General features: G+C 42.6%; 1 protein-coding gene across 1 annotated transcript; it reads right to left on the bottom strand.

Moving 5' to 3' along the window:
- Positions 1–17,663: 17,663 nt before the first annotated feature.
- On the bottom strand, positions 17,664–45,342 carry FEM1C (fem-1 homolog C). Its single transcript, XM_078451752.2, has 3 exons — positions 44,991–45,342; positions 43,405–44,135; positions 17,664–22,407 (listed from the first exon to the last, which is right to left on the bottom strand). The coding sequence occupies exons 2-3, from the start codon at positions 43,946–43,948 to the stop codon at positions 21,098–21,100; spliced, it is 1,854 nt and encodes a 617-aa protein (XP_078307878.1). The 5' UTR covers positions 43,949–44,135; positions 44,991–45,342; the 3' UTR covers positions 17,664–21,097.
- Positions 45,343–72,089: the final 26,747 nt, after the last annotated feature.

Raw genomic sequence — 72,089 nt, 5'->3', positions numbered from 1 at the left:
AAAGGTTGATTAAAGCCTCGCTTCACTGTGCTCTGGGTGTCCGCATCCCTCCTTTGACTGGGGACAGTGGGCTTATTTCTCACAATAAGCCCCCCCTAGCACTGGAAGGAGTTAAGCAGAGACTGAAAAATCAATGCTGGATGGAGAGCAGTCTGACCAGCCTCTAAGGTTCCCTTCCAGGGTTCTATGCTTCTAGCTAAAAAGTGGGCTCAAGGCGCCTGGGTGGCTCCGTGGGTTGAGCGTCGGACTTCGGCTCAGGTCATGATCTCAAGGTTCATGGGTTTGAGCCCCACGTGGGGCTCTGTGCTGACACTGTGGAGCCTGCTTGGGATTCTCAGGATTCCCCCACCACCACCCCCCGTCCCTCCCCTTATCTCTCTCTCTCAGAATAAATAAATAAACTCTCAAAAAAAAAAAAAAACAGCAAAAAAAGAAGACCCTATGTTGATCACAACTCCACACTGGTGTTCCACACCTTAATTATTTCACAGGGAGCCTTGCTCACACTCACTGGGACCTTACCCGTCACGGATTGAAGCTCACACTGCCCTCCCTTCACCCCCAAGATTTCTTTTACGTGAAGTTGGTTACACAACTTGATGATCTTCCTACTTGTCCTGTCTTTCACGTCACTTACAAATTCACTTGCCTCTCTCTTCCATGGCTTTCTTAGCCTTCTGCATCTCTGTGAATATCTTGCTTAAATTGTAGGTTCTGATTTCAACCAAGGAGGCAAGAGACTTACTGTGCAAGTACCATGTTGGAGGTGTTAAAAAAAAAAAAAGATAGGAAAAAGAAGAAAACAGGACACCCTCTCCTTCTTTTCCTACCCTCCCAAACGTACCCCGATCAATTTCCGTGTGTCAAACATGAGGCCAGACCCTGCTCAGGGACTCTGTCAGCCTGGCCCCCTTGGCTGGATGGGTGCCTTGTGTTTGATCTGGGCTTCCATCATTTCTCCTGATGGCAAATCACAGGTCAAAGGGCGGCACAATTTCAGTGAACCGTGAACACTTTGGAAGACAGAAAGAGCAGCATGCACTGACTATGGGCCTTCAAAAAAGTGCACAAGATGTGTAGGTGTTATTTTAAAGCATATGCAAAGAAAACGTGTAAAATGTGTACGGAAAGCAGCAGTGTGACCCTTAATGAGTATCTGTGTCACATCAAGCATCTGCCTGAGAAAGTCATGGGAACCGATTTCCCATCTAATGTCCTTTTTTTTTTTTTTAAGTGGATGGTTAATTTTCAGAGTCCCTTGGCACATTTATTTTATTTTTAATGTTTATTTTTGAGACAGAGAGACAAAGCGCAAGTGGGGAAGGGGCTAAGAGAGAAATACACAGAATCCAAGGCAGTCTCCAGTCTCTGAGCTGTCAGCACAGAGCCCGATGCGGGGCTCAAACCCACAGACCACGAGATCATGACCTGCGCTGAAGTCAGATGCGTAACAGACTGAGCCACCCAGGCACCCCATTTCTAAGGCTTTCTTTTGCTGAATAGGCAAGCGGGAGTTTTACTAAAGCCAGGGTTTGTTACTAAAACGATACAATTTAACTGTGTCTCAGCTAGGATTCCTCCATCACAAGCCATAGAAACTAACACCAGCCAACTCAGCAAGAAAAGGGATTTCTTGAGAGGATATGGTAGCTGATACTCACAAAGAAACAGCTGAAGTACCAGGTCTCACCAGGGACAGGAATTAGGCTACTCTGGGGATCTAAGTAGTTGAAATCAAGAGGGAGTCTCTTCACGATGCCACTGAGTTTAACAGGTTCCAGTCATTTTTTTTTCTCTGTACTCAATCCACAGAGACAGCATCTGATTGCCCTACTTTACTGAATGTTCGCAGAGCAGTCCCACTAAGGGCAAAACCCCGTGGAAGAAGGGTGAGTCTACCCAAGAGAATCACGAAGCTGCTACCAGAAGACAAGAACGGATGTTGTTGGGGGGTGGGGGTGGCACCAGGTGGATACTGATGGAAGGTGTTTTCAACTTACTTTGAAGTGTTAATTTGATGACAGTGACTAATTTAATACATTAAGAAAAGCCTCTTGGGGCGCCTGGGTGTCTCAGTCGGTTAAGCGTCCGACTTCAGCTCAGGTCACAATCTCACAGTTCATGAGTTCGAGCCCAGCGTCAGGCTCTGTGCTGACAGCTCAGAGCCTGGAGGCTGCTTCGGATTCTATGCCTCCCTCTCTCTCTGTCCCTCCCCCCTGCCCATGCTGTCTCTCTCTGTGTCTCTCAAAATAAAATAAACATTAAAAAAAAAAAAAAGCTTCTTGCACTCTGCATTGACTTAGCCATCAGAACGCTGACTCTGCACAGGAATTGTCTTGAATTCTCACAGGAGGGAATATTCTGTGTGCCACTGAGCGTTCACACTCCTTAGGGACACATAGGCTGCATATTGTTACTCGCCACCCCCTGGTGCACTATTGTTATTTTAGGGAGAAACAGGTACTCCAAACACGGATGGATAGACTGTCTTAACTGTTTCCTCCCCTGAGTCTCTCAATAGGCTAACATTTTTTAAGTTGGCTTTTGCATTGTGGGTTTGGTTTTTATTTTCTGTCTGAACCACTGCCATTTGCAGAGTTCATCTATTTCTGCCTTTGCATTTTTTTTTTCTTTCTTTCCTTTTAAAGATTCTGACAGCTAAGGGAATATTTGCTCTTCCCTTTGTGAGACAAAATTACCATGGTAATCTAAAAGAAAACATTGTAAAGCTTCAGTTTTTCAAATCCCATCGTTCCCTCACAAGTGCACCGGGGACTGTCAGTCACTGAGGCTGCTGTGTTTCACTGTGTGGCAGAAATGACAAAGGGTCATCAGCCAGGGTGGGTTTTGTTTTGTAACTGCTGAGGAAGTAACAAGTTGCCAAGCACTATGTTTAGAGTCCCCGAGTCGTTCCGCCCTCCCACGCATCATCCGACCCATCAGCCATCCTTCAGGAACCGCCTCTGAACTCGAGTCTGCACCCCTCTACTTCTGTCTCTGTTACCCGAGCCCTGGGGGCAGCCACCACTGTCTCTCAGCTGGACTACAGTAAGAGCCTCCTCAAGTGCTTCAGTCCCCACTCACAGCCACCCCTTCTCCTCTCAGGACGCCTGGGTGGCTCAATCAGTTGAGGGTCCCACTCTTGGTTTCGGTTCAGGTCATGATCTCACGGTTTTGTGAGTTTGAGCCCTGCATCAGCCTCTGCACTGACAGTGTGGAACCTGCTTGGGATTCTCTCTCTGCCCCTGCCCGCCCCCCCCACCCCTCAAAATAAATAAACCTAAAAAAAAAAAAAAAATCTCCCAGTCCCCACTCACAACCACCCCTTCTCCAGGCGCCTGGGTGGCTCAGTCTGTTGAGCACCTGACTCTTTATTTCAGCCCAGGTCATGATCCCATGACCGAGCCCCACATTGGCTCTGCACCTGCTTGGGATTCTCTCTCTCTCTCCCTCTGCCCCTCTCCCCAGCTTGCTCTCTCTGTCTGTCTCTCTCTCTTTCAAATAAAAAATAAAATAAAATAAAAAACCAACCACTGCTTCTCCAGGCAGCAGCCAGAGTTATCTTTCAGTAACATACTGCATATCAACTGGAGGTCAGCCCCCTCTAATGGCATCCCATCACACCCAGAATAAAATCCAAACTTACCCCAGCTGACAGCCACCAAAGCCTGATGCGATGCACCTGACAACCTGTCCCACTCCTCAGCTATGTGTCCTTGCCATTCCTTAAGTAAGCAAGCCAGAGCCCTGCCTCAGGGCCTTGTCAATCTGTCTGTCTTCCTAAGGCTGGACAGCTCCCCCTTCTCTCTTCTCTCTCTCTCCCTCTCCTGTCTCAGTGCAGATGGCAGATCCTTGGAGCAGCTGTAGGGATCGATCGCCCACCCTAAACTGCCACCACGGTCCCATTCCTACTCCTTCTCCATCCCTCCACATTGCTTGTATTTTTCTCCTGCAGGACATGTATTCCTATCTGAAATTATTTTATGGAGGTCAGTCTTCCACTGGAAGGTAAGAGCCGTGACAATGGGAAATTTGTGTGCCCCTGCTGCCCCTCCTCTAACTCCTCACCCATCACACGGTAAGCTCTCCATCAAGATTGTTGGAGGAATGAATTCTCAGGAATATAATGTTGTTGTTGTTTTCCCATGAGCTATTTATTTTTTTTAATGTTTATTTTTTTTTTATGAGAGACAGAGCATGAGTGAGGGAGGGGCAGAGAGAGAGAGAGAGATTGAGAGAGAGACAGAACCCGAAGCAGGCTCCAGGCTCCGAGCTGTCAGCACAGAGCCCAACGTGGGGCTTGAACCCACGAACCACGAGATCATGACCTGAGCCGAAGTGGGTGGCTCAACCGACCTTATACCCCCAGGGCGCCCCTCCCATGAGCTAGTTATGAACCCAGTTCTCCTAACAGGGGAGATTCCTGCAGAAGGGATGTGTGACAATGTGGTACAGTAACAGAAGCACAGTTGGAAGGGACCCTGGAGCCTCGATCGTTTCACGTGGGCTCCTCCATCACACCACACCGCCCGGTCACTGAAAGACTGGCAGTGATTCCCTCCTGTCTGTACTTTAAAGGTCTTTGGCAGGAACGCATGGTCACTGGAGGACGTGATAGGATGCCCCTGTTCTTTAGCAGAGTTAGTAACCAGAGCTCAAGGCCGTCTGAAAAATCCGGGCCTGTGTCTTGACTGTACAGAATCTCCCCACTCTCCTCAGCTGCTGTGGCCTAATGCTGAGCCTACTAACCTCTAAAGACGGCCTGGGGTGGCGATCGGTCCTAAGTGCAACGGCAGGAAGTCTGCATTCCGAGTCAGAAAAGGTAGGTTTGAAGTTAAGAGTGCGGCACTTCACAGCCTGGGGACTTTGGTCCAGTTTCCGATGAACTGATTGCCTTATCTGTCTGTACAGGAGAGATAAGGCTGCCTACCTCACCGGTTCTGCTTGGGGAGTGGGCAGGCAAGCTAGGGCTCCCTCGGGCACTTAAGAGTTCAGTGCATGTTAGTTTCTTCCCATCCTGCAAACTCTGTGGCTCTTTTCCCTTTGTCCTTCAGGCAGTCAGGAAAGGATTGCATATGCGGGGGCGCCACGGTGGTTCAGTGGGTTAAGCGTACAACTCTTGGTTTCCGCTCAGGTCACGATCTCATGGTTTGTGAGTTCAAGCCCCGCACGCGGCCCCGGGCTGACACTGCGGAGCCTGCTTGGGATTCTGTCTCCCTCTCTCGCTCTCTCAAAATAAATAAATAAATTAAAAAAAAAAAAAAAAAAAAGATTCCACATGCCATATATGCTTTTCCAGCATCAATATATAGGCTTTTGAGGTGTGCTTTCTTAGCCTCACATAATCGGGTGACTTATGGCTAATCAGCCAGAGATATGGTCTTATTTGGATAGTAACAGCTTTAGATTTTTCAAACACATTGCCTGTGCTGCATTTTATTCTCGGTGCATCACTAAAATGACAGGCTGCTTTCCTGAGAATGTATCAGGAATTCTGTTTCTTAGCAACACCCCTCCCACAGGCAATAAAAGACAGAACACAATTCCCTTTGGGCATTAGGGGCCTGCTCATAATACTGAAAATGCGGCCAATTTCCCCATAGAGGCAGAATTAGAAATCAGTTCTCTACCTCTGAAAGACAATACAATTGAGACCCTTCAAAGTAAAGCGTTTAAAAAGTTTAGCACATTTCTCATGCCAGCACCTGCTGTCATGGGGCTTATTTTTAAAGGTGTTGCGAAATTTTAATGTAGTCGGTCTCCCAAGCTTGCTCTGCCTGATCCAAAATTAAGAATGAAGTTTTTCTGATGCTGAGCTCTTTCCTGTTACTACCTCCAAGTTCATCTTTCAGGGAAGTATAACAACTTACTAGTTTCCAATACCAGCTGTCCTCTTCAGTTTTATAATCTCAATTTCAGAAAATAAAAATTTTACATTTTTTGATCAAGGATACAATAAGCTCAGTGTGCACGTCACGGTCGCTGAAAGGTGAAATCCAAGTAAATCTAGTATTTATCTTCTCATCTATTCCACCAAATACTAATACAAGCTACTACATTTATTAAGAAATTATTATGGGCCAGGTGATCCACTTAGCATGTTAAGTCCTTTTTTTCACCCCATATAAAATCCTTGTAAGATAGGTATTATTAATTCTCATTAAGTGTAGAACGGAGGCTTCAAAAGAGGTAAGTAACCAACTAAAGGTGACACAGCGAATAATAGACTCGTGCACTTAAGTAATACATTAATCTTTAGTCTCTAATATTTTACTGATTAGTTCCCTTTGTTATTCTGTGTTCTGCTCATCACTGCCTTTGACCTAGTTTGCTGAATCTAACTGAGTGAATACATAAAACCACATGCAATTTTACATTTCCAGAAAAGGCAGTATTCAGTAGTTACCTAAGACACGTGAACATATTTACAATTAATACTAAATCCTTTAACACTGTAATTGTATGCTACAGAGAAGATATACTGAATGAATCCAACGCAGTCAGAAAATCCAACCAACCAAACAAAAAAACTCCAAAGGGCTTTGACTTATTTTCTGAAGAGATCCGTGTCTCAACCACCAGAGCCAAACTATTTTTTCAGCTGTTTGATAATCAGGGTCATCTACGACGTCTTCTTGGTGTCTGTGATTCTGTTGTGTCCTGTGCGTAACTAGGAAACTAGCAAGCAAAACAAATGCGGTCACGATTATTTAAAGTGTGTTCCCAGCTGATGGGTCTCATTTTTTCTCAGACATCTGACATTTGAATGACTATCCTATTCTATGACTAAAAACAGCCTTGTCATTATAATTTAATAAGCCATTCCTTAACTTCAGCACGAGCACTCCAGCACATACACTATCCGGGATGCTGTTGACACAATCCAACAAAGTGCATTACCATTTAGCTCTACACTGAATAGTGTCTCCAGAGGGATCTCTCTGTCTTTCTGTGTGTGTGTACGTGTGTATCTATATAGATGTATCTGTAGCTCTCACTCTCTCTATACAAAACATATGTACGTGTATGTGTATACATACGTATATATTAAATGGAATGCTAGAATTGTAGCATTCCACCCTAAACGGAAGGATGAAAGAGTATGCATTTCTTCTTTTAGCTTCCTTGAGATAGCAGTCCATTGTTAGAGGTGTATGACATTTTCTTAAAAAATCATTAGACACTCAATGTTTCACAAACATGTAAATCAGAATAAAAATTACACTCGGGGCCCCTGGGTGGCTCTGTCGGTTAAGCATCCGACTTTGGCTCAGGTCATGATCTCACAGTTGGTGGGTTTGAGTCCCGCGTGGGGCTCTGTGCTGACAGCTCGGAGCCTGGAGCCTGCTTTGGGTTCTGTGTCTCCCTCTCTCTCTGCCCCTCCCCTGCTCTTAGTCTCTCTCAAAAATAAACATTTTTTAAAAAAGAATAAAAATAAAACTTGTACACCAACATAACCCATGAGTGAGTTTTTCTAGTGGGGAAAGTACACTAGATAAATCTTCACCCTCTCTTTTACCCTGGACGCTGCAGGAAAGTTTCCTGGAGCTAGGTCTTCTACAGTCTGTGACTACAAAATGCAGACCTCTCTGCAGCTCAAAAGACTCTCAGCCTCAAATCTTGGCCTCATTACAGGTTGCTCTGAGCAACTTTGTTTTCTATTGTGGCAGAGGAAAAACAGGGTCCACATTCAGAAGCAAATCCCATGGGCATTTCCAAGGTCGTATAGGACTCTCAGCACAATTAGAATTCTATGCTTTTCTGATCCGTTAACAAAGTATAACTAAGGAGACTATCAATATAAGAATGACCTTGAGTCACCTCTTATAAAACTGAAAACCCTTTAATAGCTCTTGGACTTGTGACCCATCAGTTTGAAATGAGGCTGGTGGTCTCTCCTAGAGCTCTCTAATTACATGGAGATGGAAGATAAATCTACCAAGCTTGAAAGAAAGCTTTTAAATTATATAGCCAAGCTTGAAAGAAAGAAAAACTCTTTAAGTTTCAGAAACGAAGAGGAGAATTCAAAGCCAGAGTGTAAGTGTATAAGCTACTACCGGACATGGATAGGGGTAGGGGTGTCTAATGGCCAAGGACTAAGGGTTCAGCATCTAAGGAAGGGCATCTCCTTGAGTCTCAGTTAGACCACGAGCTGGAACAGAATTCTACCCACAACAACAGGAACCCTGGGAAGACTCTTCCTTAAGGATAGGGGCCAAGAAAACTTCAGTCTCCTAGGCTCCTGATTTGTTGGCCGCCCCTTCCTCCACATCAGACTAAATAACAAAATGTTCTCCTGTGAAACTAACTTGAGGCCCACATGTTGTGCATAGAATCCAAATTAATTTCGCCCCCTTCTTATAGAAGGTTCAAGCTGAAACTTTAATGTAAAAACGAGTTCTGGAACTCCTGGGGCCCTGGTTGCTCCGTAGGGATATTTCCTGGATGCACAGGTCTGGCACCAGCCTGCTGAGGACAGCTATGAAAATAAAATGACAACCTCTAGGAGGAAAGGAGGCATGACCAAGAGAAAGCACCATGCACAGGAGAATTAGCAACCCATGAACTTGAAGACAGTCTAACTAAAAGGAATCATAAAGTAGGAATGTTAGTGTGATGATTGGGAGAAATTGAATAGGGAACAGGAAGTCTTGAACAAAAGAAACTTCTGGAAATAAAAACAGAGGCAGTGGAATTTAAAAACTTAATAGGTAGGAGAGCAGATTTACGTAGGAGATAAGATAATTAGTGACTGGAGGAATGCTTCAGGAGGACTACAGAGTCTGGGACAGAGACAGTGAAGAGGTAAGAAAAGTTAAAAGGCAAAGAAGAAATCAGAAAAGTCTAACAATATGTCCATCAGGAGTTCCGCAAGGAAAGAATACAGAGAATGAGGAAGAGACAACACACAAAGATACAATGGTGATGATTTTCCAGAACTGAAGAAAGACATGAGTCCACAGATTAAAAAATCCTACTGAGTCATAAGCAGGATAAATAAATAAATTCCAACCTACTCACATCATAAAGAAATTGCAAAACGTTGCAGACGGAACATCTCAAATGAGAGAAGAAGAAGAAGAAAAAAACCCAAACCCATCACCCACAATGGAACAAAGAATGACAGAACTTCTCAGCAACATTAGAGGCCAGAAGACTATGGAACAGTGTCTTCAAAATGCTGAGGGGGAACGCTGTCCGTATAAGAGCTGTTAATATATACATCTTTAAATTTTTTTTAACATTTATTTATTTTTGAGAGAGAGAGCGACAGAGTGTGAGCAGAGGAGGGGCAGAGAGAGAGGGAGACACAGAATCCGAAGCAGGCTCCAGGCTCTGAGCTGTCAGCACAGGGCCCAAGGCAGGGCTCGAACTCACGGACCGGGAGATCATAACCTGAGCCGAAACCGGATGCTTAACTGACTGAGCCACCCAGGCGTCCCATTATACATCTTTAATGTATCGTCTGCAAGTTTAAAAGAAGAGAATTTTTCCCCAAAGGAAAAACGTGGGGCACGAATGATGAATAGTGCTGCTAACAAAACTGGTAAAAGAAGTACGTTGGAGCACAGTGTAAAACAAGAAAATGATTCCCTTGTGTGGGAGAAGTGTTAGATCCGAGGTGGGGCATTTTCTTAGGGGTGCAACAACCTGAAATTCGAGAGCATATAGGAGTGCCAACATCCCAAGGTGTGCACAGCTCTGCTAAGCCAGCATGCACCTTGTATTCATCATCTAGGGCTGCTATGACGATTTACCACAGATTTGGCTTCAAACAACAGCAATGTATCCTCCCACAGTCAAGGCAGGCAAAGTCCAAAAGCAAATCGTCAACAGGATGACTTCCTTCTGGAGGTTCTGAGGAGGAATCTGTCGTGTGCCTCTCTCCCAGCCAGATGGGAGCCCTTGGCATTCTTTAGAGACCTGTAGCTACAACCGTCTGGTCTCTGTCCCCATCTTCACCTGGCCTTCTCCCTTCCTGTCTCTTATAAGGACACTCTTCATTGGATTTAGAGCCCATCCTACTCTAGGAGGACCTCACCTGGAAATCCTTACCGTAAATATATCTGCCAAGACCCTTATTCCAAACAAAGTCACATTCTGAGGTTCTGGGTGGACATGTTTTGAGACTACAATTCAACCCACTATACATGTTTTAAAAAAAAATGTAAGAGTAGCTGTAAATGTAAAAAAAGTGTAAAAAACTTTACTAACGAAGTTTTGTTTTGTTTTTTTAAGTGGAAGATAAAAATTCTAAACAAATGATGGGAAAAAGAAACAGAACAATCTCCCTGAAGGTAGGAAAGGAGACAAAAGCTAAGCAAAAGCTTGGTAAAATGACATGGTAGAAATCCAAATGAATCAGAAATCACTTTAAATGTAAATAAGTTAACGGGGTGGGTGGCTCAGTCAGTTGAGCATCCACCTTCAGCTCAAGTCATGACCTCATGGTTCATGAGTTGGAGCCCTCATGGGGGTCTCTGCTGTCAGCACACAACCTGCTTCAGATCCTCTGTCCCCCCCCTCTCTCTGCACCGCCCCTGCTCACACTGTCTTTGTCTCAAAAATAAATTATTACTTGAAATTTTTTTTTACAAAATGTAAATAAGTTAAAATAGAATTGTTAAAAACCAGATTCAGATTAGATTAAAAATGAAACAAATCCAAACCAACATACTCCATTGCTGATGAAAATATTTACAGATGTGGGTAGAATTGCCTTTACTAATCTTCCTCAGTGCCATAGCTTCGCCAGGCAGAAGAACTACATTCTCACTGGACTGATGTTTTGAAATCCTTTCCACTGGCGACATTAAGACCAGACTGTCAACAGACGCTACAGAACAGGAAAAAAAGGAAAACACTGCTTTCCAACCAAATTTTCCCCCATTCTAAAGGTAGCTGAGAAGCTAATTTTTCTGCATTAGTTTCAAGATTTTTTTTAAATTTTTAATGTTTATTTTTTCAGAGAGAGAGAGAGAGAGAGACAAGGCATGAGCTGGGGTGCGGGGCAGAGAGAGAGGGACACAGAATCTGAAGCAGGTTCCTGGCTCTGAGCTGTCAGCACAGAGCCCGACGTGGGGCTCGAACTCATGAACTGTGAGATCATGACCTGAGCCAAAGTTGGATGCTCAACCGACTGAACCACCCAAGAACCCCTCAAGATTTTTTTAAAAAGTAGTTGTAGTGGCTTAAAAGATTAATGAAAGGTTAAAACTGTGAGATGTATTTTTTGATCCCTCACTCATCTTTATTCTTCTTCCAATTCTACATCTTAGTTTAAAAAAAATTTTTTTTTCTCTGAAATTCCAGACTACAGAGAACAGATCTTTTACCAAACCTGGTTAAGACTGATTTTCAATCACGGTGAGCACACATTCTGAATGCACAGTATGGGCCAGATGTAACAAGTTCAGAATACAAAAAAGGTCACTTGCATGCACGTGAACACACACACACACACACACACACACACAGGGTAGCTCCTACAATTTTATGTAAGAAAAGGTACACATTTCAAATAAGATATAAAGTACAAATTTTAGCACAAATAAAGATGTCAAAAGATGAAGAGAATTCTATCAGTGAACTATGTACTTTTCCTCTAAACCTCTTTTCGATAAAAAGCTGAACACAGGGGCACCTGGGTGGCTCAGTTGGCTAAGCCACTGACTTCAGCTCTGGTCAGGATCTCACAGTTCCTGAGTTCAAGCTCCGTATCCAGCTTGCCGCTGTCAGCCCAGAGCCCACTTCCCATCCTCTGTCTCCCTCTCTCTCTGCCCCTCCCCTGCTTGCTCGCTCTCTCTCAAAAATAAACATTAAAAAAAAAAAGATGAAATAGACAGCCAGTGCTAACAATGCGAACTATGGTTTGAAGGGAGGGAGAGGTGAGGGAAGGTGCACAATGTAATTGAGAAGCAATTTTAATTCAAGATCTCAATTCTTATTAAACCTAAAAGTCAGAAAAAACGCTCTGCCCTCCACCAGAATAGTCGAAAATTAGCTTTGTTTGCCTCCCCGAAAATACTACTCACCCTTCAATGGCAGGGCTGTATTAGTAATGTTTCTATCCCCGGCTCACTGCATAGCACTTGATGGTCAACAAATTTACTGTGTGAATGCATGTGATAAATTCCACCCCGCCACCAATTTATTTTTCTTCAGCCACAAAGACTTTCCCTTAACCTTTCAAGTGCATTGGCAGGCTAGAGGAGTTTTCCTATTTTAAGTTGTTAAAATTTACTTTGAGAGAGAGAGAGAGAAAGAGAGAGAGACAGCATGAGTGGGGGAGGGGCAGAGAGGGAGGGAGAGAATCCCCGGCAGGCTCTGAGCTGTCAGCGCAGAGCCCGACGTGGGGCTCAAACCCACGGACCGTGAGATCATGACCTGAGCTGAAACCAAGAGTCAGACACTTATCCGACTGAACCACCCAGGCACCCCATGGAGTTGAAGTTCTGATAGTTGAACCCAACAGTATCCCTTCATGTCACGGTGTGTACATGGTATACACAGGTGGGGCTTGAAGAAAAGCCAGTGGAGTCAATACAGGGCACACCACGAGGTGTCATGAGGGTTACTAGCAATTCTCTTATTTTGGCTTTCAGCACACATTGATCAAGGTGGTCGAGCAATGTAATCACGGAGCATGACATCATTTTAATAAATACCCCTGAAAAGATAATGAAAAGAAAGACTCTCCCCTAACCTTGCTCCCCACCTACTCCAAACAACCCACGAACATCAGTCACTTCCACTTTTAAGGCCTACTCAAAATGGCAGGAAGACCAATTTCGCCAATGGAACTTGTGATTCTATTTCAGTGATCGCAACTTCTAAATCTGACATTAAAATGCTAGACAATCAGCAAAAGCAGTGAAAAGATACTGGAGCCAGATCTGCCGAACAGTCAGCTGAGACGGGGAGAACAGTTTTAGTTACATGTATACATTTAGGTTAAATGTATATGTTTCTACTTGAACACTTTCTACATGATGTCTCTTAAACATTTCCTCGTTTTTTGATGGTGAGCCACAGCTTGCAGTCAGAATCTTGTATCACACGGAAGTTTTGTGGAGGACAAAAGGTGTCACCTTAAGTAACTTTGGAAAATGGTAATTTGACTGGATACTTGTAAGGCTAAGGATAAAATGGAACAGAAAAAAGAAATGTATATAAGCACTGTATTCCAGGAGGTAAATTTCTCGCAAGGGTACCGGTTAGCAATTCTGAAACTACATGCATGCCAGTGTTGAAAAAAGTAAGTAAATAAAATATAGATAATAGGAGTTAGGTTTCTTGCTGACAGAGAAGTAGGTGCAAATAAGCAAAGGGAGAAAGCTGGAATGAATCCTCTAAAGTGCTGGATGAGAAGTTGGGAGACAGAAGGATGAACCCAGGTTTATTTTAAACACTACAGACAGAAGTAACTGTAGAGATGTGTCTGTACTGGGGTCACTATACATTCAAGGAGCACATCCAACCATCAAGTCTTAGGTTCTAAATACCATTCTCTGGGGAGCCTGGGTGGTAAAGCGTCTGACTCTTGGTTTCGGTCATAATCTCACTGTTTTGTGGGTTGGAGCCCCGCGTCGGGCTCTGTGCTGGCAGCACGGAGCCTGCTTAGGATTCTCTTTCCCTCTCTGTCTGTCCCTTACTTGCTCACTCTGTCTCTGTAACTCTCAACTAAATAAATAAATAAATAAAACTTAAAAATAAATAAATACCATTCCCCAATAAAAGGAACAGAGCTCTTTGGAGAAATGGCTGATTCGAGGGCTGGGGCAGAGAAACACAAGACAAACCTACAGTATTTTGTAGTACCAGAAAGTAAGGAAGCCTAAAGAGAAAAAACTCAAAAAGAAATGGCTCCCAATGACCAAAGCTGGAACCATCTGAGCAATGAAACGTTAATTACAGTATTTAATTGTAACACACACAAATGAAATACATATCCATGAGCCTATACCAACACGACTGAATGACTGAGAAGGGACAAATCTCCACATGATTAAGAATTCCAAATAATATATGCAGCTGCCCCCCCCTCTAGAATGTGGAGCTTAATTGGTATTCTCCTTGAGCAAGACTTGGGCTTAGTGACTCACTTCCAAATAATAGCATATGGAATGGAAAAATGGTAACTCTACAACAGAAAAATGAACCTGGCAGACACAATCTCAACCCAAGGTTCAAGCTTAAGATCACCAGTGGGTAAGTCGCGTCGGTATCATGTACCCCCGATGTGAAGTAACGAGGAGGGTACGTCACCTCAGTGGTGACCTCAGTACGTCATCCCCAGAAGATGGAAATCCTGATAAAACGTAAGAAAATATCGGATCAAAATTGATGGGACTTTCTAACAAAATATCTGACCAGTACTCCTAAAACACGTTAAGGTCTAGGAAAACAATGAAAGATGGAAAAACCATTACAGAGTAAGGAGACATGATGACCGGACGCAATGTTGATTATCTTAGGTTGGGTCTAGGAACAGAAAAAGGACTTTAGTGGGAAAACTGTGAAATGCCAATCGAGTGCATAGATTGGGCTCACTATATTGTACCAATGTTATCTTAGCTTTGACAAACTATGTTTTCATAAACAGGTACCATGTACATCAGGTGTTAATATTAGCAGAAGCTACAGGATGGGGCTGCAGAACTCCTCTATGTTCCACCTTCGTGACTTTTCTGTAAATACAAAATTACTCCAAAATTTTTACAAGTTACGTTGCGAGTATTCAAAGAAAAATATTCTAAAACTCTTCCTGACTTGTACGTTTCATCTGTAAAATAAACAATACTTAGAACTCAAATCTATACCAAGACCCTGGAAGGGCATGGGGAAGAAGCGTACTTCCCCCTTAACACTCCAATATAAACAGGCCCCACTCATTTACATTCATTCTTGACCTAATTCTATTTTCAGCATTTCCTGAATTTTAGATGCCATTCACTATTTTAAGAACTTGCTTGTCCCGAGAGAATTTAAGATTTAAAACAACAAACAGTAGAAAACACACCTTTGCATTAGTTGTGTGTAACTGGGAAGAAAGATTGGTGGTTTTCTTTTGGCTGGTTTCCCCAAGTCTTTGACAGCGAGTGGACACAGTAATCGTCATTTGGCACAGTGTCTGGCACAGCAGAAATTCGGTAGAACCAACTCAACAATAAACTATTACTGGTGCTATTAAAGACTCTAGGTGGGGATGGCTCCCAGAACCATCCAGACATAAAGGACAGGGCCCAGTGCGGGTGCCATCAGGGCCCTGGGGACCAGTTTCCAGCAGGCGCTGATGATCCTCACGAATTCCGGCAACCAGGGAATTTCTGCCAGTCCCTCCATCAGACCACCTTTCCAAATGGGTGGGGACCATCCATGGAAGAGTCTGGGAAGACCTGAGGTAGCAGCTCTCCCTGGGGTTCCCCTGTGGCTCCCGTCACAGCATGCCTGTGAGGAAGCCCCCTCAGGCCCATGGACACCATGGCCATGGCTGCCTGGACACCCTGGAGGACAAGGACCCTGCCCTGTGTGATGTCAGGACCATCCAGCTCTCAGAGCAGAGCCTGCTACGAGGATCCAACACTGGCAACCCTCTGTGAACACATGTTGCTCAACTCTGTAAACACCCACAACCTCCAAGTACCTGTAAGAAATGTCCCCAGAGCAGGTGTCCCTGGTAAGAGCCCTGACCCTGGCTGTCTGGCCTCACTCCCTGTGCTGTCTTTTTCTTTTTTCCTGGATGGTCTGTAAACAACTCTGTTATTTCAAGCTATGGTTTAACTTTTGTTTTCTTTTTGGTTTCCTAAGTCTCCAGTTGAGTCCTTGTAATGAATATATTAAATAAGCACGTTTTTAAAAACAGGGAATCAAGGTGCCTGCTAAGTTTTAGAGCCAAGTGATATTATCATCTACAAAGACATTCAATTACAAGGATGAAAAGACTTTAAAAATAAATATCACTCCTAGGATCAATTAGTCCTGGTTATCTATTATGTAAACAAAGGAAACCTGCCATTAACAAAGTTATATTTGGTCTTTCAGAAACGGAAGAGAGTAAATTAATAAGGCTCAAATACGTCTAAAATAACCAAGCAGACCTCACATTACAAGAGACTGATTATTGGGAAGGTTTGAACATAGTTTTTCTGTAACAGACCTTATCACTTTTTTTCCATTTTTATTTTTGGCAATAATGTCAAATACTTTAAACCATTCCATTCCCTGACTTACACCAAAGTATACAGTGGTTAATGTCTTAGTGGAATGACTCATCAAATCATTCTTCCATATGAGTGTCTTAAATGTATCCTTTTATAAGTTTAAATTGTCTTTTAAGGCAGAGAAATTATTCACTTTTGAAATCAGACATAAATATTAGACTAGGAAAATGAAACTGAAGTAGTTCTATAAAGGTGAGTTAATTTTTGGAAGAGAAAATCTTATTTAAATGTATCTTTACAATAAAATGTAAGGTAACACGGAGACACCCAGGAACCAATTATTTTACAAATCCCACAACCCAAAATTACTTAAGAAAGAACATTCTGGAGGGTATTGTGGTAAGTGAAGTAAGTCAGAGGGAGATAAATACCATATGATTTCGCTTCCATGTGAAATCTAAGCACAAGGTTCTTAAATGCAGAGGACAAACTGGTGTTTGCCAGAGGGGACCTGAGTAGGGGGAAGGGCAGAATAGATCAAGGAGATTAAGAAGAAAGAATGAATGTTCTGATAGTAAAGATATGGAAAAAAAGGATAAAAGGTATCTTGAAGAAACAGAGTATCCTAGGGACATAAGGCTTTTTTTGTTCCAATCCTTAACAATATAATTTTCATATTCTTATAAATTTGGTAAGATTTCCTCTTACATTTTGGTGGCACTCGTCAGGAGAAAACCATAGAACCAAGGTTAAGGACGACTAAGGTTTAAAAGGGTCCTTGTTACTACTGGTAAGGAAAATTAATGGTTCAAGAAGGGAAAAACCCCTATACAATCAGATATTTCAATTTATGGTTAGAGTTTAGAAATTACAGCCCAGAGCATTTTCTGGGCCTATTAAAAGTTTTTGTTATTAGGAAACTTAAAAATAGGAAAAAGACAAGGACTGCTTAGATTTTATGACTTAAAAGTGATGGAAACAGAGGTGCCTGGGTGGCTCAGTCAGTTAAGCGTTTGACTTCAGCTCAGGTCGTGATCTCACAGTTTGAGTTTGAGCCCCGCATCGGGCTCTGTGCTGACAGCTTGGAGCCTGGAGCCTGCTTCAGATTCTGTCTCCCTCACTAGCGCCCTCTCTCTCTCTCTCAAAAAAAAAAAAGATTAAAAAAAAAGTGATGGAAATAAATTGATGGGATTTACCTTCACAGTAATATATTTATGACATACTTCTGATACCTAATACCAAACTCATTAAAATACAAGGCTAAGAGTTAAAAGCAGCCCCTCTCCCATGCACTGAACGTCTTTTCCTATCTTCGTTTCTGTGGTTTTCACCGGAAAAGAAATTAGAACAAACTGTACAAATCCATCCTTGTTTTTTACACAGAAGTATGAACAATAATGTTATCTCTAACAGTTCTGACCATAAATTACCGAGGTGGTATGTTTGGAAACAGAAGTACACTATCAAAGCATCCAGTCTTAAGAGTTAATAAGAATACGCTTGTATTTGGTGCAAATTTAATTTTATTAAACCTTACAATGAATGTTGTGGCATATCATTTTCCATTATGTGACAACTTATCGGCTGGCATCTGAATACAGTACTTCTTCTGAAAAATACGCAATGGGAAGTGACAAAAGGGAGAAACTAGTTGTTTAGTGATATATGAGGGCAAAAAGAAAAAAAAGAAAAGAAAAAAGAGAGAAGAGAAAGGATGATGACCAATTAGTTTCTCTAGGATCTAACTCTAAAATGGTTAAAGTTCCATGCAAGAATGCTGCCGTCGCATTACGCGAAAAAATGGTTATTATCTCATCTGGTTCCCACAATTCTGATAATTACAAGGATTATTTTACCTGTAAAATTCAACCTAAGGTTTCAGCTGGGCAAAATGATTTTGAAGAGCTACTTTTTCACATACAAATTTAAAGAATTTTCCCAAGTCACAGTAGCTGCAGGGTCTCTAAGATATTACACGTTAAGGTAGTCACTTTGTCAGTGAGCAATTGCTTAACTTCAAAGTCGTCATGGACACCATGTTAGTTTTTGCTGATTTGGGTTTTATGCCCATGTCAGATTTATGGGTAAGAAAATGACTCTTTTTTAAACCTATAATCCACTTGTCTTTATAAAGTAGACTGGTATCTAATAATCTGAGTAAAATGACCATTTCCCTTCCAGGAATGATCAAGAGCGGAACATTGGAAATTCAGCAGGCCTTACAGGGCATTTGTACAGAAATGTCACCAAAACTTATAAACCCCAGCCAACATCACCATGTTACAGTATAGTTTAGTTCGAATCCCACAAGTACAATTAGCTCATCAAGTATTAAAGTACTCATTTGTGGTTAAAAAAAAGGAACATAAATTTAAGTATTTTTTTAATTCAGTCAAGAACGATTGTGAGAATACTTTCAGACAAAGGCCTTAACGGTGTCCAAGGTCACGTTTCTTAACCAACCTCCTCCAGAATGAAATCATGGACCATTCTCAGCTATCAAACTAACGGATTTTTCAAGAGCTCCGAACGGCATTAGATGGCGAACAGAGAACTGTACCCTAAACTGAAATAAGGCATTTCAGTTCTCAAGGCCGAAGAACTGTTCTAAGTGATCAATATTTAGTGGTGGAAAAGGCTATGTCAAGAAATCCCTAGTTCCACTAAAGTTGTATGATTCAAGTTCACCTATAAAGTACAGTGAGGTGTGTGTTACTATACGAGCACGTAAGCCCTCTTATCGCCTCCCAAAAAAGAGGGGAAAATGTTAAATCACTTAAAAATCCAATTGCTCATCATTTACCCCCAAATTACTGAGATCTACTGGTGTAGATTTACTGTACTTACAAAGTTTCCCTTTTTAAAAAAGTAGCTCATGCATATATAATTCTTATACCACAAGGTCAGAGGCAAATGATTTCAAAATACTGATGTCTGAGAGTTCTAGCATATTTGTCTAAATCATAAATTACTAATACATGTGGCAGCTCAAATATCCCATCAAATTTGTCCGTGGTAAATATGGTTTTAAAATCTCTTCATCGAAAGGCTAGAGAGTGACCATTTATATCCCATTCACCCTTTTCAATGGTGAAATTCAATTCACAACCTAGTAAAGATATCTTAAAAAAAAAAAAAAATTAAACCTCAATTATTTAATCAGAAAGTAAGTCTAATGCTTTTTTAGTTACTACTGTTCATTATGAGTTTTGTACTGAATAAAGATGAAATAAACCTAATGTGATTCTTTGCAGTGATGACTCCTTAAATACCATTACATCAAACCCTCAGAATAAAATGGAAGCAAAAACCCAAGTGATCCAGCTCATTCGACTCACAGGTAAACTTGAGTTTTTCTCCAACAAATGAGGAGCTTTTTTATTCAGAACAATTTCATTAAGACATTTGCAGGGCAAATGTGCCATCATAAATTTCATTCTGAATAACAATAAAGTGCTGAATGAGAATTACCTGAATCTTTTTTTTTTTTTTTTTTTTTTTTTTTTAATACTTTTCACTTATCGTTTCTTAAAAGAGCCCTTTCTGTGTGTGGTGGTGTTAGCAAAGCTGTTCGCAGAAAACAAACGAACAAAAAAAACGACACATAAAAAAAGAAAAGCAGAGCAAAGCTAACTTTCAGTAAGGGAATATAGAAAGCACTGCAACCTTTGTGTTTAACTACAGTGACAAATAACTGAGACCAAAGTAATTCATGCAAGGTATCTTTAAAGGTATACTTAGGTTGGAAGAAAGAAAGAATGGACACTCTACTGACCTCTGATAATAGGGCAGTAAATTGCATACTAAAATACCTTAATTATCCTAGATGCCTAGATCTGGCTTGGCAAGCATCATGCCACTGACATGCTTTAGCTCTTTTGGTAACTAAAAGTGATCTGCAGTTCAAGTGCTGAATTATGTCAATGTGACTCATTAAAGCTGTATGATAAACTTTGAGGTTAAATTTAAGCAAATGCTCTACACCTAATCACATCATCAGCACAAGCGGGCCAATGCTGGCGCAGCATGAAAGGTGGGTCGCTTTATAAAGATTCTTCCTTGTACTGCATGATATATTAAGATGACAGACCTAAATTTCAACTGGGTTAATGAGTTAGAATAGATTTGTTTCCCAAATTTAGCACACGATAATTTCAGTGGAGTAGAGAGAGAAACCTCAGAAGTGAAGAAAAAGAGAAAAAAAAAAACAAAGAAACAAAAGAGCTTGAGCTCGGGTAGCTAACCTGTAGCTCTAAAAACTCATGCTACAGAGAGTACCACTTTCATAAAATGAATTTTGTAACGAAACTTAACAGTGTTTTGAGTCGAAGTTGACCAACTGCTGCATAGAAAATGTGCTAACATACAACAGTCAAGTTTAAGCCGGTGCATAGAGAAGATAAAGCACTTATGGTAACTGCAAATGGTTAACAGGTCCGGAGAGGGTGTACGACCTAGCATGGGTCCGTAAGGGGGGAAAAAACTCTGAAGTAGAAATGGTTAGGAAAACAAAGGAAGCGGAAACGGGGAAGAAGCTTGGAGAAGAGAAGGAGGAAGCAGGAAAAAGAAAGATTTTTCGATTGTATAAAATTCACAAACCAGTAAAGTATAAAGACACCACTGAAAAACGGTGAACTCTGTCCCAAACACCCAACAGCAAACAAAACCAGAACAGGTAAGCCTTTGGCAGACAATTTTAGAAATTTGAAGAGGACATTACATTTCTCAATAATTCACCAACAATATATTATATGGTATATTTATATTAAATACTGGGAAACCAATCCTGTCAATCGGATGCTTCTAATGCTTTAGCCAATGAGAGCACGAGGAGATCAAGCTAAGTGAATGCTGGTGTCATCACAACAGTGCTCGTTTATGAAACAACTGTTACCGATTCGTGCTTTGACAGTGCAGAACATACAGTCCGGTCATCATCTATGAAGTGAAACAAAGGTCTCCAGCTTCTCTGGAATGTGCCCTTTGTAATATATTCTATGATTCACTATGACACGAGCAGCGAGACACTGCAGGGTAGTATGGTTTATGGGCTGGATCAAATTTTTAGCTATTTCCTTCTCGTCCAGCAAGTCGCTAGCAGTTTGTTTGTGCAGGTTTGTGGCATCAAAATGTGCACCTGATTTAATAAGGAGATTCATGATGTCTGGATGGTTGTTGAGAGCAGCGATGTGCAGGGGACTGTTGTCGTCGGAGTCTCTGACGTTCACATCAGCACCGCATTCGATCAGTATGGCAGTCACTTGCAGAGATGGGAATTTACAAACAGGGTACCGCCCCACACACGTGGTATTCTTGTCCACGGCCAGATGAAGAGGGCTAAAGTTATTCTTTCCCCTCGGATGCAGCTTCAGAAACCTGTATATCGTCTGCTTTTTGAAATGGTCCTGTTCTAGAGTACAAGGAACTTTTTCTAATAAGCAAATCAAGTGCAAAATAATGGAAAGAGCCTTATTTAACTGTAATGGGTCGGCCGGACACTGAGTTTGTTTGATGGCTCGCTCTATTTCAAGGACACTTTTGCACAGTATGCCCATAAGATCGTCAAATGTAACAGTGGTGCCCAGCAGGCCTTTAGCCCGATCCTGCAGCATAAAAGAGAACAGTTCTGCAAAAGATAACAAGCTGCTGGCGGTCATTGGGCTTAAAGGGTCCAAATTGTTCTGCTGCATATCCAAAGCATACTTCCACAGGTTGATGCATCGTTTGAAGTTTCCAGAGTCCGCATAGACTGCGCCTCTGTATCTAATATAGTAAGAGGTATCGGGATGCGAAGGGCCAAGAATGCGCTCTCTAATCAATAGTGCCTGCATTCTCATCTCATCGGGGTCAGCAATAAGACCTTCTAGTTCCTCTGTACTGTTTACCTCCTTGGCGTAATCGTAAGCCATTATCAGTGTCTGTGGTACTGGCTTGCTAATTATATTAGTCCTATCACTGTACCTCATGTTCATGGCCTTTTTCCAGTATTTCAAGGCCCCAAGCAGATCTCTTTTTTTGTCTACAAATGTAGCTCCCAGAAGCTCCAGAGCATTGATCCGTTCTGTCTTGCTCGTCTGTGCATGGTGAGTCAGAAAATCCACAATATTTGTGTGACCAGTAACACTTGCTGAGAGAAGGGGAGTCATTCCATAACCATCCTTTTCCATCTTGGCACAATACATGAGAAGCATCTTCATGATGTCCAAACTTCCAGATTCCGCGCAATCGTGCAATGCAGTATTACCTTAAGGAGAGGAAAGAAAGAGATTTTGAGGGACCAGGGTACAATGGAACACATGAGGAACCTAAAGAGAAGCAGGCAGTCCCAGGCCGCCCTTTGTGGGACATTAATTTGACTACACATGAGAAAAAATTATCCCGGCACCTAAAACTAGTGTCTGACACACAGCGGAAGTTAAATAAACACTTGTTAAGTTTGGTTACTATATGACCAAATTAGGCATGAAAGGATCATCCAAATCACCAAATGAAATTCAAAATTAATCCATGGCCTCTTGGGTTTTTAAATAATGTTTTCAAGTGCATATTCTTTGACTCAAAAGTGATGAAATGAAATTAACCAGCTATTCAACTCTGCAGTCACTTAACTTTCTGGGTCAGCTTCCACATTTAAAAACAAGAAATTGAATCCATGATATCTAAGATCCTCTAGTTTGATTCTAATAGTAGTCAGAAATTATGTCTTTCAATATTTGATTGTCAAATGGGGAGGTAAGCTGTCTTAGTCAAAATCCTCGGTGACAAAGTACTTTCCTCAGCTCCCATAAGAAAAACAAGTCCACTAAAATCTGAAAAAAATATGTGGGTGGTTCGATATGAAGTTTAAAAGAGACATCTGAAGTGTCCTTTCGTAATGGATTACTTCCCATGGTAATTTAATTTTTTAAACATTTTTTTCAGATGTACTAAATGTTCTGATGCGGTCTTGTTCTTCCCACACGTGGATTAAAACGGACAACAGGCACATGTCATAAAAGCCTGTACGCAATGTATTAAGACAATACAACCACCGAAGTATTTCAGTTGCCCGAGTTCAATGCCAAACATTTTACCAGTTATCATAACAAAAATTATCACACAGACCTTTGGTATTTCTACATGGTGTTTGCAAAAAATCTCAACAGTGAGTCATTTGAGGCACATGTGCAGAAAAGAGTTAACATAGCTGGCAGAGACTGGTTATCCTCAGAAAGAACTAGCTGCTTGCTAAGGGACAGCCCTCAGCTGACACCTGAGAACTCGTCTGGTGAAGAGTTCAGAAAACTCTCCTTAAATGATAAGGGTGGCTTCCTGTTTGTATTGATAATATAGTTTATGCTGAATACCTGCTTTCCTTCTGAGAGCCTGGAATTTGGGGTATTTCCGCAAAGGGTGCCTATGTGACTAGCCTCCAAGAAAACCCCTGGGCTCTGAGTCTCTAATGGGGTTCCCTGGGCAGAAAACTGCTGTGTGTGACCTTTTACGACAAGGAGACAGCGAAAAAAGCCTGCAAAGATTCCTCTCGACCCCACCTGTGTCTCCCCCCTTAGGATCCAGCTGCACACCCTTCATTACGTCACCGCAATACATCTTAGCCATGATTACAATGGTATGCTGACTCACCTCCAGACATGGGGGGATGCTGACACAGCAGGTGTACTAAACACTGGTTTAAACTTGAATACTTCACATAACAAATCTATTAACTAAAATTCCAAAAAGCAAGTTATGACACATTAGGACTTTAATCTTTCCACAGGCTTATCCTGTTTATTCTTCCATGATACCTACAGGAATTACATGATTATCTGCATATATTTATTCTGACTCAAGATTTCAAAGGTCCACAATGGAATGGTGTCTGATGGCATGTGTATATAACCAAGCAATCAGAGAGCCCAGAGCTTCTGACTACTAATGTTCATTTGTTCAAAATAATTTCCATTAAAAAACACAGCTACTACTAAATGTATTTTTAAAACTTTTAAAATTAAAAATCCCTAATAGTACTTTTTCCCTCTAAAAAAGAGACAATATAAGGGAAATATAAGGTTTCAATGGCATTCTTCTCCATTCAGAGTCATATAAAATCAAGAATAAGAATGCAAGAGGGGCACCAGGTGGCTTAGTCAGTTAAGCATCCGACTCTTGGTTTAGGCTCAGGTCATGGTCTCTCGGTTTCATGAGTTCGGGTGCTGTGTTGGGCTCCCTGTGGACAGCCCACAGCCTGCTTGGGATTCTCTGTCTCCCTCTCTCTCTGCCCCTCCCCTACTCGTGCCATATGTGTCTCTCTCAAAATAAATAAACTTAAAAAAAAAAAAAACAACGCAAGAGAAGTCATTTTCTTTTTTTTTTTGTCTGAATTGACTTAGAATTTTACTGTGTTCTTTTAAAACATATTGACATATTCTTGATCAGAATTTTAGATTGTGAGAAGTCATTTTCTTAATTAACTGAATTGCTGTACTGAAATACACCATAGACTGAAAAAGATGACTTTTAAAAATAAAAAACATACAGAAGAGTTTCGCATCTAGTAATGGCAGAGTATGATCAATCTTCCCGGTAAGAACTAGAAAAGCTGAAAAATTTATTTTTAAAAATCTGTTTGATTTAGCAAAGAGCTAAAAAGTGGACAACATCCGGGAGCAGAAAGAAAATTAGAGAAGTCCAGGATTTGGGGAAGCTTCCCCCAGTGGCCTCTACCAATTCTGGAAGCAGCAGCTAGTAAAAAACTGAGTGGAGCTTCTGACAACTTGGCAGAGCCAGGGGAGAAAACCAGAGTCCAGAACCCACTAAGAAGGGAACTTTGAACTGCTCCCTGCACCCCCTCCCTCCCCCCTCACCGTACACTCTGAGTCATAGCTCTGAAGGGCTGCACCCTAGCAGTTAAGGCAAACTGCAAACAAACCAGGTACTGGAGGAACCTAAATCCAATTTAAGATCGTGTTGATACTGAATTAAGGAAATTCGGGATTGCTAGTTAAACTAGTCAAAAGCCAGAAGCAAATACAAATAGTAATTAGAGAAGATATTGTCTATTTGCTATAGCTCAAATTATTTTTTTATACTCTTTATATATAATGTTAAGTATCCAATCAAAGGAACTGCAACACAAAACCAAGACAAATAAGAGCTGATAGGCCCAACAGAAGATCCAGATAATATAGTTATCAGACACAGACCTCAGAATAATAATTATGCTTAGCAAAGTATGAGAGATTAAAAAACATTTCTGAGAATTAGAAAAGTGGAAACTACAAAAAAGGAACAAAACGGATGTTCTAGAACTGAAAACCTCAGTGGGTGGCTTTAAAAGCAGATTACATACAGCTGAAGAGAGACTGAGGGACTGGACAGTAAGTGAGGTGAAAATAGACAGAAAGCAGCATGGAGGGGACAGGCTGGCAAAGCAGGGACAGTGAGAGACGATGTCAGAGGGTTAACAACCTGAAAGCCAGAATTCTAGAGGAAGAAAATGGGCCCAAAGCAATACTTAAACAGCTAAAGTCTGAGAATTTCCTGAAGCTGATGAAGTACTAACCACAAATTTAGGAAGTTTTACAAATACCAAGACAGAGAAATACAAAGAATATCACCTCCAGGCTCACTACAGCAAAACTGCCCAGTGCGAAGGCAAAGAGAGAAACGTTACAACCAGAGCACAGGTGGAAACCACCTGCAAAAGAGCCGCTAGGCTGAGAGCCAAGCCCTCCTGGGGAATAGGAACTTGGGAGTCAACAGAATGGTATCTTAAAAGCACTGAAGGAAGGGAAGCGCCAACTCGAATTTTACACCCACACCAAGAATAAATGTGAAATGAAGCACTGGTTCAGGCAAGAACGAAAAGAGAAAAACCAAGGTACTTATGACCAGCAGACCTAAATACTACGGGGTGTTCTCTCTAGGCAAAACAAAGATGAGCCGCATGGAAGCATCGAGATATGGACAGAAGCACCAATAAAAGGGATAAATACATTAAGAAATAGAGACTTTGGAAAGAACAGTGCTTTGTAGGGCTTGAAATGCATACAGAGCAATGAAACGCTTCACAGCAACAGCATAAAAGGAGGGTAAGTGGAATTCAACTATTCTAAACATGTTTGCAAGGCTCGGACAGAGGTAAAATCAGAAATTTATGTTATTCCTTGAATAGACACATTTCTAAAGAAGGCATCAAGATGGCTAACAGACACATGAAAAAAAGCTGAACATCACTCATCATCAGAGAAATACAAATCAAAACCACACTGAGATACCACGTCACATCTGTGAGAATGGCTAGTATCAAAAAGACAAGAAATAACAAGCTTTGGTGAAGAAAAGGAACTCTCGTGGACTGTTTGGTGGGAATGTAAATTGGTGCAGCCACTGTGGAAAACAGGATGGAAGTTCCTCAAAAAATTAAAAACAGAACTACCCTACGGCCCAGCAATTGCACTACTAGGTATTTATCCAAGGGATACAGGTGTAATGTTTCAAAGGGGCACATGCACCCCCATGTTTATAGCAGCACTACTGACAATAGCCAAAGCATGGGAGGAGCCCAAGTCCATCGACTGATGAATGGATAAAAATGCAATATATATATATTCAATCAAGTTATTACTTAGCAATCATGAAGAATGAAATCTTGCCATTTGCAGCTACGTGGATGGAACTAGAGGGTATTATGCTAAGCGAAATTAGCCAGAGAAAGACAAATAGCATAGGACTTCACTCATATGTGGAATTTAAGATACAAAACAGATGAACATAAGGGAAAGAGAAGCAAAAATAATATAAATACAGGGAGGAGGACAAAACAGAAGAGACTCTTAAATATAGAGAACAAACTAAGGTTTGCTGGAGGGGTTGTGGGGGGGCCCATGAGCTAAATGGGCAAGGGGCATTAAGGACACTTGTTGGGATGAACACTGGGTGTTACACGTTAATGGATGAATCACTGGATTCTACTCCTGAAATCATTATTGCACAATGTGCTAACCAACCTGGATGTAAATTTGAAAAATGAAAAAAGAAATAAATAAAATAAAAAAGAAATTTATGTTATTCCTTTGGTAAGTCAAGGTAGTACAGTAATCCATAAAATAACAGTGGATATGCAGCATGTCATTATTATGTAGTCTCTAATATAGAGAAAGAAAATGAAATAAGAAAAAAAGAATTCAGACAAAAAAATGAGAAACAAAGAACGCAAACCAGATAGGACAAATAAAAATCAGAAAATAGAGATTAAAATCCAAATATGTTAGTAATTACATTAAAAGCAAGCAAACGAAATGTTCCCATTAAAAGACATAAAATGTCAGACTGAAAATACAAATACATAAAACTCAACTACATGCTGCTTACAGGAGACACAACCTTCAATACAAGGGCAGAAAAAGGCTAAAGAGGAAAAAAAGGGAAAAAAATTTATACCCTATGCAAAAAGTAACTATAAGGAAGCTGTGTGATATTAAAATACAGGACTGGGGTGCCTGCTCAGTCAGTTAAGCAGCCGACTTTGGCTCAGGTTGTGATCTCGCGGTTCACTGAGTTCGAGCCCTGCATCAGGTTCTGTGCTGAAAGCTCAGAGCCTGGAGCTTGCTTCTGAATCTGTGACTCCCTCTCTCTCTGCCCTTCTACCACTCACACTCTCTCAAAAAATAAATAAATGTTAAAAAAATAAATAAAGTAAAAGGACTAAGCAGATGCTAACTAAGCAGACGTTAAGGCAAAAAGCATGGCTAATTAGAGATAAAGGGAAATATTTTATAAGGATATAAAATTCAAAACAACATAAAGATACTGTAATTCTAAATTTCTTTTGACTTAAGAACATAGGTTGAATTATATAGAGCAAAGAATCAACAGAACTCCAAGGAGAATCAGGCAAATGCACAATCGGGCAAGTACACCTGAACACACTTCTCAGTACAGAAGACCAAAACCAGTAAGGATATAGAAGATTTTGAACACAATTAACAAACATGATTTAACGGACATACATAAATGAACACTGGACTCAACACCTGTAGAATACCATTTTCTTCCAAGGATATAGGGAAGAATAGAAACATCAACCACATTCTGGCCATAAAGAGAGTCACACAGAAATGTCAAGGGACTGATATCCCTGATTATGTTCTAAGTTCACAATGCAAGTTAGATATCAAACACACACACACACACACACACACACACACCCCAACACCAACAAAACGCTAGAAAAATCTCCATATATTTGAAATTTTAAATATATACTTCTAAATAACTTACAGGTCAAGGAAGAAATCCCAATGGAAAAACTGAAAATATTTGTAACTGGATGAGAACAAAAACCTTAAGTAATTGATCTGGTGGGGTATGGCTGAAATTGTGCTCAAAGGTACATGTTAGAAAAGAAGAAAGGCTTTAAAAAGATGGCCACACTTCCATCTCAAGAAAGTAAAGGAGAAAAACAGTAAATTAAACCCAGAGAAAGCAGAAGCAAATAATAAAAAGCAGACATCAGAGAAGAAAACAGTATCCATACGGCAGCACAGCATTTTTTATTTTCCTAAATGTTATGTATCAACTGTTGCCCCTTTGTCATCTTACATCTATAACTATGCAGGCAGAGAAAACACTTATTTTACAAATAGAAAACAGAGACATTAGTAATAGAACACACACCCATGCCTCCCAATCACCACCGTAGTGCTCTGCTCATTCCTGGGGTCATATTTTAAATGCTAGTCGTCCTCAAATCTGATGAGTAAGTTTTATCTAATACAAGCCAAACCTCCTAATGAAACTCCACTGATCATGTTACTTTCCAACTCAACACCCTTCATGCTTCCTCTAAAGAAACAGCTGAAAATCTTTAAGATGGCTTGAAGAATCCCACAGCACTGATTCTCAAGGCACTATCTGTGCAGGGTGGGAGGACAACAAGGAAGAAATCCATAGTTTTAGAAAAAACATGTGAAGCAAAGCTGAATCTTGGTTAGTGGTAACACACGTAAGACACACTATGAGGAATGGATTTTACCCTACCCTACTTCTCCAGCCTCATTTATCAGCACGTCCAATACGAATGCTGCACTGTGAATCTTGCCAGGAGCTGGCAAACTTCTTCTATAAAGGGCTCGACAGTTATTTTTAGGTTTTGCAAGCTGTAAGGTCTCTGTTGTAGCCACTCAACTCTGCCATGTCAAGAAGTATCCAGGGACCATACGTTACATGAATGGGGACGGCTGGTTTCCAACAAAACTGTACTTATGGGCACTGAAATATGACTTTCATGGCATTGTCATGAGTCATAAAATATTCTTCTTCATTAAATTTGTTTCCAACCATTAAAAGGTAAAACACCTTAGCTCTCAGGCAGTGCAAAAACAGGAGGTGGGCAGGATTTGACCCCCGGCCATAGTTGGTCAACACTCTCATTCAAAAGACATTATCAATCATTCACATGGCAGAGACCCCACTTCTGCTTCCTGTCACTCTGTCCTAAGTGTCCCTCCCAGCACGAGGGACAATCCCACTCGTGTCCACGCCTCGGCTTTTCATTTCCCTGTAATACACTCTTCTTTACCATTTTAAGTTCTCGTCCTTCAAGTTTCAACAGAAACTTCAGCTGCCCAAAGAGGCCATCTTGTTTATACCACATCGATTTGTCATTTTGAGAATGCCTAGTGAATAAATGTATCACTTATCCTGGTAGATAACCCTACTACATGGGCTATTATAATATTATGTCATATCTTCTAATAGTAAAATATTACTGCCACACAAACCAGTTTTCTTACCTTAACAGTCTATTCCTAAAGTATACAGACCCCATGTAATATTTCCTTTGTATCCCAGCTAGCAGTTACCACACTGCTAAGGCTAAGGTAAGATTCTTAAATTTTTGAAAAATGTTTATTTATTGGGGTTCCTGGGTGGCTCAGTTGTTAAGCATCCAACTTTGGCTCAGGTCACCATCTCGCAGTTGGTGGGTTCAAGCCCTGCGTCAAGCTCTGTGATGACAGCTCAGAGCCTGGAGCCTGCTTCAGATTGTATGTCTCCTTCTCTCTCTACCCCTCCCCCGCTCACACTCTATCCCTCTCTCTTAAAAATAAACGAACATTTAAAAAATATTTATTATTTATTTTGGGATAGAGAGTGCACAAGTGGGGGAAAGGGAAGGGAGGAAGGAGGGAAGGAGGGAAGGAGGGAAGGAGGGAAGGAGGGAAGGAGGGAAGGAGGGAAGGAGGGAAGGGGGGAAGGGGGGAAGGGGGGAAGGGGGGAAGGGGGGAAGGGAGGAAGGGGGAGAGGGGGAGAGGATCTTAAGCAACTCCACACTCAGCGTGGAGCCCAACACGGGGCTCGATCCCATGACCCTGGGGCCATGACCTGAGCCAGAATTAAGAGTTGAACGTTTAACTGACTGAGCCACCCAGGCGCCCCAAAGATTCTTAAATTTTTAATAGCTGGTATCACAAAAAGTGATTCAAACTTAGGATAAAGCTTAAAAAGTAAAACCTCAAGAGAGAAATCTTAATTACTCTAACAAATTATGTATATGACCACCACAGCTTCATGTCCTAAAAGCCCTGAAAAAATGTTTCTGAATTATAGTCTAGACCTTGACTCAAAAGTTTAGAAAAGGGAGGCAAAAAAAAAAAAAAGCGTAATTTTAAAGCAACTATAATTTTTGTCTGAAGTCTCCAAGTCTTTCTACATAGATGTTTTGATAAAGTTCTAATCAGTCTATTTACAACTGTTTCCTGCTTTTCTCCTACATCTGTCATTTTGTCACGATGGGCTACCGGTAGGTACATGGTCCACATGAACTCCATGGATACTACGCAATCATTATTAATGGCTCTATGGTGAGTTCAAGCAAGGAGGCATGAACCAAGTTAACACAAACACCTCCCGTCAATGGATGTCTGCAGAGCTTCAGGATTTTCGCTATTACAATTAGTGCCTAAAAGCCTGTAAGGACAGATAACAGACCAGTGACTGCCAGGGGCCAGATTGAGAGGGGCTAACTGCAAAGGGGCATGAAGGAACCCTTGTTCTACCTTTACTATACTGGTGGGCAAGCTACAGTGTATGTGTATCAAAACTTACGGAACTATTTGCTAAAAAAGATGAGTTTTATTGTATAAAATTATACCTCGATAACTAAATGACAAAAAAAGTAATGTCTAATTTAAAATAGAATCACAAATGTGTGAAAGCTTAAAATACATCTTTAATTCATTCCAAAGTAATTAGACAATCTTTTAAAAGTTCTACTTTTATAGGAGGCGCCTGGGTGGCTCAGTTGGTTAAGCGTCTGACTTCGGCTCAGGATATGATCTCACGGTTTGTGGGTTCGAGCCTCAGGTCAGGCTCTGTGCTGACAGCTCACAGCCTGGAGCCTGCTTCAGATTCTGACTCTCTCTCTCTCTCTCTCTCTCTCTCTCTCAGGCTCTGTGCTGACAGCTCACAGCCTGGAGCCTGCTTCAGATTCTGACTCTCTCTCTCTCTCTCTCTCTCTCTCTCTCTCTCTCTCAAAAATAAACATTAAAAAAAAAAAAACTTTTTTTTTAATAAAATAAAATAAAAGTTCCACTTTTATAGTATTCTTTCTGGTACTAGAATGAATTTTCGAATTTTAATTTATATTACTTCTATACCTAGATACACAGAGCATCTTCCCATGTCTGTTCACAAACTTTATTGTCTTTTATGACAAGTCTATTTACGTTCCAGTTTCTGGGACTATTAGTCTGACTTTCTCTATGCATTTTATAAAATGTTGATCAGTTATCTGCTATATTTATGGTATATACCTTGCTCTATTGTTTCGTTCGAGAGACATGCTTTCAGTATTAAACGCAAGGTCTTGTGAGAAATATCTAACAAGTTGAATTTAAAAATCAAGTTAACTATGTCCTGATGACTAACCTCTGCTAAATTATACGTCAAAGACCAATAAAATTGTATTTAATTTTTGCTAGGTTTATTAATGACTTAAACTCTGGGTGGTATAACATCATGTGCCAGGCACTACTAAATATTCAACTGAAGCATTTTCCCTGGGTTATGTGCCTCTTAAAAATGTTTCCAGGGACATCTGGATGGCTCAGTCAATTACACATCTGATCTTGATTTCAGCTTCGGTCATGATCTCACGGTTTGTGAGTTCAAGCCCTGAGTCGAGCTCCATGCTGACAGTGTGCAGTATGCAGCCTGCTTGGGAATTCTCTCTCCCCCCCGCCCCATTCATGCACACATGCTCTCTCTCAAAAATAAACTTAAAAAAAAATGCTTCCATAATACACAAGATTCGCGATCTCTACCTCATAAGGTCTTAATTTTGTGTCCTCAGAGTAAGAAAGCCAATTAAAAATAGAACACAAGGTTCAAAAATAAATACTAATATTACCAGGCACCTTAGATGAAATTAGGGATATTTAGCATTGAAATTTAATTTACCTTTAACTAAAGAAAAAGAAAGAAAGAATATAAACATTGTATTATATAATTCTCAATGCCTGACTCAGAACATGTTCATTTGAAGAAAAAATAAAACTTGACACTGAATTCATTATGGAAAATGCTTATGATTTCTCAAAAGGCATGTCTGTTAAAAGGCCATTTCTTAAAAATCAAGCTAATGGTCCAAGTGTTAATTCAGTTAAAGTATTTATGCAGAAAGTTAACACGGTATGATCTTAAATATATTACTTTTCAACCCTATAACCGAACATAGAAACAGTGCGAAGAATCTGGAAGAATAAAAGGTAGCCCTACTCGTTGAGAGGCTTCTGGGATGGACACTAAGGGAAGGAGACGGAGGTGCGCACGCTTGGTCACCAAAGGGAGGTGGGCTCGGGGGATGGGTGAAATAGGTGATGGAGACTGAGGGGCACACTTGCCGTGAGGCGCACCGGGACGGGGTAATGTGTGGAAGCGCTGAATCACTATGTTGTACACCCGACACTAACGTAACACTGTATGTTAGCTATACTGGAATTAAAATAAAAACTTAATAAAACAAAAAACAAACAAAAATCATGGCAGTATTTCTCAAGAAGACCTTTCTGCAAGCGCCAATCTTGGCTGCTGTTAATTCTAGAGACCTGTAATCTTGTGATAGCAGGCACATGAGACTACACTCCACTGTGCCTACCGAAGGGGTCAAGATTTTCCTAAAATAAGTAATCCAAAAACAAACTAGTATTTTGAGTAATAACTAGTTGGAGCCCTAACAGTTCCCTGGCTCCACACCAGATGTTTTGGGCTTGACTAAACAATAAATAAGTGATTGTCTGCATGAGATTGTTACCAATCAACTAACGACTTAAATCATACAAGAACTTCAACACAGAATTTATAACTATCTCCATTTGAATAAGATTACTTAGGGTCTCCAGGATCAGAATTAAGTCAGTTCCTAAACCACTCCCAATTTCTATTTTTATTGAAACAAAAATGTTCTCGTAAGGGCTATACAATGTTTTACAAATACAAAATGTCTACTCTAAACTGCTTTTTCTAACAATATCAATTCAAGAGATTTTGCTGTTTTGTAAAGTTCTCACACAGTTCAAGTTTTGTGTGTGTGTGTTTTAGTCAAATAAAGTTGTGCTTCTCAAGCTTTAATGTGCACAATCACCACAGGATCGCAGTAAAATGCAGATTCTGATTCAGGTGATCCAGGGTGGATCTAAGTGATGCCTACGCTGCTGGTCTTTGCTACTATGAGCACCAGGGAAACAGAGGAGGAATCTTATTTTCAAAACAGAAGAGAAATCTTATTTTCCTGTTTGTCATATTGGTGTCTGCCATTAAACTAACACATCTAATAATGGTATCGAGAAATACAAAGAGAAGGGGCACCTTGGTGGCTCAGACGGTTAAGCATCCAACTCTTGATTTCAGATCAGGTCATGATCTCACGGTTGATAGGTTCAAGCCCTGTGATGGGTTCTGCACTGGCAGCACAGAGCCTGCTTGAGATTCTCTCTTTCCTTCTCTCTCTACACCTCCCACACTGTGCTCTCTCTCAAAATAAATAAACATTAAAAAATAAAAAGGGGGGGGTTCCTGGGTGGCTTAGTCGGTTCAGCATCCGACTTCAGCTCAAGTGATGATTTCACAGTTCACAAGTTCGACCTCCGCATCGGGCTCTGTGCTGACAGTTCAGAGCCTGAAGCCTGCTTCACGTTCTGTCTGCCTCTCTCTCTGCCCCTCCCCCACTCGCACTTGGTCTCTGTCTCTCAAAAATAAATAAACATTAAAAAAAAAAGGACACATGAAGAGAAGTTGAAAAGGAGGGTTAGGTCACAGCCCTATTTCACACCACACAGAAAAACGAATATCTCCACTCCACCTTATGCATGAATGAGAAAATTCTATGCCACAGCAGGAAAAGGGTGTGTTCTATGACTAGATCACACCATTTGACCCTCAGAAACTTTCCTTTGTAATAAAGGATATCAGTAAACCCTGCAGTGTATTCTTAACAATTTTCTAGTTTAAGTCAAATCTAAGTGATCTACAAGGTGAATATTTAAGAAATCAGTTTGTAAAATAAAATCCAAATTGCTGTGAATAATACCTATCAGAAGAGTGAAAACACCAACGTAAACTGGTACAGCCACTGTGGAAACAAAAACACTAATTCGAAAAGATACATAAACCCCTATGTTTATGGCAGCACTGTTTATAACAGCCAAGATATGGAAACAACCTGAGCGTCCATCGACAGATAAACAGATAAAGACGACATGGTGTGTGTGCGTGTGCATCTGTGTGTACACACACACACACACACACAATGGAGTAATATTCAACTACAAAAAAGAATGAAATCTTGCCATCTGTGACAACATGGATGGGACAAAAGGGATGGTAAGTGAAATAAGTGAGACAGCAAAAGACACAGATCATATGATTTCACTTGTACGTAGAATCTAAAAAACAAAATGAACAAACCAAAACAGCAACTCATAAATATAGGTGGTTTCCAGAGGGAGGGTGCAAGGGGGGATGGGCAAGATAGCTAAGGGGGATTAATAGGTACAAACTTCCAGTTATCAAATAAGTAAGTCATGGGGATACAGAGTACAGCACAGGGAATACAGCCGATAATACTGTAGTAACATGGCGTGGTGACAGATGGTAACCACACTCACTATGATGAACACTGCGTACGTTATTACTCAAATCACTATGTTGTACACCTGAAACAAATACAATGTTCTGTCAACTATACTTCAATAAAAAGAAAGGAAGGAAGGAAAAAGGAATGGGAGGGAGAGACATTTTATAATCACTTCAGTTTTTACAAAAAAAAAAAATTAAGTCTGTTATACATACTCATTTCACTTGTTCCTCTTATTTTAATGGTATACCTGACTCCCTTTCTGTTACTCTTAACTTCTCTCATTTTCTTTAAAAAATTAAATTTACTTAGAAAAATAACAAAGTGATGGGGCACCTGGGTGGCTTAGTCAGTTAAGCATCGACTTCGGCTCAGGTCATGATCTCACAGTCTGTGAGTTCGAGCCCCGCGTCAGGCTCTGTGCCGACAGCTCAGAGCCTGGAGCCTGTTTCGGATTCTGTGTCTCCCTCTCTCTTTGACCCTCCCCCGTTCATGCTCTGTCTCTCTCTGTCTCAAAAAAATAAATAAACGTTAAAAAAGTTTAAAAAAAAAAGAAAAAGAACAAAGTGAAAAAACAACCTACCGAATAGGAGAAAATATTTGCAAATCAAATATCTGATAAAAGACTTGTGTTCATAATACATAAATTACTCTTACAACTCAGTAACGATAACCCAATTTTAAAACGCGCAAAGAGACACCTGTCCAAAGAAGATAAACAAATGGCCAATAAGCACATGAAAAGCACACAATGGTGAACATCATCACGTGAAATCAAAATCAAAATCACAATGAGATACCACTTCACACCCACTGAGATGGCTATTCCCCCCTCCAAAAGAAAAAATAGTAGTAACAAACGTTGGAGAGGGTGTGGACAACTGGAACTCTCCTACGCTGTTGACAGGAATGTAAAACGGTACAGCCACTTGGACAATAGTTTATCTGTTCCTTAAAAGGTTAACAGAGAGTTGCCATGTGACCCAGCAATTCCACTCCTCCATATATGCCTAAGAGAAATGAAAGCACACATCCACACAAAAACTTGTACATGAATATTCTTATCAGCATTCTTATCCTAATAGCTAAAAAGTAGAACCAATTCAAATGCCCATTAACTGATAAATGGAGAAATGTGGTCTATCTACACAAGGGATTATCCAGCAATAAAAAGAACATGCTACAAAATGGACAAGCCTTGAAAACAATATGCTAAGGGAAAGAAGCAAATCACAAAAGACCACATATTAGGACTCCATTTATATGAAATGTCCGTAGCAGGCCTATGTCCCTAGAGGACAGAAAGATTAGTGACTGCCTAAGGTTTCTGCACTTGGGGTGGGAGAGGAGAAGGGATGCAGTGAGTATGACTGGATATGGGTTTTGGCGGGTGGGGGATGAAAAGGTAGTTGTGGTGATGACCACACAACTCTGTGAATACACACTGATTCACACACTTAAATGGGCGAACAGTACGTCTCAAAGCTGTCTTAAGATCAAAGTACTTGCGTTTTTGGTAAAAACTTTTGACTTTCAGAAACAGCAATTAAAGGGTCTCTAACTGTAACAGACTTACTGGAAATGCACAAGAACAATTCTCACCGCTGCTCTTTAGCCTACCGTGCCTGCCATCCACTCTTCTTCAGTTCTGTGGCTGGGACCGTGAGAGGCTCACTTGCAAAGGAGGGGAGGGGGCCTGCGATTCAGCTGCAGAACAAGGCTGATTCCAGGTATTTCATTCCTGGAATAACTAAATGGTATGTGTTAAGGGAAGAGGTAAGAAGGGGTAGAGAGAAACACTTCAGGGTATCTAAGGGGCACTAGAAAGTTCCTCTGCTCAGGATGTTTCCCTTCCCCATGTTTATGCTAACACCAGAGATACCTGAGAACGGGAGTTTGAAGGAAAAAAAAAAAAAAAGGAATCAAAACAGAATCAAGGACAAACTGTGCCAAGGTTACCATGTGCCCTCCCTTCATTAATCCTGTGTATAAGGCGCTGAGTTCGAAGCATATGGAAATTTAACGACACAGGTCCTTGAGCTTCCAACAAAGTTCAATGCTAAAAACATCTGCATCCAGAAGTAAGATGAATTCTTATGACTGAAAGGGAATCAGAAGTGCCTAGGAGACGGGTCTTGACATCAGGTGCAATTTCAAGGCTAAGACGACCTGAGCTTAGGAATCCAGACTAAAAGCAATCAACGGTAGTGTAATGTGATGAAAATTACACAATGTCAGTTGATGAAAACATCAACATTACAATTGAGACTCATTCAAACTCCCTTTCCTGGCCATTCTTCCTAATGGTGGGGGACAAAAGGAAGAGACATGTCTTCCTCAGATTTGCACCCACATGGCTTCTTTACCTGGGCCAGTCCCCACCTCTATCTTCCATCACATACCTTCCTAATGTCTCAGGAGCATACGTCTCTAGAATGCCAGAGGCTTCCTGAATTTTGTTTTAAACACTTTTTAATCTAGGGAAATCTGATAAAGACAGACTTGGTGACAGTCCCACTTGTACCCAAAGGTCAAGAAGTAAAACTTAACCTCAGCCTTAAGCTCAACTCGCTGCCAATAGCCCTAAAAGGGCAGTAGTGTTCAGGATCTACTTATTTTCTCCAACTTCGGCTCACTTGTGAGGATTCACAGTTCAAAATCCAATCTCCAGGCGCAGAGGAACACGATGGCTATCTCCCCACTGGGCTCCATCTACACATTTTTCTGCAGCTTCGCTTCTCCAAGGAGGATATCAAGTCTCCCTGGAGATACAGAGACGTACGCTCAGGGACACAAGAGGGCAAGAATGAACGTGGAACCACTCAAGGGAGCAACTTGATGCTCTGGGATTCGAATGTGAATGAATTCAACTAGTAAGTTGTTGTTTTTCATTATTATGAAATCAGAATGAACACAGAAACGCCACAAAACAGAATGAAATTTGATGTCCCTCTCTTCACCTCTTCTCTGGAAGTAGGTGTGTTGAGGTGAACCTATAGCTGAGAATATTCAAAGTCAAGAAAGAAAATAGAACTACTTCCAACAGTCTCAGAGAGTCCTGAAGTACAGGGAAACAAACTACCTAGGTGACAAGGAGTATCCTCTTGGTCCTTTACCTTAATATCAACAGTTCTTAATTTACGGGGCAGATTTTCTTATCTAAAATAATTTTGCAGCTACAGTGGGTGAAAAAAAAAAAACAAGAAAAAAACAGTAAGATTTCTTTTTTCAGATTTTCTTGACTGAAATACACCTAGACCCCAAAATGCCTATCCTATGGGACAGAACTAATATAATATGCCTAGGGTTTGCTTTAAACTACTGCAGAAAACAAAGGAGAGGAGAAAGAAATCCCCTGGAGTCCCACCTGTACTGCTCTTTTTTCACAATTACAGTCTTCATTTCTCATTTCATGTCTCCATGTGTGTATTTATTTCCATAGTGAAAGAAAAACACAACAGTCCCTGCCAACAAGGAGCGTATAATCCTTTTTCTCTTACATCCAGCACAGTCATTCAACAAACTCATTTACCAAATACCCACTACAGGCCAGGCTCTCTTTCTAACACATGGATACAAACACCAGCCGCAAACTTTCACTGCCTTACCTCTACATAAAGAATAAAATCAAACTCCTTTATCTAGACTTCACTCTAGCCCTGAGCGCCCTTTGGTCCAAATATGCCTTTTCCAATTCTTGGACCCTCCAAGCAGATCTCTCAATGTGCCCTTCCTCACACCATAAAACTGTACCAAATGCATTCTAGAGATATGAACCCCAACAATCCTTTCAAGGCCCAGTTCGGCATCTCCACGAAGATCACATTCTTCTAAAATCCACCAGCGTGGACTTATACTAATCCGTTAGCAGTTGGCAAATGTGACGTCCTGTGTCTTCTCAGAGCCTCCCACAATGTCCAGCACAATGCCTTGCCTACAGAAAACTCAGTGATTCTCTTATTACCAATTAACCTACTTACCTTGGGTATTTAAAAAGATTAAGCCATGCATGAGGATAGCATGAGGATCCTGCTAGGACCAGTGTCCCCAGTCCCGACTCAGAGAAGCTCTTCTGCTCTGTAGCATTCCAATCACTTTCAGCTGCTCAATTCCCCAATCGAATCAGGGTGTAAAAGCAGAACTGAAGGGCGCACCTAACTGTACTACAGACCCTATTCTGAACTGAACAACGAGAACATAAAAAAAAAAGGAAAAACAAAGCAAGCCAAAGATGACCATAACCGTGAAGGGCTGAAATGTGATCACTCTGACACGGGCTTGTTCAATCACTTCTGATTTGTGGTCTACGGCTCTACATGGCAACCCACTCTCCTGTTTCAAACATCAAATGCTGTGTTAAAATGGAGAAGTATTTCTAAATATTTCAAAGTTTTTCTCCTTTCTGAATGCCAGGGGAAAAGAAAGAACCCACTGTCTCCAGAGGTAACGAGTTGGTTGCGAATAGAATATTACCATGTATCGAATAGAAGACAGCGTGACTGCAAAAAAACAATGGAATACAATGGAACGTAGAGGTCATGTGTTTTGCATTTAGGCAGACGAAGCATAATCTGCCAGTGTCTTCTTTCTTCAGAACCATTTCCAACAGTGAACACACACAATTTCCTAAGAAATTATTCTATTTTATCCCTAGTCTCACCAGTCTTTTCCACTTTTTGGACAGGAGGAAAAATGGGGGGAGGGGGGCAGAATCCTTTCTTGATGTTCTATCGCATAGATCCTTCTCCAATGTTCCCCCTTAGATTCAACTGGTTCCTGCTTTTTTATTATGCATTAATCCATAAAACAATCTAGAGTCAGTAAGAGAGTGATTATCAAGGAATGGAAGCTTCAGGATCAGAGTGGGGGAGGGTACATATATACTTTAATCAGCCCCCAATTTTCATTAAGAATCGCTGTAAAGGGGTGCGTGGGTGGCTCGGCAGATTAAGCATCTGACTTGGTTTCGGCTCAGGTCACAATCTCAGTTTCATGAGTTCAAGCCCCGCATTGGGCTCCATGCTGACAGTGCAGAGTCTGCTTGAGATTCTCTCTCTCCCCCTCTCTCTCTCTCTCTCTGACCCTCCCCCACTTATGCCATTTCACCCTCTCTCTCTCTCTCAAAATAAATAAGTAAACTTAAAAAAAAAAAATCACTGTTGAAATTAAAAGACACCATGACAGGTAAAAGCAATGTACACAAAGTGATACATGTTATATATATTTTTAAAATACTATATTTGTATGTATATGTGTGTGTGTATATATATACATATATGTGTACATATACATATATATGTATATGTACACATATATGTATATATACATGCATATATGTATATATGTATATGTACACATATATGTGTATATATACATGTATGTACACATACATACATATATATATGTATAAAGGAGGCTATCTGAAAATAATTTTTGGTACAAAATTATTTTCTCATGGTAAGTGTAATTTTTTGTAAAAGCCACAAGTGGTAGATACTGATACAGCAGGAAAAAACAACTCTAGAATTAGATCATTTGACCAAAAGAGGCAGCATACATGTCCTCACATGCAAAGCTATGTGATGATGGTGATAAAAGGAAACTTCTTCCGAAAGAGCAAAGGTAATCGAGGGAGATACCACTCACAGTTTACTAGGGGAAAATGCTCACACAAATGTGATCTGCTTAGGGCACAGGTGTCTCACACATTCTGTCTCCAGAAGTAGACAAAGAACCTCTGAAAACCATAAGGGAAACAGTACCAGGACTCATCTCTCCAATGACCTAAGGGTTTAAAACAATTTTACTTAAATATGTAAGTTTAACAATCTGTGTATTATTAGGCTAATGAATAAAAAACCCAAAGGAAAGAAACAACAAATCCAACAAGCCTAAACAAGCAGCCATACCTTTTGTTTTTGATGTTTATTTATTTTATTTATGGGGGGGGGGGGGGGGGACACAAAATCAGAAGCAGGCTCCAGGCTCTGAGCTGTGGGGCTCAAACTCACAGTTGAGACCATGACCTGAATAGAAGTCAGGTGGCCCAACCAACTGAGCCACCCAGGCACCCCAAGCAGCCATACCTTTTAACCCTCTCTCAGCTACTTACGATTTCAAAGCATTTCCCATGGTAACCTGGTCACGTAAGCAGTAACTGTCCTCTTAAAACAGGCTTTCTTTAAAAGAATGAGTGTTGAAAACAAACAAAAATGTCATGCTGTCATTTGAGCCAACAACCCACCTCAAAGACAAGCAAGAACAAATGAAAAAATGTGTAAGAAAGAATGTCTACAGGAACATTTTTTATCCTACTGAAAAGACAGAAGCAAGATAACCCTCCATTAGGAGAGTATGCAGCTACTGAAATTAAAAGGCTGTAATTAGTGGCATTACAGATATTATTTATTAAGCTAAAAAAAGGGTTACAGAAGAAGAGCATATATAATAAAATTACATACATGTATCTGTATGATAAATTCAGAAATATTTTTCGAAAGGATTGTCTATAAGTGGAATTTTGTGAGATTTTTATATTTTCTCTGACAAAAAAAATTTACAGAAAATCAGTGAGCCTGCCTTTTTTAAAAAGATCATACTAATTTCAGTGAATTATGTCCAATAACTATGTAGTGTCCCTTAATTGTGTGGTGTAGGCTCTCCAAAAGGCAATCAGAGGCTCCCACAATGATAAATGCACCCTTTGATTCGGCAATTCCATTTATAAGTATTTATAATACAGCTATTCTCACACAGTGTGCAAAGCCACACTTTTGTTTAAGAATATTCACAGAAGCTCTGCTTATATTGGATGTGACCTAACTGTCCATCAACAGGGCCTAGATAAATTATGTATATTGATACAATGAAATACTGTGTAGCCATGAAACAGAATGAGGCAGCTCTGTGTGCTGGAGCTGAATGACGTCCAAGATAATTTAAGGTTTAAAAACAACAACAACAACAAAATAATATGCATCAACTAACAGAAGGGAAAGAGGGAGGAAGAGACATAGACAAGTATACTGTCATCGCACAGACTATCTCTAGAACACACAAAAACAGGGAGAGTGCTTATAAACAGAGGCTGCAGGGGGCTGGAGGTCTAGAAATCAGACTTCTTTCTCATTGTAAACACTGGAAATCAATTTGAATTGTTTGAATTTTTCGTTCCATGTATGTAGGCTCCTTTTAAGTTTTAATAGTTTTTTTAAAATTGGGCTGTGAATCACTTTGCTATTGTATAAACAAACATGCTGAAGGGGGAAAAAAAGGTTCCAAGCATCAAAATACGCTACCAAAACAGTTGTCTTTGAGAGTTTAGGGAAAAAAAAAAAAAAAGCTTCGCAACTATCATTTGCTGCTTTAGGTTTATTACATCCCTGAAAATTACACACAGTTGTGAACCTGAGCCCTTCTTTTCCACAAAGGTGTTGACACTGTTGCTAGCCAACAAATCCACGCCTTGTTTTGTGCTCAGTTTTGTAGCATATTTTAAAATCTGTTTTCTCTCTCGCTATATTTAATACATGCTCACGTGAAAGGGTTTTCTATTGGCCACACAATAAATTAAGAGAAGAAGGGGACAGATTTTCTTTTTCCACTGACATTAATCCTTCCAGGTCAGTGTGGCCTGGCCTTCCCTGACAAAATAACAAATGAAATGCCTACCCAAGACACAAGACAATGAGTCACTAAATATAGTAGTTTCTACTACAACCGCGTTCTTTAAAAAACAAAAACAGAAAACAAAACAATCTAGGCTAAAAAAAAATACGTTACCTTGAAGTATATTCTCAAGTAGACTGAACACAAGCCTAAAGGCTCAGGTCAACTGTCACTAACATCCCCTGTAAGTCTGGGGAACCCAGGAATTGGAGAGTACTCCAAATAAGAGATGGAAAATGCTACTTAACACAGCGACTGAGGGCTCGTTATCACCCTCATTCAGCGTATTCTCAAACATCAGAGAAACAACCAACAAGGTTATGCTGAAGGGACACCTAGCCGGAACAGGTCTGCCAATGTGGGCTGACTCAATGCCCACTGTTTACAGTGATGCAGCCAGCTTCCTGAAAACGATGGTAAACACTTAAAACACAGAAACGAAGAGGCTGCACTCACCTTTGACACTTTTTCTGTTAACGTCTGCCCCCTTTTCGAGTAAATACTGCGCAATCTCTTTGTGTCCTTTGTAACAGGAAATCATCAGGCACGTATGCCCGTGGCGGTTTGATACTTCCAAATCGGCTTTGTGTTCCACAAGGTACTTTACTATTTCCAAATGGCCATCGAAACAGGCGGCTCGGAGAGGGGTTGAATTGGTCAAAGTGGTGTTGTTGACGGACGCTCCATGATTTAACAAAGACTGAACCACCTTCAGATGTCCCGCGGCAGAGGCGGCCCACAACGGCGGGGCCCCCTCGATGGTTTCGCCATCAAAATTGACGGAGCCCCCGACCTCTATGCAGGCACTGCACTGCTCTAGGAGGAATTCCACCATATCAAGGTGCCCGTACCTGGCGGCCATCAGGAGTGGCGTGGCCCCATTCGTTTTTTCAGAGATCAAGGAGGAAACCTCCTCTTTGGATTTGCTTGCCAACAACTTGGTGAGAAGCCGGAGTTTGCCATCCCGAGCTGCGTTAAACACTGCGGTCTTTAGATCCATTTATGTCCGGTTGAGTTGGCTGCGCTTTTTTTATCCTTCAAAGCAAAGCCCCAGCCTAACTCTACGGACACAGGCAAGAGTTACAGGAACCAAAGTTCAATGTTAATCACGGCACTCCAAACGGATATAAAACCACGGAGAGTGTGTTCTGTCTTGCCTTCCAACATCTGAAAACCAGAGCACCAAACTAGGAAAAGGAAGGAAAAAAAAGGGGGGGGGGGGAGGATTTGTGAGTTTTCCATAGGTAAAGGCAAAAACACTGTTTAGGTTTTCTTAATTTCTACTCTTAGGGGGAGGGAGGGGGCCGGATAGTCCCATACTTAAGGGACAACTCAAGCCACCAAAACACGGTGGGAAAGACTACAAAAAGGTTACACACAGACCCAAATGTTTTGGTTTGGTGGGAGGCAGTTTCTTTTCTATATACGGTAAACTGAAACACTACAGGCGACCGGGTTTTCTCGCCTCCAGAGCAGCCCAGCATTGTTCTAGTTTTTGCTTTGCACACGCCCAGGGAGAGTGCACCCGAAAGCGGCGAGGGACGCGGGTTCAGAAATGTTTCTCTTCCTCACATCTGCAGAGGGGAGCGAGCCAAGGGCGCGAGACTGAAGGCCTCGCTATGGCCAGAATGGGTTTCGAGAAGGAACAAAAAGGTCGGCCACGACAAACCGCGGCCAGCCAACGCCAAAGCCCTCGCCCGACAAGGTTCGCTTTCCTTTAAAACTACTCGAAGCTCTCAGGAAATCCGGCCGCCTTCTAACTTCGCCCGCCCCATTTTGATCCCCCCCCCCCCACCCCGCAAGGGATCGCAGGTTCCCCCAGACCCCGTGCCCCTCCGTAACCTTCACCGCCACCTTCCCCGGACCCCGGCCGCCCCTTCCCCGAGCGACCACGACCCTCGCCCGCCGGGCCGCCGAAGCTGGCGGCCTCCGGCCCGCCGCCCGCTGCCGGGGGCGCCCTCCTTCCCCTTCCCGCCCAGGCCTCCCCGCGGGCGCCTCAGGCCGCAGCCCGGGCTCCGGCAGGCCCTCGCCGCCACCACTACCTGCCCGGGGGCTGGTCCTCCCCACCGCCGCTGGCCGCTCGGGCTCGGGCCGCCCCCCTTAAATTGAAACCGTTGTCCGCGCCGCCGCCCGGGCCGGCCTGCTCCGCCTGCAGCCGCACAGCTACTCCATGCCCCGCGCCCCACAGGAATGAATCCGGCCGCGCCGTTCGCCCCGCCCCGCCACGCCGAGCCGCCTCCCGCCCTCCCTGGCTGCGCGGGCTACAGCAGCTGCAGCGGATGCCGCGGCGGATGGTGTAATGGGCTGCGGGCCGGGGGCCGGACGAGCCTGAGCCAGGTTTCACATCACTGACGCGGCAGCCGCGCCATTGGGCCGGGGGAGGGCGGCGGCCGCCGCGAGCAGCCGCGTAGGGGCGGGGCGGGGCGGGGCGGCGCGGAGGGGGCGGGGCCGCGACCCGGCGGAGGACGCACAAGCGTGAGGCACGCCGAAGTGGGCGGGGCGCCACGAGGGGGCGAGGCCAAGGTGTCCGGGTCGGTGGGGGGGTGCGGCGAGGACGCGGGTTCCTCCGCTCGCCAGGTTGCCGGGGGTGGATGCGCGAGGGATCTTTGGGTCCCACGGACAGAATTTCCAGAAGGGTGGTGACTATTACTACCCTCTCACACCCATAAATACTCTTGGTGGAAATACACCGAGCTCGTAGTTAGATCTCGGAAAAACAAAACAAAATAACGCAGGAAACGCAAATTTGAGAAAAAGATTGGTTTGGGGGCCTGCCAATCATAAGTTATTCTTTTTTTAAAATATGGGCTCTAAAAAATAAAAAGTTATGAAGGGGGTAAGATTTCAGAGCAGTGTTAAGTCAACGAGGTCGAGCTCTTCAACTCTTGGAACACTAAAACCAGGAAATGAAGGGAAGCTAAAAAGTTGGTATGAAGAGTCCACATATCATACAACAGGAAGTAAACTTGTCAAATTTGTGACGTTAAGACCTGGGATGTATTAAACTAGGTTGAGGAAGAGTGGAAGTGTGTTCGGGGACTAGCACCCATAGTGAATCGCGATGCGGAACTCGTGTTTGAAAAACTGACCATCCGTCTCTTGAACACTTTGTTTTGGGGAACTTAAACTCGCACCCAATTCCTCAGGTATCACTGGGGGAAAGTGAATTAGACAGATTAGACAGATTCTCTGACCCCAGCCTCACAAATGTAATCAGTATTTTATTTATTTTTATTTTTTTTAATGTTTATTTTTGAGAGACAGACAAGAGTGCAACCAGGGGATGAGCAGAGAGAGGGAGACACAGAATCGGAAGCAGGCTCCAGGCTGGGAGCTGCCAGCACAGAGCCAAACCCACGTGGGGTTTGAACCCATGGACCATGAGATCATGACCTGAGCTGAAGTCGGATGCTTAACTGACTGAGCCACCTGGGTGCCCCTGTAATCGTTATTTTAAAAGACAGTCATTTCACACACACACCCCACCCCCACGCACATCACAACTTCATTTTTGCTTGTTTACTTACAGCGTTGTCCAGAAGTTTATGTGGGTTTGTATAATTGAAATCATAATTTTCATACAACTACATATTTTGCTTTTTTCCTTTACCATACTCTAAAGATTTCTCATGTTTTTCCAGTCTTACTCATTATTTTTAAGTGGGGCATATTTCCCTTAGTCAGCATACAGGCTCCACATCTGTACCCCAAAACTGACATTAAGGTTGCCACCACTGAGAAGAAAATATGGAAGAAGAGAATATAAAGGATCAGAGCAGCCATCTACAATAATCAATCAACCAAGAGGACTAGCCGTTTTGTTCTTACCATACAGGTTACAGTTCTAGACCCCCCAGGGGGTGTAGATGGTACAGAGTCCCAACAAAGGCCTAGTCTGAGCCGACTTGTCTCTCATACCAATTTCAATAAGACTATGTAGAAATGTTTATCAGTGGCCTGCAAACTAAGATGTGTTTCCCCCAGGGAATTTTCGAGGGCTAGGTACACACTTAGATCATTTTAAGCCCACATATTTCAAGAATCTTCAACTTGCATCTGTATTATGTCCTGAAGCTGACTTACTGGTGAGGGAATGTGGTCAAGGGGTCTCTCTGTTTCATTTCTGAACTGCGTCAGAATAGCCACATATTTTCCACATTGCAAAAGAAAGGGCATAACTCTCATTTACTGAGATCCCTTAAAAGGTGCACTATTCCAGGGTGTAGAAACTTCAGGGAATCTCTGTCAGTGTTTTATCATTTTCAAATACCGGGCTGTATTGTGAAAGTGTATACTTCTAATTGGCTGTGTAATGAATTCTTTTGCAAGTCAGATGATTTCCAAATAATTGCTTTCAATAAAGTATGAACTTAAGATCACTAAATGAGGTTATAAATTAGAAGGAGTTCAAAGAACTGAAAAGTTCAAAACACCTTCTGACCCATCTACTTATTACTGGCAAAAACATTCTTAGGGGGCTCCTAGGTGGTTCATTCGCTTGAGTGTGTGACTCTTGATTTCGGCTCAGGTCACGATCCCAGGGTGCAGGGATTGAGCCCTGCTTCGGACTCCATGCTGAGTGTGGAGCCTGCTTAAGATTCTCTCCCTCCACGCCCCCCTCTCTGCCCCTCTCCCCCACTTGTGCTCTCTCTGTCTCTAAAATTTAAAAAAAAAAAAAAAAAGAGAGAAGAAGAAGGAGAAGAAGAGGAGGAGGAGAGAAGAAATACATGAAATTAGGATATAATCCTGAGGGGTGAGAATGTGGAATGGACTTATCAGTGTGAAGAGAAAACTAAATTAAGTAAAATACACTATAGATAAAGAAGAGTTTTTCTGTATCTTTTTAAAGTGGTGGATAATAGGCATAATCACTATAATCGCCATGTGTTTAGATTTTTTTTGGAATAAAAGAGTGTGTCATTTTATTTATTTATTTTTAATGTTTACTTATTTTTGAGAGAGAGAGCACAAGCGAGGGAGGGGCAGAGAGAAGAGAGAACCGTGAGATCATGACCTGCTCGGAAATCAAGAGTCGGACACTTAACTGATCAAAGTACCCAGGCACCCCTCATGTCAATAGTTATTGAATCCTATTGTGTACTATGTGAGATGCTAAATGAATATATGATCCCTGCTTTCAAAGAATTCATGGTCTGTGGGAGAAATGTAGCTATAAACAGATCAGAGTGAAATATGTATATAAACAACCACAAGGGCCCAAAGGATGGAGCTGCCAAGTCTCCTTGGGCGAGTCTGGGAAGGAGGTGTGGTTAAACTGGATCCTAAAGAATGAGTGGGAGTAGGCTCAGCCAAAAGGCAGTGGGAGAAGGGAGGGAGCCCTATGGAGAAAGCAGGGAGCTGCCAGAACACAGGCAGATGGCCCCTTCCTTCTTCCCCACTTGCCCCCCAGACACAGGCTGGCACCCTAGGCAACCTTCTGAATTTGCAAATTCTCCATACCCCTCCCTCAAAATGCATCATGAGCCACCATTGCCTGTTTGTGCAACTCACCCGGCATTCACATTCTGTCAGTCAGCCGCTCTCTTGGAGATTTTAGGAGGGGTAGGACTGGTGGAAGTAATCTACTTAGAGCAAGAACACATTCTTGGGGTACTCCCATTATACAAAGGAAACTTGTGAGCTCAAATGCATCTCAAAATCATACAAGTATGCAGAAGAGAATTCTTTTAGCCGGGAGATTTCCAGATCTTCCCACTGTGTATTTTTTTGGTCTAGCCTCTCTTTACTTCCCTGAACAATGCAAAGGAGAAGGCAGCAACTCGGTCACCAAATTCTGATCATTTTCTCTTGGCACAGTCTCCCTCGCTGGTATGGTGCCATCATTTTACTCATCACCTTATCACAAGTCAGAAATCTTGGGTCATTGTAAAAGTATCTGTTTCTTTCCTTTGTTATCCCATTTCCTGAAGTTGTCAGGGCCCTGACCCTTAGCTCTCTAGGAGCAAGAGATGAGAAAGATTCTGAAGATTCTTAAGAACTGGCTTCCACCCACTGACAGTCTCCCCCTGTACATCCCAAACCAGCCCACCCAGATAACGTACAGCAATTCTGGCACAGAAACCGATATTTCTCAAAATGCTGAGGATGTAATTGGTAACTCCGAGCAGGAAATCTGTTCTGAGGATCTTTTCTTTTTTAACTTTTTTAAAATGTTTATTTATTTTGAGAGAGAAAGAGACAGAGTGTGAGGGAGGAAGGGGCAGAGAGAGAGGGAGACATAAAATCCAAAGCAGGCTTCAGGCTCAGAGCTGTTAGCACAGGGCCCAATGAGGGGCTCAAACTCACAAAGACCATGAGATCGTGACCTGAGTCGAAGTCGGATGCTTAACCGACTGAGCTACCCAGGTGCCCCTCTTCTGAGGATCTTTAATAGCTTACAGGAGTCTCCCAGGTGTGGACAGATAAAGTGGCCAGAGTCACCCCAGATATGAGGCCACCTCTCAGAAGCACAGTCCTGTCGGCATATCAAGGGCTGCTGGACATCATCCCTATGTGTTCATGACCTTCAGTGTCAGCCCTTCGTCCTGTCCTGACCTCTGTCCCTGTCCCTGACTGGCTGCCCATGCCTGAGTGGGTGGCCATTGATCAACCAGGATAATAGCAGCAACTCACCAGTAATTCATTGACCTCAGCCCCAGTCTGTCTGACGAGTCCAGCAATTATCCACCCTGAGCATTTATCCATCTTATCCCTCTCTTTTTAGAGTCTGACATTTTAATTTCTTTTGAATATTTGAATATGCCACTTTCTACAAGCCAGGAAACAATTAAACTAAGGCAGACTGGTCCTCCAGGGGATCCGGGCTGAGTCTTGCGAACTTCAGCAGTGACATCATAATACAAGGTGCTAACAACAGGCTTTTATCATCTCTAAATAATAACCACTTATCCATATTTAAAAAAAAATTTTTAACGTTTATTTATTATTGAAAGAGAGAGTCAGAGGAAGGGAGCAGGGGAGGGGCAGAGGGAGAGAGGACACAGAATCTGAAGCAGGCTCCAGGCTCTGAGCTGTCAGCACACAGCCCAACGCGAGGCTGGAACTCACAAACTGTGAGATCATGACCTGAGCCGAAGTCGGACGCTTAACCGACTGAGCCACCCAGGCGCACCTATGTTTTTTTTTTTCCTTAGGAAATGGCCATAAGTTCAGTCCTTAAAGTCATGATATACAGAACACCTTGATCTACAAAGAACAAAATGACCCAAATTATATGCTGGGCAACTTACTGGTGGGCCACAGCAAAGCTGTCCAAGGAATGGTGAACAGAGACAGTGTTTACCTATTGGAAACTTTACTCTGAGGTTTAAAAAAGTCCTGGGGGCACCTGAGTGGCTCAGTAGGTTAAGTATCTGACTCTTGATTTCTGCTCAGGTCATGATCTCACAGTTTGTGGGAGTGAGCCCCATTTTGGGCTCTGTGCTGACAGTGTGGAACCTGATTGGGATTCTCTCTCTCCGTCTCTCTTAGCCCCTACCCCACTCTCTCTCTGTCACAAAATAAATAAATAAACATTTTTTTTAATTCTTAAAAAAAAATTGGGGCGCCTGGGTTGCTGTCAGTTAAGCATCCGACTTCAGCTCAGGTCATGATCTTGTGGTTCATGAGTTCAAGCCCCACTTTGGTCTCTGTGCTAAGAGCCCAGAGCCTGGAGCCTGCTTCAGATTCCATCTCTCTCCCTCTCTCTGTCCCTCCCCCACTCTCTCTCTGTGTGTCCCTCTCCAAAAAAAAATTTAAAACATTAAATTTTTTTTTAATTCTGGGGTGCTGGGTGGCTCAGTTGGGTAAGTGTCCGACTTCGGCTCAGGTCATGATCTCGTGGTTCGTGGGTTTGAGCCCTGCATCAGGCTCTGTGCTGACAGCTCAGAGCCTGGAGCCTGCTTCGGATTCTGTGTCTCCCTCTCTCTCTGCTCCCTCCCCACTCACGCTCTGTCTCTCTCTCTCTCTCTCTCTCTCTGTCTCTCTCTCAAAGGTAAATAAACATTAAAAAAAATTATTTTTTAATTCTTAGAAAAATAAATGAAATAAAAATTTTAAAAAGTTGCTGATTGCTGTTAATAAGAGAGCAGGTAAAAAACATCTTACAGATGCCCCCATGCTGACACTCGATTTTGCCCAGGTCCTCCATCAGAACACAAAGTTAGAGGTGAATGCAGAGGTTAAGATACTCTGACATTTTCAAAATAAATTACTAGGAATATGAAGTCTGACATACTGAATTCTTCCATTTGCTACTAGGACGAACTGACTATAAGGACTGTGTAAAAGAAAGGCTCAACTCTAAAAAGGATGGTAGCAGTTTCCACTACTTTCCACTTTCCACTACAGATTTACCTCCTGCTTTCCCATACCATTAACTCTGCTACTCTTCCAAGATACATATTCATGTGGAAAAATTTCTCAGCGTTTGCCAGGGCCAGGAGATGAAAACTACAGTATGTCCTAATAATGAGTTAATTTGTAATTATAAGCCCAGTTCACATCTGGAGGATGGACCTATAAAATCTGGCCATTCTTTTGTTTAACATCTTCAAATGGTAGAATTCCTTAGCCCTTTGCCACAGTTTCTGCTCAATATCTTAAGGCTGGGCTCAGTCCCATCTGTGACTCTTCTCTGTAGGATTGAAGATGGGTGCTAGTCCTCAAAATCTGGAATGTCATCCTAGGGATAACCCCGGTAGCTTCTGGATGCATAGTAAGCAACGCACAGGTGGTAAAATCCTGTCAGGAACACCAAGATACCACTGATGTGAACAGCAATGCTGAGTCTGCCCCTCTTTGTTGATCTAGCGGGCCAGCAGGAGGGAGCCAATGATTATGAGAAAGGCATCAATCAAACATAGCACTGTAGCAAGAGCAATGGATTTATATGGGATCTTAGGAGAATTTTTCTTTTTTACTTTTTTTTTATAATGTTCTTTTATGGTTAGTCCTTTTGTTCCTTTTTTTAAAATTTATTTTTATTTTTTAAGTCTATTTATTTTGAGAGAGAGACTCAGCATGAGGCGTAGAGGAGCAGAGAGGACAGGGGAGAGAGAGAGAGAGGGAGAGAGGATGAATCCTAAGCAGGCTCCATACAGTCAGCACAGAGCCTGATGCGGGGCTTGAATCCACAAATTGTGAGATCATGACCTGAGTCAAAATGAAGAGTCAGACGCTCAACCAACTGAGCCATCCAGGTGCCCCAGGAGGGCTTTACTTAAAATGAAGGTCAATGTCGCCATCGTCTTTGCTGGAGAGCCTTGAGTATTTCACTTTACTATTGGGGATTCCAGCATCCAGGTCCGTACCAGACAGCGTCCTAACACGCTGACACAGGTACGGCTGGGGCACTGCGCCAGGGCCTGTGTGCTGACAGCTCGCTCACCAATGGCAACAGAGGTGCCTGGGGCCTCTGGCGTGCTTTACCTGACTGCTACGCCACCCCACCCCACTCATTTTTATCAATTATTGCACAATCTGCTGACCACATCTCTCCCAAACTCTTTATGGCCACCTCCAGGCCATCACGAGTGAGCCCAACAGTAGAAGATTTCATCCAATCGCCGTAAGATGAGAAATCCATTTCTACTTGCTGCAGCAGAAGGGCCTCTACATTATTGTTTCTTAGAATAGGGTGCCCATATCTTAAGAATACGGACCATCTAGGAAAGTTATTTAAAAGGAAGATTCCTGGACCACATCCTCAGAAATTCAGATTCACTAGTTTCGACATGAAACCCAAGCATCTCCATTTTTGACAAATCCTAGAGATGATGCTTACATCCACGAAGTTTGAGAACTTGGTCTTATGGGCTCTTGTCCTCCAACTTTGGAAAGAGAATGTGACATCCCCAGTGTGCCTCCCAGCCCTGTTTCCCTCCAATTACCTTAGCGTCTGCTCAGTAGGACTCACTGGACAGAAAAATCCAAGACAGCTATTAGCCGAGAGTGAATTCAGCCCGGGCCCAACGATGTGGCTCTATGACTGACAGATGACCCCACCGATGCGGTAAGAATTGCATATTGGGGGATTTACCAGCCTGGTTGACAGCCTGATAAGCCACACCTTCAGTGAGAAACCCTGGTGTTGAATTCTGTCACTGCCCAGACTGATGTCAGATAGGCCAGGTTCTTGTCAGTTGCAAACACATGAGACTCCACCCAAAGTCTCAGGAGCCACACTTGATTAGAGGGAGGAGTCAGAGCGCTGCTAATCCAGTAGTCCATGTCGGTCCCCTATGGCCACCCCACCCTGGGTCTAGGGCACTCCTACCCCCTCTCCCAGCCCTGGGAACAAAGCTAGCCTCAAGAGTGGCAAGTAAAATTCAACTTCTGTTTTTACTGAGAGTAAGCAGGACATGATGCTGAAAACAACAGCTCAGAACCATTGGGATTCTCTCTCTCCCTCTCTCTCTGCCCCTCCCCCACTCGTGCTTTCTCTCCCTCTCTCTCTCTCAAAATAAATAAATACACTTAAAAAAAAAGATATGTCTTCTGGATTAGTGAGTGGGAAAAAACAACAACAAAAAAAAAACAACATTTGTCCACATTGCACTTTCCTCTCAAACGACAACAAGCAAAGGCAAGCACTTACCCAAACTCAATCCCAGCGTATCTATTCAGTAGGTTCTGGTGCTGGGATCCCACACCATTCCTGCTCAGAAGAGCCCTAGCCTGTTAAAATTCCACCTCGTGGGACCTTAGAACAGACAACCGTATTCAGGATGTGTTCTTTTGGTGACACCACCGGCCTGGGTCCCTTAGTGACGGTAATGTAACTTCCCTCTGAGTCTGAGTCTATTTCTATGTGAGGCTCCAAGCTGAACTGCCTGCAGGAAGACTCAGCCTCTGCCCTTAGTTCCCAGACCAAATGTCGTCGTTTGCCTGCTTATCAGAAGAGGGGGAGTCCCCACCTCGAGGAAGGGATGTGTGAGCTGAGACCTGAAGGAGGCGTGGAAGTTCTAGCTGCATGTAGAGGAGGGAGAAGAGGTTCCAGGCGTATGGAACCAGGCATTTGTGCCTCCGTTTCCTCTGTTGCTGATTAGTGCTATGATTTGCTGCGGCTGCCGTGAGCATTCATTTATTGTTTCTCTGTGTAAGGGGCTGTGTAGAAAAGCTTCAGGCTTGTTGCTTTATTTGATTTTCCTAACATTGCAAGGACTGTGACACAAATGGGGAAACTGAGGCATGGGGAGGTGGGGTAACTTGAACAAAATCACATGGGCAATCAGAGGCAAGTGGAATTGATATCTAGACAATCTGCCTCCAGAACTCAAGATCTTAACCATGGTGTTACATTGCCCCCTCAATATATGTCCTCAGTCACAGGGGTTTTCTCCCCAAGTTACCACTGTCCCCCTAGGTCCTCAGGTCCTGGGCTTCCCCCTTTCCTCTCTCTGGGACCTGCCCCTCTGCCACTCTCACACCAGTGAGAATGTGCCTGCCATCTTGGTCCTGCTCATGCTGACCCTGTGCCAGCCTCTCTGTTATGTGAACCATTGCATCCCTCCTTCTACCTCTTTTGTTTTGTGCGCAAGCTAACTTGAGTAGCATCTCATTCATTTGCTACTGAAAGATTTTTTTGAAATATAGCAACAAATAAACATAATACAGTAAAACCCTGGTTTGCAAGCATCATTCGTTCCAGAAATATGCTTATAATCCAAAGCACTTGTATATCAAAGTGAATTTCCCCATAAGAAATAATGGGAACTCAGATGATTCATTCCACAACCCAAAAAAATTCATATGAAAGCGATTACAATACTGTGATATATAATACAAAAGAATAAAGAAAATACAAAATACAAAGAAAAATAAACAAATTAACCTGTAATTACCTTTGAAAACCTTCGTGGCTGTTATGAGGGAGACAAGAGAGAGGAGGGTTATTATGTAGGAAGACTTTCACTATCCCTAACGGAATCATTACTATCTATTGGCTCAATGGAATCTTTTTCTCTTCATGAAACTTTAACAAGGAACCTGTCCAATGACTTAGAATGAAGCAAAGCATTCCTAAGCTTACTCTTGTGTGGAAAAGCAAAGGACTGTCTGTCCATAGGTGCTTTGAAGTGACAAAAAATACACTAGTGCCAGTTGTGGGCACCTTCCAGCCTTCTGAAAAATCACTGATTTCTGCCAAACACTGCGGCCTGAGACGGAGCATCCGAGCATGAGAGACGATCACCCACAATGCCACAGTGAGAGAGAGAGAGAACCATTGGCTCACTTGTGATCACATGATATTCGGCATCATCTACTACTCGTATTGCAAGATATCGCTCATTTATCAGGTTAAAATTTATTAGAAATGTTTGCTCGTCTTGCAGTACACTCGCAGAACAAGTTACTCCCAGTCTGAGTTTTACTGTATGTGAAAACAGAGGTACACACTAGGAAGGAGAAACACAGGATGTCTTTGAACAAGCATGACAGGGGCCTGACCTATTCTCGGGGGATAGGGCAGGCTGCTCTGAGGAAATGACATTTGACGAGAAAGCTGGAGGCAGGACAGCTAACGAGTGGGAGCGAGCAGAGCAGGAAGAAAGGGTGGTCTGGGTAGAAGTACACGTCATTTATTAAGGTCCTGTTGCAAGGGGGAAAAAAAAGGAAAAGAACTCAAGGCACTCATGAAGGTGAAAGAAAGCCAACATGAGTTCAATGCAGTGGAGGAGACAGTCTGACCAGATAAGCTTCAAGGGGAGCCAAGGCCAGACCACCGTCCACCTCTCTCTGCTCTCAGGGGGTGTCCAGACTTGGGACGGACGCCAAGTAGCTTCCACTCGGCAGAGAATCAACCTGGTGACGAATGTGACAGTGGTGCTTCCCGGGATGGTCTCATTAACCCTCCCAGACCGGGGCGTTCATCTCCTAACTGGTCTCCCTACAACTGCTCTTACCTCCTTCAGTTCACGGTCCACTCTGCTGCCCAGAGAGGCAGGCATGGCTATCCTGCTGCTCCTCTACGCTCAGGGCTTCTCGCTGCCCTTAGGGAGAAGGCTACGGATGTTAATATGGTTTACAAGGCCTCCACCCGCCCCACATCCTTGGTTCTTACCGTTCTCCTCCTCCGCGTCTTCCTCCCTGCCATCTTGGTTGTGCAACCCTGCCTCTCTGCCACGCTCCTGCTCAGCACTTGGCTTCAGGCCTCACACACAATCCTTTCCCAGTGGAAGCCTGCCTCACCACGCTGTCTTTAGGCCTCTTAAATGTCCTTTGTACTTTCTCCAACTTGAAAGACTAATTTGGAGCATGTATGCCCATAGCCCCCGTTCCTCACTGTTGTCACACCTCCGTTACTGTCGGCTAATCTGTGAGTTCCATGGGCCTGTGCCCCATCGCTTTCTGTTACCTGGTGCCAAGCAGTAACACCAGGAACACCGGATACGTGTGATAACTAATTGCCCAATTTCCCTTGTTATTCTGCGGGCTCTGGGAGGTGGAGGGGAGAGGAAGTTAGAGAAAGAATTTCTAGACCAGTGTCTTTGTAACAATAGTGTTGTTCATGGAGTCCAGCTTCTCACCACCAACAAGAAGTTGCATGAATCGGTGCCTGGGTGGCTCAGTTGGTTGAGAGTCTGACTCTTGATTTCGGCTCAGGTCGTGACCTCACGGTTGGTGAGTTCGAGTCCTGTGTCGGGCTCTGCTATGGGAGCTCGGAGCCTGCTTGGGATTCTCTCTCTCCTGCTCTCTCTCTCTCTCTGCCCCTCCCCTGACCATACTCACCCCCACCTCAAAATAAATAAATAAAGTTAAAAAAAAAAGAGGGGTGCCTGGGTGGCTTAGTCAGTTAAGCATCCAACTTTGGTTCAAGTCATGATCTCAACTTGTGGGTTCGAGACCCTGCATCGGGCTCGCTGCTTTCAGCAGAGTCCGCTTCGGATCATCTGTACCCCTCTTTCTGTGCCCCTCACTCACACTCTTTCTCACTCTCAAAAATAAATAAACATAAAAAAAGAATTTGCACGAATGGAGAATTTTAAGAATGACTTCTTCTGAAGTCAACATAGGTCATCTCTAGAAGGCCTTCTAAAATTCAGCACTGTCCTTGCCTCCAGGCCCTGTGTCCCTGCCACATTTTTCCAATGTTCTTATGCCTACTAAGTTTGGGAAGTTAGCACACCTGCTGGACGTCAAGAGCACATGCTTTGCAGGCAGGCAATCCAGTTCAACAGCATGTATTGCCTGTACTGGGTGCAAAACAAGACAGAGGCCCTCTTCTCGTGACCTGACAGTCTGGGGTGGGTGACAGACACATACACAGATGATTTGAATTTAACGGACAAGCTATGGGAAAAGTATACAGAGACAACCATCCCAAATCAAACAGCAACCTCTCTCGGAGCCTCAGTTTCCTCAACTGTACAATGGGTCCGAAGGTCCCACTGCCAAAGGATTGCTTTGAAAACTGAATGAGATGCAAAACACAGCGTTTTGCACACAGGAGAGACACAATAAATAGCATCCATTCGATTATCTACTGAGGCCAGACCCAGAGTTCCTGTTCTGTCTGTGCTGGCTAAATATGTGTGCGTCTCCAGCCACACACTAAAACTTCACAGAGCCTTACACACTGTCCTAACTGCAACAATCACCCACTCTAATACTTGCCTCTGTTCACAGGACAGACTGGACCAGAAATGATGGTTATATTAACACCAGTCCACGACTGCTACTCGAGAGATGCTTCGGAGAACATTCTGTGATGGCCTTGGACCCAGACCATTGTTTCAATAAGCGAAGAACGAAATGTCCACATTATCACTGTAACTTCTCCCCCATCCTGGCCTCACTCTGTCCACTAGTTCGTGTTCTGCTTTATTGCTATCTCTGGGCTGCTGTTCCAACACCATTAACCTGTCTACTTCCTCTGTTTAGGAATCTCAAAGATTCCCGCTGAATCAGAATCAGACTCATAATTATGTTCTAGATTTCACTTACTAGGTGCTCCTTACCTTTACTCTGCTCCAAATCATGAGACTAACGATCTTCTCTCTTTTTTGCCCAAAGTTCTCGGGACTTTGTCCAAGGGTCCCGCTCAAGGCAGCTTTGCATGGAAGTGGTCTCCAACCTCACAGGTTTTAAATGAATGCCTTCCATGTACTAGACACTGTGCCTAGTTCAGGTCTTGGTGACTTCTTCTTTTATATTAAGAAGTTAACTACCTAAGGGCATCTGGGTGGCTCAGTGGGTCAAGTGTCAGACCTCGGCTCAGGTTACGATCTTGCAGTTCATGAGTTCGAGCCCTGCATCAGGTTCTGTGATGACAGCTTGGAGCCGGGAGCCTAGAGCCTGCTTCGGATTCTGTGTCTCCCTCTCTCTCTGCCCCTCTCCTTCTCACACTCTGTCTTTCTCTCAAAAACAAGCATAAAAAAAATGTTAACTACCCAAATGCAAATGAGATTCATTTGGCCTTTTCTTTTTTTAATGTTTATTTTTTGAGAGAGAGAATGCGTAAATTGGGGCAGAGAGAGGGGTACAGAAGATCTGAAGTGGGCACTGTGCTGACAGCAGACAGCCCAATGCAGGGCTCGAACTCATGAACCATGAGATCATGACCGGAGCCAAAGTCAGACGCTTGACCGACTGAGCCACCCAGGCACCCACAGTTGGCTTTTTTTTACTGATGGGATTTGACTGTTCTTGAGAAATCTTGGGCTAAGGAAATGCAAGTGAACTTTGTTTAAAGCATTTATTGTAATCTTTTTTTCTAAGTTCTTTGATTTCCTCATCTTTCATTATTGAGATAATCATCTATCTGATGACCATCCCCAATGGATGCTCCTTTGGACATCCAAAGTATCCAGTGGATACTTCAAAAAGTCATCATCTTAAGAGTGTGAGCTCACTGCTGGGGGAATGACTCAGAATCTGACACGTGGTGGTTAATAACCCTGTGCTTAAAAAACTGGGATACCATCATTCTATTCGCTCTATAAACATTTGGGTTGTATTATGTTTATCACTGTATCTGTGTTCTTTTAAAAAAAATTTTTAATATTTATTTATTTTTGAGAGAGAGTCAGAGCATGAGTGGGGAGGGGGCAGAGAGAGAGGGAGACGCAGAATCTGAAGCAGGTCCCAGGCTCTGAGCCGTCAGCACAGAGCCTGACGCGGGACCTGAACTCACAAACCTCGAGATCGTGACCTGAGCTGAAGTCAGACACTAATCGACTGAGCCTCCCAGGCACCCCAGGTGGGTGTAACTTTAAGACACTAAGTTTGTGGCCATTTATTAGGCAGCAAGAGAAAACTAATACAATTCTTCAATGAGCCTTGACTCTATTCATTGTAAGTAAATTTGCCTTTGTGGAACTGAAGTCAGTGCTTGCTCAGATCACCCATTGCTCATTGTCCTGTGGTTATGGTGATTCGACAGCTAACAATCACATGTCCCCATGTCCAAACTCAATCAAATCACACAACTATTTGCCTTCTATCCCCAAAGGAAATTCTAACCCATGATATTAATCCCAGCAGTGGATCTGAACTGGGTCGGAGTTCTAGAGATGACAAGTTTTTTTTCCTATATTTTTTTAATGTTTATTTATTTTTGAGACAGAGACAGAACATGAGCATGAGCATGAGCATGAGCAGGGGAGGGACAGAGGGAGAGGGAGACACAGAATCCAAAGCAGGCTCCAGGCTCTGGGCTGTCAGCACAGAGCTGGACGCCGGGCTCAAACTCACGAGCCACCTGAGCCAAAGTCGGACGCTTAACCGACTGAGCCATCTGGGCACTCCAAGAGGTGAGAAGTTTCGAGAAGGACTTGGGTGATAACAGAACACAGCAGGCCACGAATGGTTGATACCAACAGAAAAGGGGTGGCAGGCAGTGCAAGTCACGTGGGTGCGGGAGGCAGGGTAGAGGTAAGGCCAAGAGAAGATGCTTCGGGGATCCAGAGCCCCATCCAAGAGACTAGAGAAGCAAACGGTCAGGGACGTGAACAAAGAGCCTGCAAAACTGGTCAGGAATGAGCCTATGAAGAATGGGATCCAAGACTCAGGCTCTAGACAGGAGGTCCAGGAAGCAGACTTGCCACAAGAGGAGACTTGAGATGGAGCCATCCTGAAGTGATCTTATCATGGTGGAAGGTTAGATCTGAAAGGAGGAACATCTAGCCCACCCAGCTGGGGGTTTCAGGAGATAAAGATTTACCAAGAGAGGGAAGGTTTTTTTTTAAATGCTTATTTATTTATTTTGACAGAGAGCACAAGAGAGCGAGAAGGGAAGAGGCAGAGAGAGAGGGAGAGAGAGAGAGAACTCCAAGCTGATGCTGCACTGTCAGCACAGAGCCCGATGAGGGGCTCGAATTCATGAACCGTGAGATCATGACCTGAGCCGAAATCGAGAGCCGGACGCTCAACTTACTGAAGCAACTAGACGCCCCATGAGAGTGAAGGTTTTTAAAGGGTGGTTCCTGTCTCAGCAGGTCTCAGCATCACTGGGGAACAGGTTGGCAATGCACATTCTCCAGGGCTACCTGAGACCTAAGGAATCAGAAGCTCTTGGGTGTAGGGCTCCCCATTGGGCATTTCAACATACCCCCTGGGGCATTTAGATGCTCAGTAAAGTTTGAGAGCCACACGATGACAGTGTCTTCCGGCGACAATTAACTTGAGGTCCACAGAGCCAAGCCATTAGCCTAGCTTCCTCTTTCCTCATTCGCTGGCTTCCTCTGTTTACCCACCAAAGCCCTTCTGCCAGGACCTGTGGAAGGGGAAGGCAGCAGTCAAATGCTATTCATTTTGCTTGTCATCTTGGGCATGGCCTAAAGCAGATCGGTGCCAAGCTGCATGTATGCATATTAATTCAAGACAGGTTGTAATCTAAGGGATTACAAATTATTACTGCAGGAACAAGTCTAAGTAGAATACGATCCAGAAGAGAGGGGGAGAAAATGAGCAATTAGTAATGTACTATAGCCAGGTACACAACAAAAAAGCAAAGCCATGAGAAGGCTCGAAGGTAATCCTTACCCTGGAGATCTCTCGCACGAAAAACAAAAAACATTTATAATACGAGTGCTTGGTTCTTCTGAATGGTTTTTGCAACATAAATGAAATCCTGTTTAAGTTAAAATCACATATATTAGGAGTGTTGTATGTGTGTGAGACAGACTGTTTGGTGCCTACTTTGTAAACATTTATTCAGCAATTTCCCTTAATTATCTAAGCACGATCTTAAAATTTTTTTTCAGAAGTGACATTTACTAAAATGCTTTTATTAAGGGTGAATATTTCCTATGGAATGTTTTTCCTAACTTGCAATCCAGAATCAAATTGCAACTTTTATTATTATTATTACCCCTATGTCTTTATGGTTTATTATCCATTTGCAACTGGCCATGTGAATATTTCTAGAACTGAGAACTGAATTCACATTAACTGAAGCTCATCTGTAACTTACAATACCATTCCCTGTACATTAATTAACAAGCTATTCCTGTGATCTTTTGTCATCTTCTGTTAAATATATAAATAAGAATAAATATACGAAGAGAAACCAAGGAGGGTCAAAATTTTTTCAGAAAATTAATACTGGATTTTTTTTTTACTAAGAATGACAACTGAGATTCAACTGCCAAAAAATAAGTGTGGATGAATAAAGCACAAAATAGAAATTCCTTTTTTATTTTTTGTACCAAGATGAAGGATATGGCCTGTCTGAGACTGTACCCATCAGAGGAAATACTTTTTTGCTCTTTTGGGGGTTCTGCTCTTTTTGGGGTATTCCCAATCTAACCTCCTTAAATCAGCCAACAAGAATTCTAGAATTTCCCCAACATGAACGATTAATAGAAAAAAACCAGCATTTTTTCCCCCTTTGTATTAAAGTACCATCACGGGGTGCCTGGGTGGCTCAGTCGGTTAAGTGTCCGACTTCAGCTCAGGTCATGATTTTGCAGCTCATGAGTTCGAGCCCCGTGTCAGGCTGGAGCCCGGAGCCTGCGGATTCTGTTTCTCGCTCTCTGTCTGCCCCTCCCCCGCTTGCGCTCTGTCTCTCTCTCTCAAATAAGCAAACATTTAAAACATTAAAAAAAAAAGAATTATATCATGTATAAAATTATACTGCCTCTTGTAGAAAATACAACAAAACACAAAGAAAAAAATTAAAATTACCCACAATCCAACCTTGTAGATGGCTCATGTTAACATTTGGTTTACTAAATTCTTGTCTTTTTTCAAAGTACACATAATATATACACAGTCAACATATTTTTCCCCCACAGTCAACTTTTTAAAACAAATTGGAACCATACTAAATATACTTTGGTTTCTTGCTTTTTCACTTAAAATTATAACTGGGATTTTTATGTTAATAAATATTTATGAGAAGAAAAATTTTTGAATCACTGAATGGATTTTCAAGATAAGAATTACCATAATTTAATCAAACCTCTACCAATGTGCATTTACATAATTTCCAATTTTTGTTATTATAAAAATACTGTAATAAGTGTTCTTATACACAATGTTTTCTATATATCTCTATTTTCTTGCTTTGGGACATAATTATTAGAATGTGAGATTTTGAGGTCCCGAATACACATTTTTAAATTAAAATAATTACTATTGGGGCACCTGGGTGGCTCAGTGGGTTAAGCGTCCGTCTTTGGCTCAGGTCATGATCTTGCAGTTCTTGGGTTCGAGCCCCGCATCAGGCTCTGTGCTGACAGCTCAGAGCCTGGAGCCTGCTTCAAATACTGTGTATCCCTCTCTCTCTTTGCCCCTCCCCCACTCTCTCCCTCTCTCTCTCAAAAATGAATAAACATTAAAAACATTTTAATGATCATTATTAATTTTAGAGACATAACTACAAAACGTGGATTTGAAATGCTGTGCCCAAGTCCTAAGGTAAAAATGTTTGGTTCACTAGTGCCAGACCAGACCTGCTTTAAACCCTTGGCACATGGGGTCCCTGGGTGGCTCAGTCGGTTGAGCGTCCGACTTCGGCTCAGGTCATGATCTCAAGGTCCATGAGTTTGAGCCCCGCGTCGGGCTCTGTGCTGACAGCTCAGAGCCCGGAGCCTGCTTCGGATTCTGTGTCTCCCTCTCTCTCTAACCCTCCCCCGTTCATGCTCTGTCTCTCTCTGTCTCAAAAATAAATAAAAAAACATTAAAAAAATTTTTTTAAATAAACCCTTGGCACACAAAGTACATACAAATGCTTGGCGTTTTTGTTAAAAGCTCTCATGAAGGCACACCCGTGTTGCTCCTTGGCATAAGATGTTCTTAGATGGGAAGATACACATCATTAAGATAGCAAATCTCCTTAAGGAAGCCATAAATGTAAGGTGGTCCCAGTAAAAGTAACAAAGGGAATTTTGCAGCAATATAGGCATATGTTAACAGTAATCTGTTAAAATTGATGTTTCATGCTCATATGAAATAGTAAACAAGGAAGTGTAGGAGAAAATTCTGAACATGAAAACCAATAAGGGTGGGTTAGCTTTCTCAGATGTTAAAGCATATTATAAGGCGACGGTAATAAAAAGAGTGTGATAAGTACGAATGAATAAATTGACAGATTAACAGGAAATACTATGGAGCCTAGGAATAGGCCCACAACATACCTGTGAGCACTTAGTAGGCAAACGGGTGGCATTTAAAACTATTGGAGAAACTGGGGCATCCAGCTGACCCAGTTTTTATATTAGAGCAACCAGCATAAATGTTATTACACCAACATTTCACACTTTACACCAAAATAAATTTCACAAGGGTCAAAGACTTCAATGTGAATGATAAAACCATAAAGGGACTAGAAGAAACCAGAGGAAGGATTATTCTATTTTATTTATTTTTTAAAGATTTTATTTTTAAGTAATTTCTACACCCATTGTGGGGGCTCAATCTTACAACCCCAAGATTAAGAGTCACACATTCTACTGAGGGAGCCAGCCAGGCAGATACCCACAAAGGACAGTGGGTTAAAAAGATAATTTTAATAATCTCCACATGGGTAAGTTCTTCCTAAGAATGAAAAAATAAAATTAAAAACTTAGGAAGAAAAAAAACTCAGATAAAAGAAAAAAATTGATAAATTCTATTAGTAACAAATAAAAAATGTTTACATGGGGAAAATATTTTCTTTTTTTTTTAATTCTTTTTAATGTTTATTTATTTTTGAGAGAGAGAGACACAGTGTGAGCAGGGGAGGGGCAGAGAGAGAGGGAGACACAGAATCTGAAGCAGGGTCCAGGCTCTGAGCTGTCAGCACAGAGCCCGACATTGGGCTCAAACCCATGGACTGAGAGATCATGACCTGAGTCAAAGTCGAATGCTTAACCGACTGAGCCACCCAGGCGCCCCAACATGGGGAAAAATATTTTCAACTTAAATCACAGGCAAGTGCTAATTTAGCCAACACATGAAGGGCTTCTACAAATCTGTATGAAAGACCAAGAATCCAGGAGAAACTTGGGCAGAGGGTCTACACAGGTAGTCCACAGAAAAGGGAATACCAAAGACTCTTAAACATGAAAAGATGTTCAGCCACACTTTCTTAAAGTTATTTTTTTGTATTTTTTTAATTTTGAGAGTGTGGGGTGGAGGGGCAGAGAGAGAGAGAGAAAGAACCCCAATGAGGGGCTCAGTCCCACGAACTGTGAGATCATGACCTGAGCCGAAGTCAAGAGCCGGATGTTTAACCGACTGAGCCATCCAGGTGTCCCCAACCAAATTTTTTTTTTAAATACCAAAACGGGGCACCTGAGTGACTCAGTTAAACGTCTGACTCTTGATTTCGGCACATGTCATGATCTCACGGTTCATGAGTTTGAGCTCCACGTGGGGTTCTGCATTGACTGTGCAGAGCCTGCTTGGGATTCTCTCTCTCTGCTCCTCCCAAGCCTGTTCTCTCTCTCTCTCTCAAAATAAATAAGTGAAAACTTTTAAATAAAAAAAACCAATTAACGTTTGACAAGAGTCTTTTGTTTTTGTTTTTGTTTTTGTTTTGTTTTGTTTTTTACCTATTGGATTGCAAAGATCCAAGTTTGTGGACATTCTCAGAAGGAGCTGGAAAAACAGACCGTCTCACATAATGTTGGTTGGAGTATAAATTGATGCAGTCTTTGTGAAGAGCACTTTGGCATCATCTATACAAATATCACACACACAAACCCATTAACTCAGCAAGTCTACTATTAGGCCTTTATCTTACTGATATAGTCATTCATACATGTGCAAAATTTATACATATAAGGTTGTTACAGGGGCATCATAATAGCAAAAGACTGGAAATAATATAAAAGCCCACAGTTCGTGGGTTCGACCCCAGAGTTGGGCTCTGCGCTGACAGTGCCTGGGATCCTCTCTCTCTCTCTCTCTCTCTCTCTGCCCTTCCCCCACTCACGCTCTCTCTCCCTCTCTCAAAATAAATAAACTTACAAAAATAGAAGCTGGGGCGCCTGGGTGGCTCAGTCGGTTAAGTGTCCGACTTCAACTCAGGTCACGATCTCACAGTTTGTGAATTCGAGCCCCATTTCGGGCTCTGGGCTGACAGCTCAGAGCCTGGAGCTTGCTTCTGATTCTTTGTCTCCTTATCTCTCTGCTCCTCCCCTGTTCATGCTCTGTCTCTCTCTCTCTCTCAAAAATAAATAAACATTTAAAAAAATGTTTTTTTAAATCCCCAAAATAAGGCCTGTCTAAAATAAATGCTGATACATTGAAACAATGAAATATTAGACAGTCAATAAAAAAAGAAAAGAATGAGGAAGCTCTTCATGTATTGATAGGAGATGACCTCTGAGATAGATTGATTGATAGGTATGGATAGATACCTGCACAATATATGTAGATATGTACATGTGCCTTTTTAAAAAAATGTTTATTTATTTTTGAGAGAGAGAGCACAAGTGAGGGAGGTACACAGAGAGAGGGAGATAGAGGATCCGAAATGGGCTCCAGGCCTGATGCGGGGCTTGAACTCGAGAACTGTGAGACCATAACAGAGGCAGAAGGGGATTCTCAACCAACTAAGCCAGCCAGGTGCCCCAAAAGTTCCCCTCAGTTCCCAACTGTCGGGTAGTGTGAGTTCTCTCCTCCCTGTGCCAAGCACACAGCCCAGCACTGACCAATGCCTGGAGGTCCCTGGCAGCTGAAATGAGGCGTGGGGCCGCCTTGGCATTCCTCTCCTTTGCTAGCTGGCACTGGAGAAGCCACTATAGCACACACTTAGCCTGACTCATGCATGAATGGCCAGGAGCCTTCCAGGACTTTAGCAAATACAAAATCCAGGGAAACAAAGAAAGTATTGGAGTCCCTTGGCTCTGCTCCAATGACTGGATGTCCAACTGCACCAGCCACCCAGACATGGTAGCATAGATGAGGCCCCCACCATAAGGGGGAGCACATCTTGACAGACATCTTTTTTTTTTTTTTTTTTTTTTTAAGTTAAAAGCAATAAATCTGTTCTTGTTTAAGCGGCAGATGGATTGTTCCTTGGCTTTTGGCAAACTTTGCAGAGCAAAGTGAACCCATATGGTCTGGAAGGGAAAAAAATAGGGCAACTACCAAGATCTGGATCTAACTGCTTAGCTAATCACTTAGCAGTCAGCCATGAATAATGGGCTAGGTCAAGATGAAAGGGACTTCCTAAACCGCCTTACCCACCCTGTCTTAAGCACGTTGCCTGTGTTAACTCATTTCCTTTTCACAGCAACTCTAAGAGGTATTCGTGACAATGATACCCATCATACAGATGAGGCGTCTGAAGCGCGGAAGGTTTAACTCATTTGCCCACAGTCACCAAAGGAGTAAATGGTGGAGCTACACGTGAACCTAGATAACGCGGCAGCATCTGTACTGTCACCAAAACGTATGGCATTCTACGTCAGAGTAATTGGATCTATAGTAAGATCTACGCATGAGAGACAAGCGTTTATGTTAGAACTAGCCCCTCCTGAAACTCACAGATGACAGTGCACGTGAACTGTCTGAATATTCGTTCCCTTAGTCAATGTTTGGTAACACTGTGAAACCACCTTTTTCTTCTAAAGATACACAGAAACCACCCACGCAGTTGTACGGCTCCAGGAGCATTGCAACACTAATTTTCCTGAAATGAACACGATTTCCACTTATCCTGTTCTTTTCATTTATCTTCCTCTCTCTAAATCTGTTTCATTTACCATCGATAACATCTAGCATGTGCCGAGGAAGCAAATACAACAAAGCAAAATAAAACAGGAGCCCTGAGCAAAACGTAGGGCAAAACTTCAGTCTGATGAAGACAGAAGACTGAAAATGTTCACGAGACAACAGATTCGTGGAGTCAGGACATGTATTTCCCGACTCCCAGTCATGAGTTATTCACAGTAGGCAAAGAAGGCTAAAAATAGGGCAACCTCAGGGGGCATAGACACAGGGTTTCAACCTAGAAATTACTATGGTTTTTTCTTTGCACTACTGACCTCTTCTAAGATTCTCTGCTATGAGAAAGCAGGCAGATCCATTGTGAGAACAGCATTATGGAGCCTAAGAACCACAAGGCTTTGGAGCCAGGCCATGTGACATCCTAATGCCACCATCTTCCAGCCTATGCTTCTGGGGCTTATGACTTACGTCTCCAGCTTCAGTTTCCTGGGACTCATATAGGACATGATCGGGCTAACCAAATAGAATCTAGGGCATAGTGCACATAATGTACGTTAAGTGCCTGACACAGGTGATAAAAAATGAAACCTATTATTACCAGCGTATTTTTTTTCTAGTTTATCTGTTGAGTCTTCCTCTTCTTTTTTCATTCCTCAAATCATTGTATGTGTTAGGGAAATTCCACAGCGCTTAACACAATTACGGTGTGTGCTATCTCAAAGAAATGATTATTATCTCAAACGTACAGAAATGCCTTGGGGTGCTTGGGTGGCTCAGTGGGTTAAGCATCAGACTCTTGGTTTCTGCTTAGGTCATGATCTCATGGTTCCTGATTTTGAGCCCCACATCGGGCTCTGCACTGGCAGTGTGGAGCCTGCTTGGGATTCTCTGTCTCCCTCTCTCTCTGCCCCTCTCCTGCACTCACACACACACTCTCTCAAAATAAATAAATAAAAATGTTTTAAAAATACAGAAAAGCATGGAAATAACATACCATCACCGATGTATCTATTAACAAAGAGTGCCATCTTGTGTGTTTTAAAATTTTACATAAATGGTATCAGTTTGTCTATATTATTCTCTTTTTTAATGTTTATTTATTTACTTTAGAGAGAGCGCGCACGAGTAGGGGAGAGGAGCAGAGGGAGAGAGAGAGAATCTTAAGGCGTCTCCATGCTCAGCGCAGAGCCCGATGTGGGGTTCTGTCTCACAACCATGAGATCATGACCTGAGCCAAGTCAAGAGTCAGATGCTTAACGGCCTGACCCACACAGACGCCCCTTGCCCGTATTATCCTATAGATTGCTGCACCCTCCCCAGCACTGTTTTGGGGATTTATACATGCTGATATACGTGGCTTTGTTAGTTGTTTCAAATGCTCTGTAATATTCAATTGTAGGAACCTACCATAACAGATTTCTGGATTCTCCCGCTGTTGGATATTTACATTGTTTCCAGCCTTTCACCATTGCAGAGAATACTGCGATAGACATCCTCCTTACAGGTGCTTCTTTGCATACCTGTGGGACAGTTTCCCTGGGGTACAACTCACAGCCCCAGGGGAAAAATTGCCAGGTTCATGAGATAGCTCCATTTTCACTAGCTATTACCAAGTTGTGTTCCAGATCGTTGTAGCATTTGATTGCTGCAGCTTGTGGGGTTTCTTGGTTTGCTTTTCGTTTCTTCATTGAGCTAGACCTTACACACCGTAGAACCTACCCATTTAAAGCGTACAACCCAACAGCTTTAATATATTTGCACAACTGTGCAACCGTCACCACAATATAATTTTAGACTCATGGGACAGTGTTTTTATTTGCTTTTCGTTTCTTCATTGAGCTAGACCTTACACACCGTAGAACCTACCCATTTAAAGCGTACAACCCAACAGCTTTAGTATATTTGCACAACTGTGCAACCGTCACCACAATATAATTTTAGACTCATGGGACAGTGTTTTTATTTATAAATATAGTTAAGAAATCTGTAAAGCTGGTTATATGTCCTGGCCAATGTAGCCACAAGAATCCCTTGGGAGGGACTAGTCGGTACGGATTTCCTTGTTTTAAACCTGTTTGAGGAGGTAGCTGGAAGAAACATTCCTAATTAGATTATGGGGAGGAAAAAAAAAAACTCTTTAAATGCAGGTTCCTGTTATTTGCTAAAAAAAGCATTCCTATTTATTCACCTCGAGTAAAGTGACTCAGAACTAACTCTATTTGAAGACAAGGGGAGGAGTGCTGTATCAAATGAAGGAGTTATTTCCCACCTTCCTGCCAGAACAATTCTTGCTCCTGCCAGAAAGGGAAGGAGGTGTGAATCGAGTATGGAATTTGGAGTAAGTAGTTGTGACAGCCGGTGCACTGGCAGAGAAGAGAGCAACCATCTTTTATTTCCCCCTTACAGCTTCACTTGACCTTTTGATCAAATACTTTTCTGTGCTCTGAGTTTTTAATTAATGGCACTTTCAAGAACTATTTACTCCAACTCAAACTTCATGTATTAACAATGACTTGGAGTACAAATTTATACAAGAAAATTGTTCTCATCCAGGCGCCGAAAGCTCAAAATCAAAAGCTCTTTTCTGCTTGGAATCTCGCAAGAAGATTCAAGGTTCAAGATTCAGGGACGTCAGGTTCAAGGGCAATGTCTATGATTCTCTTGTGTTAGTTCATTCCTGTTAGTCGTTGGCTTAAGGATGTCGATTTTCAGATGCTATGGTTTCATTTCGTCAAGTGCTCTGCAGCTTTCTGAAATTTCCTCCATGACCTTCCGACCTTCCTGCAAATTCAGAGGGACGGTCACATCCTGGGACAGCCCGGCAGCAGGTGATGTAAGACCAGGCTACGCAAGACTGTGCTGAGGAGGAAGGACACAGACGCAGCACTGGCCGCCCAGGGACAACAACACTAAACCCCACCTTGCCTCAGTGCACACCCTGCTCACACGACGTGGGCCAGCCCCACCCCAGTTGTGGGTCAACAGACTTTGCCTAAAGTCAGAAACAGCCGGACTCAACAGTGAACTGTGACCGGTGGTTTCTTCACCTGCACCACGACGATGCCACTGAACTGGATGTTTATACGGATCCACCCTACATCCTTGACACCTCGGATCCCAACTCCCATTTCTCCACGAGTCTGTGAAAAGCACTTTGACTCCTTTCTTGTGGGGTCCTCCACTGGGGAAGATAGCTTGGCAAAATGTCCTCTGCATGTGAATTTAGCATTTACTACTTGAAGATGAAGTGACTGGGCTTGTTCAGGCTCTGGAACCATGCCCACCCTCAGCAACCAGCCTCCGGGGTTAGGAGTGGGCTTCAGCTCGTGAGAAGACGCAAGGAAGGTTTCCGAAACTGTTAGCTAGTTGTACGGATCCCTTCCCTATACATGAAGTGGGGGAGGGGGGTGCTTGATGAGAGGCTGGGGTGCCTTCCAAGGCTCACCCAGTGCTTTAGGATCTGTGAAAATGAAGGACTGAAGTGGGAAACGGCTCTGATTGGCACTGGAAGGAGTAAGCCCAGCCAGCAGCCTTAAATTCAGGGTAGAAATAGTGTCAGGACAGGAAGTAGCAAGGCAGAGGAGTGTAGGAATTGATCCACCTCTTCTGCTAGAGGCTGGCATCCCCTGGGCCATCCATTCCCCTGAACTGGCTTCAGGACTGGCACTCCCAGACTCAGCTTTCCTGCTCTCCTCATTGATGGCTCTATTCCCCCCAAGTTGCCAGAACCCGTACCAGCTGGTCCACAGCCACCGCAGCCATGAACAGCTCACACACCTTTCCCATCAGCGGCTGTCCTCAGTTTCCAGTGCCTGGATGGGAACCGTACTGTACAGGGAGACAAGACTCACTTTCTGTCTTTCTCTTTAAAACCTGTTCCCTACAAGTTGCAAGGGTCCCAAAAGTCGGGTTGTGGCTAATGGCATTTGCCCTCTCTCCCCTTTCACGTTACAGACTAAACACGTGTAACAACAACAAAGCTGTCGTAGTGCAGTTATGTGGGAGGTACTTCCTGTGGGCTTCAAGGGCTTTATTTCACTTAATCCTCACAATGATCCTACCAGGGAGATATTACTATCTTAATTTTTGGATGAGAACACGGAGATCCAGGAAGGTTAGGGGTCTTGCTTAAAATCATAATATATACAGGGCAGGGGTGGGGTTCACATCCAAGTGGTCTGACTCCACAGCTTGAAGGAGGGGACACAGGGACGGCGTCTACCCGGGTGCAGGTAAGGAGAAACTTTAAAATATAATAAAACCAACTAGAAGTCGGATGGCTTTTTTTTTTAAGTTAAAAAAAAATGTTTATTTACTTATTTTGAGAGAGAGCACAAGCAGGGGAGGGGCGGGGGGGGGGTGTGGAAGGAGAGAATCCTAAGCAGGCTTCACACTCAGCACAGAGCCTGATGCAGGGCTAGATCCCATGACCCCTGGGATCATGACCCGAGCCTAAATCAAGAGCCGGAAACTTAACCAACTGAGCCACCCAGGCACCTCAGAATTTTTTAAGGTGGAGTAATATTCCATTGTACTCAAGAACTTGGGTTTTTAAAGACACCTTGGAGACACCGTACCTTAAGGGACTTTCTTAAGTTCAAGAAGTTTACCTTACAGTGTAGGTCACGGGCATTGGGTTTTCTGTGTCTTACAGCTGAAACAATTCTAATTGGCCTATAAGGTACAACTCAGGTTCTTCTGTGAAGCTCCAGGGTGGGCAATGAGACCCAGAGAGTCCTCAAACGGAAGCTGTCCAGCATGTGGCAAAATGTTATGGAATTTTTGCATGCACGTGCGTGTGCGTAAATCTAACCTATATTTACATACACACACGCACGAATGGACAACTAAGGGCACACCTTTCATTCTTTTCATTCTCCCTTTAGCTATTTCGATGACTTTTTTTTTTAAGTTTATTTTGAGAGTGTGCACTCCCATGCCGGTGGGGAGGGGCAGAGATAGAGGGAGAGACTCCCAAGCAAGCTGTGTGCACGGGGCTTGATCTCACAACTGCGAGATCATGACCTGAGTCAAAA

The sequence above is a fragment of the Panthera onca genome, chromosome A1, assembly GCF_046562875.1.
Source record: "Panthera onca isolate mPanOnc1 chromosome A1, mPanOnc1 haplotype 2, whole genome shotgun sequence".
Taxonomy (NCBI): domain Eukaryota; kingdom Metazoa; phylum Chordata; class Mammalia; order Carnivora; family Felidae; genus Panthera; species Panthera onca.
This window is presented reverse-complemented; position numbering and strand designations above follow the sequence as displayed.

Coding starts and splice junctions, on each gene's coding strand:
- FEM1C (XM_078451752.2), bottom strand. CDS start 43,948: ATGGATCTAAAGACCGCAGTGTTTAACGCAGCTCGGGATGGCAAACTC. Junction 22,408..43,404: donor TAACAGAAAAAGTGTCAAAG/GTGAGTGCAGCC, acceptor CCTCTCCTTAAG/GTAATACTGCATTGCACGAT.